We start from the raw sequence: 72,089 nt of genomic DNA, 5'->3' as shown, positions 1-72,089 counted from the left end.
AAACCCCAATATATCCAGCAGCCATTCCTGCCCTTCTACCAGTCAAGTCTCTGTAATGGTCAAACAAAGCTTCACAAAGGGTAATGAACCCAACGACCTTTGTGATTGGTTGCCATCAGAATGAGAATCTGGTTTAATATCACCAACATATGTTATGAAATTCATTTTTTGGTAGCAGCAATACATTGCAATGCATGATAGTAAAAATTAAGAATTACAATAGAAGTGTATGCCAAAGAATTAAATTAAATAAGTATGGCAAAAGGGAGGGGGAAAAAAAGAACAAAAATACCCAGGTAGTGTTCATTCAGAAATCTGATGGCAGAGGGAAAGAAGCTCTTCCTGAAACGTTGAGTTTATTTCTTATGTATCCGGGTGACCATTGGATCTTATTCAGTATCGTTAAAAGTGTACTTAGGCAGCCATCCGGGTAATGCTAGAATAGTTGTCTGTGCCTTTAAAGGAGACGGTGATGTCATTACACATGCGCGGGATAGTGAAACATTTTGTTTCTGCTGAAGACGCTGGTGGGGTGTTGGAATCTGGTCTCTCCCAGAGTGTGCTGGGCATGGTGAGGAAAGGTGAGCATTAATTGACGATATCCATGTGAATTCATTTATTCTTGCTGGTGGATCGAGAATATCGGTAATTTGACATGTTTTATATGTGGATGCTTTAGATTACCACGAGTGAAGGAATCAACGCTGGATCGTGTGGCTTATGCCAAGTTCCTCACCAGCCAAGAAGGTCAGTCTTCCTGTAATTTAACTACCAGACAATACCTTGTAAAAGTTGTGCCAAAGTGTACCCTTTGTCTAACTTTATTGCATCGGGATTGATTGCGCATGTAACTGCGTAATGTGAATATTTAGTCTCTGTTCGGAAGTTCAGCACGTGTGTACGTCTTAGATGAGATGTATTTGCTTACATTTTTCGCCGTTCTGTATAAGATGCAGGGTGGGTGGGATTCTAATGTTGTTTGTATTGTGTTCCTTCAGGATTGCCACTACAGTATTAGTTCTGGTATTTTTATACTGCAAACGCAATTCCATTCATACACAAAGGTGTGGATCGAAAGTTAAACTGAGATTTTAACGACAGGAACTGGTTGCAAATTCATTCGTTTTGTTTCGCGACCCTCTTCTGGCACTTAAACATCGAAAACCGATCAAGGAATTAAAACCCGAAAAAGTCTTTGTTGTCCTGAGCGTGTACTTTTCCCCAGGCTACACTTATAATTCCTTCTTGATGGTAGCTATGTGAAGAGGGCAAGTCCTGGGTGATGGGAGTCCTTAATGATGGATGCCGCCTTTTTGAGGCATTGCTTTTTGAAGGTGTCCTTGATGCTGGGGAGGAGAGTGCTCATGATGGAGCTGGCTGAATTCACAACTTTCTGCAGCTTTTCCCGAGCCTTTGTATGGCTCCTCTGTACCAGACAGTGATGCAACCAGTTAGCTCACCAGGGTACATCTATAAAAATTTGCAAGTGTCTTTGGTGACATACCAATTCTCCTCAAATTCCTAATGAAAGATGGCCACTGTCATGCCTTCTTTATAATTGCATCAATATGTTGGGGCCAGGATAGATCCTCAGAGATGTTAGGAACCCAGGAATGTCAAGCTGCTCAGCCTTGCCACTTCTGATCCTTTGATAAAGATTGCTTCCATTGACTTCCCCTTCCTGAAGTCCACAATCATTCCTTGGTCTTACTGACATTGATTGAAAGGTTATTGATGTCACACCATTCAACCAGCTGATCTATCATGCCTCCTTGTCATTATCTGAAATTCTTCCAACAATAGATGTGTTGACAGCAAACTTGCAGATCGCATTTGAGCTGTTATGTCCAATCCACACAGAGTGTGGTCTCCTGGTCGGGAAGTCAAGGATCCAATGCAGCGGGAGGAATAGAGGTCCAGGTTTGGAGCTTGTTGATTAGGACTGAGGGTATGATTTTGTTAAAGGCTGAGCTGTAATCAATAAACTGCAGCCTAATGTGCATAGGTATTAATATAGTCCAGGTGATTCAAGGCTGACTGAAGGGCCAGTGAGATTGTATCTGTTGTAGACCTATTGTGGTGAAAGGCATACCACAGTGGGTCCAGGTCCTTGCTTAGGCAGGAGTTGATGAATGGCTTGACCAACCTCTTAAAGCACTTCATCACAGTAGATGTCAATGCCACTGGCCATAGTTGTTAAGGCAGATCGCTCTGCTCTTCTTGGACACTGGGATGATTGTTGCCCTTTTGAAGCAGGTAGGAACCTTTGACTGCAGTAATGAGAGCTTGAAGATGTTCTTGAACAGTCCCGCCAGGTTTTCTGAGCCCTACTAGGTACACGATCAAGGCCCGATGCTTTGAGGATTTCACCCCCTTGAAAGATGTTCTGATACCGACCTGCAAGACAGAGATCACAGGGTCACAAAATGCTGCAGGGATTCGCACAGGTGTAGTTTTATTTTCCCTTTCAATGTGTGCATACAGGGTGTTAAACTCATCTGGGGTAAAGCTTCAAGCCATTCATGATGTTAGGTTTCACTTTGTACCTACCAAAGCTGACATGCATCTAATTCCATTTCTAACCTCAAACAGAATTGTTTTTTCACCCTTAAAATAGTCTTGCATAGGTTGCATCTGGACTTCTTGGATCATCAATCTTGAATGCCACAGATCTAGCACTCATTGGACTTTGAATCTCGTGGTTCATCCACGGCTTTTGATTTGTGTACTTCCGGTATGTTCTCGAAGGCACACACTCAGCCACACAGGTCCTGACGAAGTTAGTGACAACTGTGATATAATCATTCAGACTCAAAGATAAACCCCTGATTATTGTCCAGTCCACTGACTCAAAGCAGTCCTGTAAGCACTCTTCTGCCGCCTTTGACCACGCCTTCTTGTTCCTCACCACTGGTGCTGCAGTCTTCAGTCTCTGCCAACACGCTGGGCATAGGAGTACAGCCAGGTGATCGGATATTCCAGTGAGTGGGCTTAGGATTGTACAGTAAGTGTTCTTGATAGTGGTATAACAGTGGTTAAGTGCATTGAGTCCTCTGGTTCCATAGGTGATACGTTGGGGGTAGTTGTACAGACACTTCTTCAAGCTGGCCTGGTTTAAATCTCCCACAGTGATGGGGGGGGGGGGCATCAGAAAGCACAGTTTTGTGCCTGCTGATCAGTGCTCAGTGCCTCCAGTGCCTGCTGACCTTGGCCGGAGGGGTGGAATGTGCACTGCTGCTGGGATGATGGTGGAAAACTCCCTCGGTACATAAATTGGACACCATTTGACCACTAGGTGTTCCAGGTCGGGTGAGCAGGACTGATACAGAACCATCATGTCTGTGCATCACGATGAGTTAATTTATAAAGCATACTCCACTTTCTCTGCCTTTAACAGACTGACCTGATCTGACTTTGGGGAGAATGGTGAAGCTACTGGGCTGCAGTGCTGCATCCAAAATTGTGGGACTGAGCTATGTTTCCATAAAGTGAGTACACAGCAGTTCCTGATGTCCCCCTGGAACAGCAATTTTGTTCTGAGGTCTTCAGTTTTATTTTCCAGAGACTGTAAATTAACCAGCAGGATAATCAGGAGTGGAAGTCTCAGGCCTCTGCATTTCAATCTGGCGTTTCAATGTGGACTGGCGTGGCATTCCCACTTCCGTTTCCTTAAAGGGAACTGCACTCTGTGTCTGTGTCCGAGTATGCTGATTTTGAGTATCAATAGATATCTTAAATGTCTTAAAGCAGTGCTGCTTACTGAAGTACCCCTGGCTGTGACCATGGATTTCAGCTGTAGTAGTCCTAAACAGGAATATTTGATGATTCCCATTGAAGCTGCACATAACCAGTCCCAACTTAGTGGTGTCACCTTACCAACCTAAGTAGTCTACTTGTCCTTTTGGAAGTGAAATATATAAAGAGCCAGAGATCTTTATATTGTCCAAAGCAGACCTTCTGTGATTCACTGGATTGACATGATATTGCGTAGACACTCTTGTTGGTTAGTTTATGTGAGGATAATCAGATGATTTTAATGACATAATGTATGAAGTGCACCTATACGGACCATGGGCACACAAATGTGATGTAGTGCTGAGGTGCTGCACATGATTGCTTGGAGCCTATGTTCCAACTATGTCCCTGTTGTCCAGTGCCAAACATTTTATTCTTTTTGTATATAAACAGTAAGTGTATTATTAGATATGCTGGTATGGAGAAGTATGTGATAAAACCAAATTCACTGAACAAATTGCCAAGAACAGTTGACCTCACGAGTCTGCTGTCATCCATTTTATTTTTAAATTCATCAAGAGAAATATTTTCTGGACCAATTTATCATGTATCAGCATCGTAATCACTTGGTGAGCTTTGTTCGCTTAACAAAATGCTACAGTTGTAAATCGTTTTAAGAATGAAGAGAATGCAAAAATTTTAGCGAAGTCATTTTCAGTGATTTATAATGAAAAAACAATTGGAGATGCTTGAACAGATATGACTGGTAGAAAGATTAACATTTTTCAAAAGCATGTGAACCTAGCTTCATGTTGATAAATAGTTAGGTTTGGCTGGAACAAAATAAAAGTGGTTAAAAAGATCATATTATTTCCATAGATGTTTTTTATACTAATTACTGTGAATAGATATTGGAACACCATAGGACATTTTTGAAAGTTGCTAACTAGATTTATTATCCAGTTAGTTTTAGAAAATCACTGACACAATTCTAACTTGGACAATTGCCAGAGCAGAGTTTACTTTGGAAGCACACAGATAAAACAATACTGAGTAGCCATGGGAAGTCTGGCTGAATTAATGTGTTTTCCCAATTCTCCTCTTCCCATTAACTTAGTAATAAATTTTATTTACTGTCAATACCAAATATAACAGACAGTAGACTAAATATTTCATTAATATTAATTTGACTGTTTTGTTTTCAGGAGGCACTATCGTATTTACATTTTTGCTACGGGCAGTGGGAATGACAGTCTGTTTCCTTGGCATTTTCTAATTCCACCATGTGATTTTTTTGCACCTGGTAAAAGTACCAATTACATGACAGTGACAGTTTAATAGCCACAAGGAAAGGAAAGGATCAAATGTCGGGTGATTTGCAGTTGACCTCCTAATATCCAATTCCATTTGCAACTCCTTGGCAAGTAGACCAGTCCATGAGAGTATGCATCCAGTCTTCAGTAATATTCAGACATGAGCTAAGAAGTGGTAGGTTAGTGTGGCTGGCAACATCATCGATGAAGAGACAGCTTAATCACTTGCTGTTAAGTTTCTGGCTAGATGGTGGTGTAGTAGTCATCGATGACCAGATATTCAATTGGACCAGCCTTACAAATACTTCAACTCTAACAGCAGGTCAGAGGCTGGGAGATCCTTTCCCATGTGACTCGCATCCTTACATCCTGAAACCTTTCCATCATTCACAATGCACAAATCAAGAGTGTAATGGTATGCTTTTGATGTGCTTTGATCAGTGCAACTCCAACAACATTGAACAGCTCAACCCCATCAAAATAGGCTTGACAGGTGCCCTCTTACCACCCTAAACATTCACTCTGCCCTTCACTGCTGCTGCTTTATCATTTACAAAACATGCTGCAGTTACTTTTCTTGGCTTCTCTGTCAACATCTCTCAAATCCATAACATCTAAGACCAACGAGAGCAAAGGCAGTAGGCACTTGCATGTTCCCTCCTTGATCAGATTAGAAAATATACAATTTATCCTTTATTGTTACTGGTTCTAAACTTTGGAAATCTCTCCCCTTCAGCATTGTGAGTGTGCCTTCAGCAGAAAGAATATAGTTCTTTAAAAACAGTATCTCATCACCACCCTCTCAAAGGCAGTTAGGGATGGGCAATAAATGCTGGTCTTTTGCTCATTGAAAAAGTTGGACTTAGCGTAGAATGTTGCTGCTGCCTGCGACAGAGAGGAGTGTGTGCGAAGGTGATGTGCAGTCTAACAGGGAGGGATCGTCTTAGTCCCCTTTTTTGTGATCACGAGACTCTGTTGGACATTGGTAGTGTGGAGTGCTGTGAGTCCGATTCACTGTTTCATTGGTGAACGGTGGCTGCGGACGGTGCCTGGGGAGCTGCATGGCCTTGATCGTAGTGAGGACCAAGCCTCAAACCACGTTGTCGTTTGTTTGCAGTCCTGGATATAGAGCTGGTGTCTCACGGCTCCAGCAACCCAAGTTCAGCATTGAACTTGGGTTGTTGGTATTGAGTCCTGTCTGGGCGGAGTTTGCACACTTTCCCCATGACCATGTTCAGTTCCCCTGGGTCCTCTCACATCCCAAAAATGTGTGTTAGTAGGTTAGTTGCTCCTGGTATAAAGACACATGTTAGTATGTGGAGAGAATAAAATGGCTTATGTTGGGACTAGTAAAATGGGTAGTGTGATTAGTGTGGACTCAGAGGACCAAAAGATTCTATGACTCTATGATTGGTTGTTTGTAGATTTGTTCAAATATTTTTTTCTTTCTTTTTGTGCAGAATTATGCCGTTCAGCTCATCAAGCTACTCTGATTTAATCTGGGTCGATGGTCACTCTTTACAGAAGGACTGAATTTATGCGATTGCTCTCCTTGTATGCAGACGTAAAGACGCTTTTCATATTCTGATATTTATGTGATTATTGGTTTCCTTCAGTTTTTTGGTGTTTTCTTTCTTGTAGACGATTGGCGGGCGGGTGATCTGTTAGTTATTTTGTGTGTTGGGGCTGCGGTGTTACTGTTGCTGTTCTTTTCTGGGGGGGGGTCAGGGATTGTTTTGTGTTGGGGTTGGTGATTGTTATGTGGCTGCTTTTTTGCTGCGGGCTAGGGGGGATTTTGGGGTCTGCAAGTTTTGTTGCTTTTCTTTTTCATGCCGGGGCGTGGGGGGGGGGGGGTTGATGGAGAGTTGACGTCTTTTCTTTTATCAACACCTATGGTCTTTCTGTATTTAATGGCTATCTGGAGTAGAAAATATGAGTGGTATTGTACATGCATACTTCAACAATAAAATGAAACTTTGAAACTTTTGAACCTTTGATCATGGGTAATTTATTATCCCTCTCAACCCCATTCTCCTGCCTTCTCCCCGTAACAGCTGAGCCTCTTATGAATCAAGAACCTCCACTTTAAATATACTAAATGACTTGGTCAAACCTGAGACGGCTGTAAAGTTAATCAAAGAAAAGGAGTAATGATAGTTTCATAGAATTAAAATAAAAATTATTCTCTCATAGAATATTAAAGAACAGCAAAATGGTGAATGAAAATGGCAAAGTCAATAAGTATTTTGCATCAGTTTTCACTGCAGAAGACACCAGCAGCATGCCAGAAGTTCAAGAGTGTCAGGGGCCAGAAGTGAGTGTAGTTGCCATTACTAAGGAGACAGTACTTGGGAAGCTGAAAAGTCTGAAGTTGGATAAGTCACCAGGACCAGATGGACTACACCCCAGGGTTCTGAAAGAGATAGCTGATGAAATTGTGGAGACATTAGTAATGATCTTTCAAGAATCACTAGATTCAGGAAGAGTTTCAGAGGACTGCAAAACCCCACTTTTTAAGAAGGGAGGGAGGCATAAGGCAGGAAAATTACAGGCCAGTTAGCTAGACTTCAGTGGTTGGCAAGATGTTAGAATTCATTATTAAGGATGATGTTTCAGGGTACTTGGAGTCACCTGATGTAAAAGATTGAAGTTGGCATGGTGTCCTTAAGGGAAAATCTTGCCTGACAAACCTATTGGAACTCTTTGAGGAAATTATGAGCTGGATAGACAAGGGAGAGTCAGTGGATGTTGCATACTTGGATTTTCAGAAGGCCTTTGACAAGGTGCCACACTTGAGACTATTAAGCAAGTTAAGAGCCTATTGTATGTAGGATAGGTACTAGCATCGAGGGGGGATTGGCTGATTGGCAGGAGGCAAAAAGAAGGAAAAATGGTTGCCTTTCCTGCTTGGCTGCCAGTGACTAGTGGCTTTCCGCGGGGGTCAGTGTTGGTTCGCTAATTTTCATGTTATGTGTTAATGATCTGGATGATGGAGCTATTGAATTTGTGGCTATGTTTATGGATGATACAAAGATAGATGGAAGGGCAGGTTTTGTTGAGGAAGCAGGGAATTTGCAGAATAATTTGGACAGATTAGGAGAATGGACAAAGAAGTGGCAGATGGACTACACCATAGGGAAATGTATGGCTATGCACTTTGGTCAAAGGAATAAAGGTGTAGACTATTTTCTAAACAAAACAAAGTCAGTAATCAGGGATGCAAAGGGACTTGGGAGTCATTGTGCAGGATTCCCTAAAAGTTAACTTGCAGGTTGAGTTAGTAGTAAGGAAGGCAAATTCAATGTTAGCATTGATTTTGAGATGACTAGAATATAAAAGTAAGAAAGTAATGCTGAAACTTTGAAAACATTGGTCAGAACACATTTGAAGTATTGTGAGTAAATTTTGGGCCCCTTATCGAAGAAAAGATATGCTGACATTGGAGAAGGTCCAGAAGGTGTTGACAAGAATGATCCCAGAAATGAAATGTTTAATATATGAGGAGCATTTGATACCTTGGTGTCCGTACTCGCTGGAGTTCAGAAGAATGACAGGAGAATCTCCTTGAAATTTGCCTAGATAGAGTGGACATGCAGAGGATGCTTCCAACAGTGTGTAAGTCTTGGACTAAAGGCACAGTCTCAGAACAGAACAATGTCCTTTGAGAAGAGAGATGAGGAGGAAATTCTTTATGCAGAAGGTGATGAATCTGTCAAATTCATTGCCACAGATGACTGTGGAGACCAAGTCATTGGGTATATTTAAAGAAGAGATTGAAAGGTACTTAATTAGTGTTAAAGGTTATGGAGAGAAGGCAAGAGAATAGGGTTAAGAGGGAAAATTCATCAACCATGATCAAATAGTGGAACAGATCTGATGAGCCGAATGGCCTAATTCTGTTTCTGAGTCTTATTCACAAAGTGGTAAATACCTAGCTGACAGAAAAGTGGGGAGAGAAACATGAGGGGGAGGTATAAGAATTGTCTAATTGTTTTCTCAGTTCAGGAATGGTATAAAACCAGAAGACTCAAGTGGAGTAAATGATTTTTTTTAAAAAAAGCCAAAACTAATACAAAGTAACATCTTTAGATCCCTATACATAGAGGTAAATCTAAAAGTTGTTTTTGTTGAAATCAGCAGTGGTCAATTGAATTATCAATTCTTTTTAAGAATCACCAAGGGAGATTTGTGTTTTTTTAATATATATATTTGAGAGACAGGCTGAGAAAAGAGACAAGCATCTCATCTTGGACATACTGCTACAATCTAAAACGTTGTGTATGTTATCTGACAGAGATGGAGAGGTTTCTGGCCAAAATTGTATACAACTGTAATCAGTGGTTTATTCAATCACATTATTAAACTGTCATGTCTTCTGATCTTTGAAAACAAAACAGCCACTTAATCATGATATCATAGCAGTACAATGCAGGGGTCATGCTTTCTTCTGTGTGTTCTGAATTTCATGGTCTGGGTTGTGATCGTGGAGGATGGGTTGGTTTGGAGAGAACAAATGTAAGAGTGCTGCTCTCCTTCTGTGTGAAGTAGGATGTACACAGTTCAGCAGTAAACCAAACTCCACTCAACTGAACGCGAGAGTCAGGATATAGCATTCCAAGCTCCGGGTGCTTTATTCGGGCAGCACTGTTAGAGTGAGTTTTTTTTGGGTAGATGATTTGTTTACATTGAAATGATTTTGGCCACCAGACTTCTATTTTAACTGTTTGACAATGCGCTTCCTAAAAGGGTGTGAATACCAGATGCTTCTGGTGCCATAGTTTCACCTGATGCTGTAGTTTCGAAGACAGTATCATCTATACATTATAAATATTAATTGTCTTCTATGTTAGCACGGGAAATGCCAAATAAATGTATCGTAGACTTAACTTACATTCCTAAAGGCTGTGGATACCAACCCAGACATGTTGGTGTCAGAAGGAAAGGATGGTGTGATATTTTCTACGTAGCTTCAATAGGAAGCATTGTCTATGCATTGTCTATAACTTTTTAAGTAGCGATTGCCTTTGTGTTTAGCATATAAATATCGAGCCCACATTGTGCTAGCAGACCTTTCTGCAGAAAGCACCTCTGTCCGTAAGATGCCTGCTGTACCTTGTTGTGTCGAATAAAGAAGTTGCTTTGTATCTACCAGTGACTCTGTCTCTCCGGTAATTTCATCCACACAACGACAAGCACAAACACATACAATTGAGTAAGAATAAAAAGAAGATGATTTACCATGGCACAAACAAAAGAAAGACAACACACGATTGTGCAAATGTTACTCAGTCCAACTGAAAAATCTGGCTGATACAAAATGGCTGCCCTCCTCATGTGGTTCAACTGACTTTCAAATTTAAAATTGGCAGTGCAATCAGAATAAAAGTTGGCAGGGCTATACTTCAAAGTGAAAGCCCGAACACTCCCCACCTGGCAGCTATAAAGATGTTACAAACAGTTAATGATATATGTTACAAAGTTCAGTAGTACTTTTTCTGAAGGAGAACAATCTTAGACAAAAGCTTGAAGAACTTCTTGCCTGATCCTTGCTTTGTCACCTTGAGATTCACTATGCAAACTCTCTCATCTTTACTTGGAATGGTGTGTGCTACTGATGCCATGGCCCAGTCATTTTGGACTACTCTGCTATCCTTCAGAAACACAACATCATCATCAATGTTACAGCATGACTCTCGCCACTTGCGGCAAACTTGCAGTATCTGTAGATATTCATATTTCCATTGCCTCCAGAATTGATCTGCTAAATTGTGCACTTGACCATATTGCTGCTTATAGGGGTCCTTTTCTGTAAAGTTTCCAGTTGGGACCGGTGCACTGTGTTTCTGTGTGAGAAGCACAGCAGGAGTAAGAATCAATGGTGAGCCTGTATCTGCAAAGATTGGAACCAATGGCCTCAAGTTGATCATTGCCATTACTTCTGCCGTGAGAGTGCACAGAACCCCACGACTCAAGCTGGAAGCTCCCGTACAGATCGGCATACAGCCCAAAATTCTCCCATATGCTCCCATGTGTGAGGAGTTTGGTGGATAAAAGTGCCAAGTGCAGCCTTAGCTGTTGATATACCTCTGCACCTCAGAGCTCTCCACTGCATTTGCACAACTGCTGGGTCTTTGGGAACTACACGCTCTACACAAACACCGTGTTGATACTCCCTCCATTCATTGCTACCTGATCACACAGTTGTTCTTCGACTTGCCTTTGGCTTCTTGATGGCTGCCTAGATGTCTTTTCATTTCTGGGACCAGCTCCATTAGTCATAGCAGATTTTCCACCATAACCCGGATTTGCCCTGGGGCTTTACCTAGCATTTGGACGTTGGCTAGAGAAACTGTGTCTAGCTAATTCTTTCTCCACCCAAGTCCAATGTCTGCCACATCTATCTTAGGAGGTAGGTTGTTCTGGGACATACTGTTGATATTGGAGCTTTGCAAGATACCATGTTGAGACTGTGAATTGGCGTTTACCTTTTCTTTAAGATTATCTTGGTTTGTGCAAGGGCTGAACAGTGAAGGGCTCCCATTTTCCAGAATGTTTATCTTAAAGCAGTGAACAATAGGACAGTGAATGTTCCCTAAACACATACGTTTCATCAACAAGGACCCACCCTAGGTCCAGTTTCTGTGCAAAGGGTGTTTTGCCAGAGCCACTGATATACTTCGTGACCTTATGTGCTGTGACATTATCTCTCCCAAGCAGAAGAAGGATTTGGGCTTTATCATCTGGATGTGGGATCTGTTTGGCAAGAAACTTGAGGTGGGTGTGTGATAGGGAGTAGCTTCAGAAGTTGGAATTTCTACATGATTATCTGGAATGTCATTACACTCAATTAGTGTTGGAAGTGTAAGAGTAATGCCACCTTCCCATGCTTCAATCTGATAACCTGACATCTCCATTAGCTAGAACAGGTCATCAAGGTGCAGGAGGATGAATCGTAATGAATGCCAAACAGATCAATGAACTCTGACCAGGCTACGGATCTGTTGTTCCAGTCATTGAGCATAGCGTACTTCTTGAAAGCATTCTCTCATTGCCCTTCAGGATACGTTTTAACTAGGTATATCTTGAAACAGGATTTAGTGGCGTGACTGTTGTTACAAACCTCTGTGCATGGCGAGTTCACAGACAGCTAAGTTTCTTCTTCTTCCTCCCGTTTGTGCTCTGAAGTGATGCCCATGGAGGAGGACCAGAGTGTAGAGCTGCAGCATGACTGCCGTCGTTCCATTTATCACATGTTAGTATGCCAGGTGTGACGATGAAGAACAGAATCTGAAGCAAGACCCTTGCTTTTTAAGGTAGGCTTTTTATTTCTGAATGGTTCTTAGCCTAAAGCCATTGCACTTTGACAATGGGTGAGGTTTATTATGGATGGGGCAATGTTTTGCTGGTCATCTTTAAACATGGATTCATTCTGAACTCTAGGGTGGGAGGCAATGGCTTTATGTACTGACACTGGAATCCTAATGTTTCTGTGCTTCAGAGGAAGCTTCTTGCTCCAAGATGAGCTGTGGCTGGTTAGAGAGAAGTTGGGATCATTTCTTATTTTAGCTTGATGGCAGACAAAAAAAAAAGAAAAGGGGGGGTGGGATATGTGATTCCATTCTCTTCTTTATACGTTGAATCTTGAGAAATCCATTTCTCTTGCAGAGAATGTGGCTGCTTTTCAACAATGCGACTAATGCCGAGGGCAAAGTACAAATCAGCTAAGCCAGGCAGATAACCATCTTCCCTTGCTGAAAGCAGCTCGATTAACAGATCCCCAAGTTCTCTTAACTTTATCCTTATTTGAAATCTTTGGAAAGCTGTCCAGCTTCTTGAAAAGTGTGCTTTTTATTACCTCTGGCACACTGTAGCATTCGTCGAGCCTGTCCCAGGTCATTCTTAAAGTGGCAGCTGGGTCACTTAGTGGAACTGCTCTAAAGCACTGACCATAGTCTGAGTATTCCTTACTAAGCCATTTTGACAGCAAGTCCAATTCCTCACCAGCAGGAAGATCCAGGTCTTTGATTGTATTATGAAAAAATGACTTCCATGCTGTATAACTTTCTGGACGGTCATCAAAGTGTGATAGGCTGATGCTCACGACCTATTTGCGAGCCAGATATTTTGCCACATAGATCATGACTGAAGTCTGGACAACCTTCTGATAAACTACCTTTGTACTGAGGCGTTTTAAACCTTGACTGTTGATATGGATTATTACTGTCAAATCTTGGCATTGTCTTCTCTGTTGTAACCACAGGGAAATTCCTTGTTTGGAGCCCGGCAGGTAAGCAAGAGTTGCGTAACATATGTGAAGGATTAAGTATTTCTGAGCTTTGCTGTAAGCAACTTACTGGGGGGTGACCATTGGCTACAGTGTGCTGATTGTTGTCCTTTTCTGAAGTGTGAGAGATAAATTGAATGGAGTGTTGAGACCACTGATCCTGTGTGGTGTGCAGGCAGACTCAGACTCTGGCTAAGACATTTGGCTTGGTCCCTGGCATAATCGCTCACATGCTCATGTGTGCCTGTATTGTTACTGGGTGGCTCTTTCTTTTTTTTACCTCCTCACCCTCTTGCTCTGCTGCTGCCTTCAATATCTCTCCCTGGGTGATAGCAGCTGCAGCCTCTTTTTGAAAATGCAGTGCTTCCAAATTAGCCTCTAGCTGAGCTTTGTTTTAATGACTGTTTCCATTTCTGCAAAGGTAGCACATGGTGATGCAGCCTCTGCCTTCTCTCTGGCTTGTGCTGCTGCAGCACCAACTGATGACCTGCATGATTGCAATGAACTGCAATGAGAACTGTTGTCAGACACTCTGTCTCGTGAGCTCTGTCTTTCCTGTGGTGTTGTGTGTTTTGAGTACCCTGGCTTGTTATTCACTAGCATTGACTGCCCCTACGGTGTTTGGCCAGCTGCATTCTCGTCTTTTGACTGCACTGCTCTCCTTGTGTGTGAATTAGGAAGTACACAATTCAGCAGTAAGCCAAACTCCACTCAAGTGAACATGGGAGTCAAGATATGGTATCCAAGCTCCATGAGCTTTATTTGGGCAGCATGCACACGTACAATTGAGTAAGAATAAAGAAGACAATGAATTACAATGGCGCAAAGGAAAGTCGTCCCGGGATTGTGTAAGTGTGCTTCAGTATGACTGAGAAACCCTGCTGAAACAAAATGGCGACCCTCCTCACGTGGTTCAATTGACTGTCAAATTTAAAGGTGGCAGCATCATCAGAATTCAAGTCAGCAGCGCAATCATAATAAAAGTTGATAGGGCTATATTTCAAAGTAAAAGCCTGAACAATAAGCAGTTTAAACAAAAGTTGGATTGGCTACTAAGATGAAAGTCTATTGACAACTGAACTTTGAATTTTAATACTTTAAATACAAATGATATCAGGTAGTAACTATCTTAGGACGTAACAGTGGGACAGATGTGCTCCGAGCCATACTGCTAAACTTTTGTGCCCCAAGCCTTTAATAATCCAATAAGCAGAACATTGAAATTTGGGGAATGGTAAGGTCTACATCTGCCCCTAGTCTTTCTTTCTTAATGTTTTAGAACTGGAGTCTTTCCCTTTTCTAATGATGTGTCTCTATTCAGGCCCAAATTTAAAACTATATATAGCTACATTTCTGAAGCCAGGCAGGGACAGAACTCGTCAACAAAACTGAGAATCCTGAGAATAATGAATTGGAGAGAGATTGATTCCTATAGCTAACTAAATCTGTTTCCAAAGTTTGTAAGTTTTCTTCTATTACATACCTCTGTACAGTACTTCAGTGATATTTGGATCAATGTGATTGGAAAACTTAATTGAAGAGAAATGGTTTCCAGGAAAGCTTAATCTGGTATATACTGATCAATAATTACAAGGCCCATGAAAAGCCACCTGCTTCCAAGGAAGCAAAGCTGTTGTTCTATTAAGTAGATTGCAGAGGAAACTGTTTAATATCAACTGACCCTTGTGCAGTGCAGAACAATGCAGATGGTGGGACTGAATTGGAACAAGGTCCTTTATCCATCATCTACAACATGAAATGACCAGCTGTTACTCTCTAACAATCATGGTTAGATCCCCATTGTTGAGTTGATGATACTTAATTGTGTGTTTATTCAGGAGAAACAGCTAACCTTCTATCACTCTGAAAGTGTGCCTTCTCCCATCTGTGGAGCCACAACCTGTCATCATTTTGTACTGCAACTGGAAACACAGTACACATCTGCAATGTGGATTTGGCATTGGAATATTTTGAACTATCCTAATTATATTACTATAACACTGTCCTATTTTTTCTGCAATTTCCTTTGGTCATGATTACTTCTATTTCTCTGCCATTTCTACTCTGTAAATGACCAATTGAGAACTGGTAACTATCTCATTCATATCCTTCCATTTGAGAACCCTCTGAAAATCCTTCAAGAACAGCTAATTTCTAACTACAAAGTTCATTAGTATAACCACTATTTTCAAAACACTCTTGTGAAGTAAAATGAAGTAATTATTTTTGACAATAATATGTCCTGAATTTATCATATCGCGTCTTCTTGGGATACTGATTTACTGGTTTGGAGCATCCAGAACAATCCCTGGTTCCAGTTGAAATCCACTGAATAGTCACAGCATGTACAGTATTTTTAAAGGATTGTGATAAATGCTGTATGGTGATAGACTCACTGCATAAATGTGGAGAAGGTTGAGCACCATTTTGGCATTGCTATTGTTTTGAGTAGCAGGAGTTGTTGGGAATTATACAGGCACCTCATTGGGACATCTAATTAGAGTGCCTTTATTGGGGAGTAAAAAGTCCCAAAGTACTGAATTCATAGCTGTAAGGCACCATTTTAATTTCAAACCAATATCATATGTGGAGAATTTACAATGAATAGTAGATTTAATGTGGTATAAAGTCTCCAATGGCATTTTTATGCACTTTGTGTTTGATTGAAATTTGTTATATAATTTTGCTAAAATTATATGGCACTTACATACACTTCCTGCGTATAATGTCCTGCAGACGCAAAATGATTACACAAAGCTAAGAAGAAATGGTAGAAATCTATATTACAAGCATTTGTTTAAAACAAATGTGTAGTCGGTTCTCTTTTTTTCACAGCAAATTGCATTTTCCTGTTGAATTACAGAATGATGAATAAGGTGTTAAGAAAAAATGTCCCTAAGTTGAAGAACTTTATTTGTTTTTGTGGATGAAAAGTTGATAAAATTTTTTACAGTGCATGTTTAAAACTTATTGAACATGGCTTTACAGCAAACATTATTATAATGTGAAGGAAAATACACTCAGGTAAGTGCATTAATGCAGGTTTGTACACCTGTTGGCTAAAGTGGCTTGCATAAATATAGGAAGAGCCACTTCAGAAACAGTGGATGGGACTGTTTTTCGCATCTTCTATCTTGTAATTCTATATTTCAGATACATCACTTAGCAAGGTGTTTGCACTCAGCTTGATACAACTTTACTTTCCTCACTTGATTACAAACTAAGACTTCATGCAAAATTAAACTTCCTAAAAATCCAATTATTCGTAACTGAAGCTTCCTTGAGTTTCTTCTGAGTCCTTCAATTTGACTTCTTTTATCGCCCTCAGTATTTGTTCAGCATCAGCTCTGCATATCACTCCATTGCTGGAATAACCCATAAAGGCTATAGGATCATTTGAACATTCCAGTTATATAAATATACTGGTATCAAGGTTTCCTGTTGAATCAAATTCTACTTCAGGCGATGAATCTTTTGTTATTTTCCTATCTGCAATGCTTATCATTATAACTTCCCTATCACTCAAGTCAACACATGACGGTAGAAGTATGTGATTGCAAGTAATAAACCTAAAGAAACAGCGAGCACCAAAAATCAGTGTGTCGTTCCATAAAACTATATTATGGCTCCTGGAAAGAATTGTTTGAGCCTGACAGTGTAAAATTAAGCCAAAATAAATATTTTCTCTTTATTTTTTTGAAAAAAAATCCTTTAGGAGTAATTATAAAAATATTTTTTGTTTATCAACCATAAAGCCAGCAATTACAGGTGATGATTTAGAAACATTGCGCACTCATACAGTGGAATTGCTCTATTTTTTTTCCTCCAAATCAACATTTACATGATTTCCTCGGAAGGCCCTTAATTGTCTTCAGTATTTTCTTTCTGCATCTGATTCTATAGTATTAAAAATTACATTTCACTATGCAGACATTTACAAATATATTTTTCATTAACAATGAAAAGTACAGACTCCAATTCAAAAAAAAATGAAGCTGGTTTTGTAGTTGGATTGAAAGAGAGTCCAGTTAAATTTACAATTATTTCTAGTGTCATTATAAAAGAATAAATATGAAATAATGGATATTTGACTGTGACATATATGGTTGAATCCTAATTTATATAGATGACATCAGCTAGATAGTGAAAATTATGTTATTTGTATTTTTAGAACCTCTAAATTAGATTGCAGTTTTAACTTGTTTCCAAATAGATTAAGTTTTATCTTACATATACCATTATCATATGGAGTTTTCAATAACTTTTAACTAAGCTTTTTGAAAAGACTCAAATGTTCTTAATTCTTATTCTGGGCCATCTTTAATGTAAGTATGGTGTTTAATACCATGTGCAAATTATGGCTTAATTTTCCTTGATTTTTTAAAGTGAGCGATTTGAAAATTGGGGAAAAAACTACAAATGTAGAAGGATAATTCACAAGGTTCCACAGTTATTGTGGAAATGTAGAAGTGTATTCCCAGTAGCACATTTTACATGGCATCCTGTTGCGATAAGTAAACTAACCCTTTATATGGGACATATTAACTTACCTTTTGCTATTTCATTAAGAAACTAAAGAAACTAATTTGTAATTAGATTGGTTCAAGGGTATATAATGGTTCTGCATCCAAAGATAACTTGAAATTTCCCCTGCTTTAGTTCCATTACTTTCAGGGTCTTTATTTCCTTTGATTGCTGCTTTAGCATGACGGTTAATGTGCTCTGTAAAATTCCTCTCTGCGCATTTTAACATAACAGTGAATATAAATGAGTTAAAAGTTGTTTTACAATGCATTTTCAAACTGGAGTTACCAAGAAGTGATCAAGCTCACCAGCCTGAGCATATGGAGTTTCTTAAAGATTGATTACTTACACTTTGGAATGGCAGTGACACTCTGAAGAAATAGAGGGAAGAAGAAAGAACTGTAAGAAAGGGAACAATAAAAGGAGTGTGGGCGGAGAAACACACGTTACGGTAAATTATGGCTCGTTGGGAGACTCACTGTGGTTTATCAGAAGTGCTAGTACTAGAGTAACTATCTGCTATTAAGGGCAAAAGTTGTAACTTGGCTCCTGTCAGGTGTCAGAAGTTATTTTCAGAGCGCTGTTAATCAGCATAATTTATCTGAAACAAACTGAGGCTGCAGTCTGTCAATCTTCTGCATTAGGGCTACCTTTATTCATAATTTACAGTACCTCGGTTAGACCACATCTTGAGTTCGATATTCAATATTCAGTTTTGGTCACCTCAAAAAAGATATTTGGCTTTACAGTAACCACAAGATCAGAATATTAATAACGCTTCAAGGATTAAGTTCTGAAGACAATTGCGTAAACTTGGTTAGCATTCCTTAGATCTTAGAATGATTTCAGAGTCTCCCTCCTAATTGCAATGGGAGAGAATTTCTGTTAGTAAATAAAAAGTTGGCATGTGCCAACTGGCCTAAATATTTCTTTTGGATAAGCATTAAACAAAAACTTTATTATTCTCATATGTATTCAAGGGAGTACGAGGAAGAGCATGTAGTTCTTTCGGTTAAGAACAAAAATGACAAACTGCTGGAGGAAGTCAGGCAGAATCTGCACTTTGGGTTAACTATCCTCTTCTCTCCACAGATGCTGTCTAACACACTCCAGCATTTTGTTCTTTTGCTCCAGATTCCAGCATTTGTCTCTCCTCATTTATATTTTTTTCAACCAATATTATAAAACTGTTAATCTGATCACTATCAGATTGCTATTAGTGAGATCTTGTTGCATATTAATGGATTATTGCATTGTGCATATTACGGTAGTGACTTCACTTCCAAAGTATTTCACCAACTGATTTGCAAAGTCAACAAATTTCACTATGTACAGTATGCCGGTGATATTAAACCTGATTCTGATTCTGAAGGAGGCTTTAGGATATCCTGAGATCTTGAACGATGCAATGTAAATCCAAATACTTCTTCATACATTGGCTATTCTGGTTTGAGACTGAATTATAAAATGCATAGGAATGATTGAAATGTCAAAAATTAGATGTTAACATCTGTCAATGTAGTTCTCATAAATTGAAAAGAATAACTAAAAAGTAAAAAAAAATTATAATACTCATGACATTTATTTATTTTTATTCTGATAGTCATTCTTTTAAACTTGAACTTTGAACCCAGAGCTCAAACCTTTGGTATTAACAGGTTGCATATATTTATTTTTCTTCCAAACAATTAATCTTTATCTTATCTTGTATGCTCATGATGTTTCCTGACATGTGGAGACATCTACAATGAACTATTGTCTGGTTCTAGTGTTAGCAATTTGCAGCGAAGGATCTGCTGCAATGATTATATTTGAGGGCGTCCTTAGTTATTCAGAATGAATGATCAATGGATACAATATCCCAGCTGCCTATTAGAGCACAAATAATCAGTGTATAATGCCTGGATCTTTTAAAATTGGATACAGAATCAAACACACTAAAGAGATTATATTACAGATTATAATTAAAAACAAATCACACTTTTCACTGCAGATAATCTTTAATACTCTTGTCTTGGCAATGTTTGATAAAATCTATTCCAAAGTAAAGAAACTTTACAGCTTACAACTATTTTTCTCAGTCTTCCAGCCAGGTTCATTGAAAGTGTAATTTTTATGAGCAACATTGTTAGATTCCCAGCATGCATCTGCTGCAGGCAGATAAGTATGACCTGTTCTCTAATTTGACAACTATGTCAGTAGAAAGTAAGATTTTTTGTTTATAAAACACCTTTCACATCCAAGCCAATCCCTTTTGAAGTGAAGTCACTGTTCCCCTGTGGGAAAGTAACACAAGAACAAAATTTCAAGTTTTCACAAGATGAAAAGACCATATGACGTAGGAGCAGAATTAGGCCATTAACCCTTTCATACCCAGGTTCATTTTTGAAATCCTCCTCTGGATGCCAGTACATCCTTTCTTAAATATGGGGCCCCAAACTGCTCACAATATTCCAAATGCCCTCCCCAAAATTGAGCACATCGATGTGAAATATGAAACAGGGACACTTCTTTTCCCTTGTTCAGGAGAGACAGACTGTGGTATGTCGAATTACTGGGTGAACGAGTAGCCTTTGGGCTACTGCAAGTCTGTGTCTTTATTGATGCTTTGCTGCACGCCTGAGTGTTCGGTGGAGGGTGCAGATGCTTCTTTGCTGGTGGGGTAGTGGGCCATTGCTTTGCTGCTGCTTATGTGTGGAAGGGGGAGTTGGGGGGAGTCTTTGGGGTTCTAACATTTAACTGTTATTCATTCTTTGGGGCACCTCTCTGTTTTTGTGGATGTTTGTGAAGAAAAAGGATTTCGGGATGTATATTGTACACGTTTCTCTGACATTAAATTGAAAGTATTGAACCTACCTACCTGTTGAAATGTTGTTGCAGAAAAACAGCATCCATCATCAGGGACCCCCAACACCCAGGACATGCTCTCCTCTCACCGCTGCCATCAGGAAGAAGGTACAAGAGCCTTACAATTCACACTACGAGGTTCAGGAACAATTATTACCCCTCAACCATCAGGCTCCTGAACCATCAGGCATAACCACTCAACTTCACTTGCCCATGATTGAAATGTTCCGACAACCTGTGGACTCACTTCCAAGGACTCTTCATCTCAGGGTTTCGATATTTATTGCTTATTTATTTATTATTATTATTAGTTCTTTCTTTTTGTATTCGCACAGTCTGTTGTCTTTTGCACACTGGTTGAATGCTCAAGTCGGTGAAGACATTCATTGATTTCATTATGGTTTTATGGAGTATATATGATGGCATTTATGTACTTTGATAATAAATTTACTTTGGACTTTGAAATGTAGTCTAACCAATGGTTTATAAAGTCTCAGTATTACATTTTTGCTTATATGTTCTAGTCCTCTGGAAATGAATGCTAACGTTGCATTTGCTTTTCTTGCAACTGACTCAGCCTACAAGGCAACCAATTGGAACACCTCCCTCCTTGCCAAATACTGGTGCCAATGTCCCATGAATTCAAATCCACCTTTCTCAATCTGAGCCATGGAGTTTGCTCTGTGGTCTTATTTACCCAGGGCCAATTTTCACATGGCTCAGGTAACAATCCAGAGATTATTATCTTTTGGTTCTGTCTTTTAATTTAGTCCCTAGCTGCTTAAATTCCCTTGGCAAAACCTCTTTCTTTGTTTCTCTTGTTGTTGGTACCCAGATGGACCATGACAACTGGACTTTCCACGCCCACTTCAAATTTCTCTGCGGTCAGATGAGATATCCTAAATCTGGGGATCAGGCAGACAAAACAACTTCTGTTGATATTTGCGACAGAGAATTGTGTCTATTCCCCTGATAATATAAGGACTTAGACAGATTAGGAGAATGGGCAAAGAAATGGCAGATGGTATACAGAGTTGGGAAGTTTATGGTCATGCACCTTGGGTAGAAGAAATAAAAGTGTAGACTACTTTCTAAATGGAGCGAAAATTCAAAAATCAGAGGTGCAAAGGGACTTTGGAGTATCTATGCAGGATTCCCTCAAGGTTAATTTGCAGGTGAGTTGGTGGTGAGGAAGGGAAATGCAATGTTAATTTTCATTTGGAGAAGACCAGAATATAAAAGTAAGGATACAATGTTGAGGCTTCTTAAAGCACTGATGAGGCCTCAATTGGAGTATTATGAGCAGTTTTGGACCTCTTATCTAAGAAAGCATGTGCTGATATTGGAAAGGATTCAAAGGAACTTTATAAAAATGAAACTGGGATTGAAAAGCTTGACATATGCAGAATGCTTGACGGCTCTGGCCCTGTACTCACTAAAACTCAGGAGAATGAAGGATGACCTCATTGAAACCTATCAAACGTTGAAAGGCCTTGATAGAGTTGATGGTGGGGAGAGTCTAAGACCAGAGGATGCAACCTCAGAATAGAGGAGTGTCCTTTTAGAATGGAGATGAGGAGGCATTTCTTCAGCCAGAGAGTGGTGAACATGTGGAATTTATTGCCACAGGTGGCTGTGGAGGCCAAGTCGTTGGGTATATTTAAGGCAAAGGTTGATAGATTCTTGATTAGTCAGGACATGATGGAGAAGGCAGGAGATTGGAGCTATGAGAGAAAATGGATCAGCTATGGTGCCATGGTTCAGTTGCTAATCTTTCCCATCGCTCCCACTGTCATCCTCACAGGGAGAAACAAGCTCAGATTTGCTGGGAAAGCTCAAGACCTGAGGCTTCTCCAGCACTACTTCTTGAACTCCCTACCAGCCTCATTCGTAATCATGCCCTCTTGTGCCTGGCCACAAACCGAACTGAATTAGTTAATCTAATGGGTGTGATGGCCTCCTGAAACAGTTTCCTGTTAACTCTCCCCCTTCATGATGCACCGCAGTGTTTGAAGTTCAGCTTCCAGGTCATCAACTTTGTGGCAGAGTTCCTCATTCAACTGACAGCTGCTCCAGGTGTTGTCATTAGGAACCACAGTGGGGTCTCCCGTCTTCCACATCATCACAAAACATCACCTGATCCTGAATCCTTATTTTATTTAATTTGTTGTCATTTGGTATCTTTTTAGTTAACTACCATAAGATGAACTTGCCTGCTTCTCAACTGTGCCTTCTTGCTGAAGCCTCTTGAGCCAAAACCTCAGACCTTAGACTACTCCACTGACCCAATGCCGATCCAAAATAGCCTCTGGGTCCTTGGCCAATGCCCCTTCTCGGCCTCAGTTCCCCACTCTAATTTTGCCCACTCCATCAATGGCTACTCCCACAACGACCACTCTGTTTAAACTTCACTTCTTTTTACTGGCCCAAGTGAAATTCAAATCCTTGGTTAGTGTTTGTGAGATCTATAAATAGATGCTAATAGTGGGAAAGAAATAAGCTTCTGGTTCCTGTTCGAAGAAGAGGTTCTACTGACTTCATAACAATGAGAAAATGAAGTCTGAGTGGTTGCTAAGTTCAAAGTACATATATGTCACCATATACAACATTGAGCTTCACTTTCTTGTGGGTATACTCAGTAAATCCAAGAACCATCATAGAATCAAAAAAAGACTGCACCCAACAGGGCAGACAAACAACCAATGTACAAAAGCCAACTCACTGTGCAAATACAAAAGAAAAATAAGCAATATAAATGGAGAAAATGAGATGAAGAGTCCTTGAAATTGAGACTTTAGCTTGTGGGAAGAGTTCAGTGACGGGGCAAATGAAGTTGGCCCCACTTGCTCAAAAGCATGATGGTTAAATGCTCCTGCACCTGGTGGTGAGATTTATGAGACTCCTGCACCTTCTTCCTGATGGCAGCAGCAAAAAGAGAGCTTGGCTTGGGTGGTGGAGATCCCTATGATGGGTGGTGGAGATCCCTATGAAGCTTTCCTTCAGCAGCGCTCTGTGTATGTAAATGTGCTCAATGGTGGGGGGGAGGGGGCTTTACATGTGATAGTCTGGGCTATATTTACTACCTTTTGTACAATTTTCCATTCAAGGACATAGTGTTTCTATACCAGGCTGTGATGCAACCAGTCAGTATACTTTCCACCACACATCTATAGTCAAAGTTTTAGATGTCATCCCGAATCTTGCAGATGTCACCAGAGTTCCTAAGGATTAACTGTAGTCATGTAACTCGCTGCCAGCTGTGTATAGGATTGTAATATTTACTGACTAGTGAAGAGAGAGCTTCTTTTTTGCTTATTTCTTGTATAATAGTTATGGTAAATGACTAAATCCATGAATCATACCACAATATCTTCAAGAGAGGAGAGAAAGACAGACAATATCAGGAAACAAATAAAAGTGCTATTTTCTGTGTCATTTTATTTGCTTTTTTTGTCGTTTAAATGAAATCTACAGGATTCCTTCCATTTGTCAGTTTTGGTACACATGTCCCTGTTTCATATAATGTTGATTAAATAGAATTCCACTTATTGCATGTGACAGGACTGTACTGTACATCTAAATGTCAGGTCAGATTGCAGGTGGATATGTCTTTTAGTCTGGCTTTTATATTTCAGTTAAAATCAAAAACAGAAGATAACAGATCAGCTACAGCAATCTGTTAAGTCATCTTTGAGTTTCTAACATCCAACTTGATTCTTGTCAGGATAAAACTACATAAAGGAAAGATCTGGACATCCATGTCCAGCAAGAATCTGAATAAATAGCATTAAAAACATAGCAATTGCTCAGTAATACTGCATTATATATCACTGTTCTGATAAAGTAGATATTATCTATGGCTTCAATTCCTTATCTCACCAGTCTTTACTTCTTAAGGTTAGTTTCTGTTCTTAAAAACTACTAAAAGCCAGAACAAATAGACTGAGGAACAGCTTCTATCCCAGAGCTGTGGCCTCCATCACACCACTCCCACAGGACAATGCCTGAAACTGTGTGCACACACATGCACACACAAGGACTCAAATACTTGAACTAATGGCACTTTGTGCATTACTGTGATACTCTGGTGCTGCTGCAACTTATTTTCTGCTACTTATCTATTTAATACTGTTTTTCTATTACTGTCTTGTTTTTATCTACCGCTTTATTTAATTGCCTGAGAGAAGCCAAACAGAGTCTTATTGTACCTATGTATAATGACAATAAAGATCATTCCATTCCATTCCATTCAATTTCCTTCTCCTTCTTTCTCACTGTCTGCACAGTACCCAATTGAGCAGGCAGATGGGCACAGCATCCCCTTTGTTCAGCTGGCATGTGCACATGTATAGATTAGACCTGGAACTACCCTGCCTTTGTTGTCCATTCTTTGTGCCTGGGAAATGCTTTCCGTCCACCGGAGATTCATACTGAGTGTGGAACTGAACTTGGGAAAATGGTTGCATTCCACCTCCCTCTAATGCAGGAAACTGGGGCTTAGATCCATCTTATCAATGTGCTCCCCTAAAGTGCACTTGTCCGTTGATAAAATTTTCTCTTTTTCTGGAAATATCCAGAAGAGAATTGCTCTGGAGTCCATATGCCAAGCAACATCTTCTTTAGGAGTGTATGTATGGGTTGGTTTTATTACAGACGGTGGTCAGAACAATTTCTTTTGGAATAATGTTGAACAGTTACTGAAGAATGTACTTCATGCCACATCCCATATTTCTTCATGTATCTGAATCTACCTTTAAACTGGTATTCAATAGAGTAAATCGTTCTTAAAAAAACAAGCAGGTATAGAAAGCAAGAACACTGTTATTCATAGGGAACAAATATGTAATACTGCCAATGTTCACAAAATTGTCCCTGCTTATCAGTTTGTAAAACATTTCACCACTACCTCTTTAGTATGTGGTTTTCTATTTTGATGCTTATTCATGTCATACGTCTCCTAAGTCTAATACACTGTGAAGTACAAGAGATTTGAGGCATGTGGAGTGTTAAGGGCCTGTTTAGATCCTGGCAAACAAAGCAATTCTATGAAGCAGTCTGTAATTCAGGATTTAGATCAAGGTCACTCACTCTATAGATCTTATTTACTGCTGAAAGACCTGGAATTTTCTAGACTCAGAGTGCCAAGTGTAGTTGAGATATGTCTTCCTCGTTGGAAGAAAGCAGAGTTCTTGGAGGAAGTGAGTTAAAAGTCAGGGACCAGGGGTTGTTGGAGGGGAGGCTATTCTGTCAAATGCTGAAAAGTTTTGGTGAACTGTGGGACAGGTGAATTTAGGCAAGTGATGGTAAGGAACAGGGAGATGAAGGAAGGATGAAATAGGGCAGCAGTAAGGGTGGATCTCAATGAGATTGAAATCCCACATCCACAAAGGAGCGATCCTGGTCTGCATCTCAGCATGTGCATCTCAATCTAGACGAGCACAATGTCCCAAGTGAGGGATATCGTGCAGGCCTGCCCACTATTGTGTGGTATTGCCCCTGGCACTCGCATGGGTCCCAGCTCTGTCTGCCTCTTTGTTGGCTATGTAGAGCAGTCCATGTTTGAAGCCTTCCCCGATTACACTCCCCAGCTCTTCCTCCACTATATTGACAATTGCATTGATGCTGCTTCAGGCAACAATGCTGAGCTCATCAATTTCATCAACTTTGCCACTGACTTCCACCCTGCCCTTAAATTCTCTTGGTCCATTCCTGACACCTCCCTCCCATTTCTCAATCTTTCTGTCTCCATCTCTGAAGACAAACTGTCAACTGACATCTTTTATAAACCTACTGTTTCCCATTGTTATCTCAACTATAGCCCTTCCCACCCTAACTCCTGTAAAAATTGCTATTCCTTTTTCTCAGTGTCTACACTCCGCCGCATCTTTTCCAAGGACATGGCTTTCTATTCCAGGATGTTAGAGGTGTCTTCTTCCTTTAAAGAACGGGGTGTTACCTCCCTTCACTATTGATGCTGCCCTCACCCACATCTCCTCCATTTTCCATACAGCCACACTTACCCACCTTCCTGCCACCCTAATTGTGATAGAGATCCTCTTGCCCTTGCCTACCACCCCATCAGGCCCTGCAGCCAACACATTATCCTCCGCACACATCCCTGTCTCCAAAGAGATCTTACCACTAAAGATTACCTTTACCTTCCCACCCTGCTTTCTGCAGGGATCGTTTCCTTCTGGCACTTATCTGTGCAAGTAGCCTAAGTGCTACAACTGCCCATGCACCTCTTCCCTCACCTCCACTCAGAGCCCCAGGCTGTCCTCCCAGGTGAGGCAGCACTTCACCTGCAGATCTGCTGGGATCGTCTATTGTGTCTGATGCTTCCAATGCAGCCTCCTCTACGCCGGTGTGACCTGCTGTAATTTGGGGGACTGTTTCGTTGAGCACCATCCGCCACAAGCCGGACTTCCTGGTGGTCAGGTCAAACATTTTACTTCTGATTCCCATTCCTATTCTGTCATGTCAGTACACGCTTTCCTCTTGTGCCAAGCTGAAGCCACTCTCAGGAGGAGGAGCAGCATCTTACGTTCCACCTGGGTAGCCTCCAGTCTGATGGCCTGGATATCAACTTCTCTTTCCAGTAAACAAATTCTAACCCCCGTCTATTCCCCACTCTGACCTTTATCACTTCTCACCTGCCTATTACTTCCCCAAGGGTCCCCTTATCCTTCCCTATCTCCTCTGGTCCAATCTCCTCTCCCATCAGATTCCTTCTTTTCCAGCCCTTGACTTTTCCCACCCACCTGGCTCCCCCTATCACCTTCCAGCTAGCCTCCACCTCCCCACCCCCCCCACCACCATTTTACTCTGGCGTCTTACCTCTTCCTTTTCAGTCCTGAAGAAGGATCTTGGCCCAAAATGTCAGCTATCTATTCATTTTCAGAGATGCTGCCGGACCTGCTAAGTTCCTCCAGCATTTTGCATGTGTTGAAATGTATCAGTAGGTGTATTAGCATTAATCTCGCACAGGACTGAATAGTTGTAAAATGTATCCAAGGATCATGATGTGAACCTGCAGAGGTCACTGTCTGGAACCGTAAGTCAGTGTGAGTTGTGCCTGTCAAAAGGTATGAATATTCAGCTAAGGAATCTTAAGAAAGTCCGTGGGTGAAGAGTTGTGTGGATAGTGGCTGTGCAATTAACCGTATATACACTCACTGGCCACCTTATTAAGTACACCAACACTGCTGCTCTTTAATTAGATATCTAATCAGCCAATCACGCTGCAGCAACTCAATGCACAGAAGTATGCAGACATGTTCAAGAGGTTCATTTGTTGTTCACACCAAACATCAAAATGAAAAATAAATGTGATATAAGAGACTTTGACTGTGGAATGATTGTTGGCGCCAGACCGGGTGGTTTGAGTATCTCAGATAATGCTGATCTCCAGGGATTTTCATGCACAATAGTCTTTAGAGTTTGTAGAGAATGGTGCAAACAACATAAAACATCCAGTGTTGGTGAAAACACCTTCTTAATGAGAGAGGTCAGAGGAGAATGGCCTGAGGCTTGGCTGGAGCGGAGGCCTCCGCAACCGTGACTCGGTTTACAGATTTGTTTCAGCCAGGAGCCCGGCCATCCAGGATTAAGTGTCGGCTTCGAGGCCTGACCCAATTGACAGCACGAGCCCCTGGCAGCTGGAAGTGGCAGCGGAGCCTCCCCTGTTACTTGGCCCGACCCGGAGCGTCCGACGACGCGAACTGCTGATTGATCCCCACGGGTTGCCTCCATCAACCTCAAAGAGCTGACAAAAACACACTGCATCAATGGAAACCTGGAAAGATGCACTATTTACCGAGGAAGTGTGGGAAAAGAGCTGGGCTGCTGGACAGATTGAAGCTGAGGGGCTTTGGGGTCCCTATGCCTACCATCCTACTAGCTAATGTGCAAGCCATAGAGAACAAGGTGGATGATCTTAAAGAGAGACTCACCTACTGCAGGGAGATGCAGAACTGCTGTGTATACTGTTTCACTGATACCTGGCTCTCCCCTGCCACCCCCAATTGTGCCATCCGACCGGAGGGATTTTCGATCCGTCGGATGGACTGCACGGTGTCTTCGGGCAAGACATGGGGAGGTGGTGTCTGCCTACTGATCAACACTACGTGGTGCTCGGACACAGTGGCACTGACAAGCTCCTGCAGCCCGGACCTGGAACACCTGTCAGTGAAGTGTCGTCCCTACTATCTGCCATGGGAATTCACCTCGGTCGTACTAACAGTGGTCTACATTCCCCCCCAGGCGGACGTGGAGTGTGCTCTGAACATACTGTATGCCAACAGCAGTGAACTTGAGACCAGGTATCCGGAAGGCTTTGCTCATTACAGCCGGGGATTTTAACCAGGCCAACCTCAAAAAGGCGCTGCCAAAGTGATACCAACATGTCTCCTGCCCCACTAGAGGCCCGAATATACTTGACCACTGCTACACAGCAGTCAAGGATGCCTACCGTTCCGTTCCACGACCTCACTTCAGAAAATCGGACCATCAGGTCATACTCCTACTCCCGACTTACAAACAGAAACTGAAGCGGGAGGTCACGGTGTCAAAAGTAGTGTCGCGTTGGACGGAAGAAACGGATGAGATCCTCCATGACTGCTTTGAATCGGTGGACTGGTTAGTATTCAAGGACTCGGCAGCTAACCTCGATGAGTATGCCTCAGCTGTCATGGACTTTATTCGGAATGCACGGGGGACTGTGTGTCTCGCAAGACGATCCGGGTATTCCCTAACCGGAAACCTTGGATGAATTATGAGGTCAAGTCCCTTTTAAAGGCTAGAGCTGCGGCTTTTAGGTCCGGGGATACCAGTTGCTACATGGAATCCAGGCGTGAACTCTGGAAAACCATTAAGGGCGCCAAGAGGCAATATCGAGCCAAGTTGGAAGCCCAGGCTAACCAGAGGGATGCCAGTAGACTACGGCAGGGTCTAAGTGAGATCACTGGGTGCAAAGAAAAGGCTGGGAATATCAATAACTGTGGTGCTTCTCTTCCTGACCGACTTAACATATTCTAAGCAAGATTCGAATAGAAGAGGAGCGTCCCACTCCCTCCAGATGAACTGGACTTGGTGGCATCGAGATTCATCGCCACCGAGGAGGACGTTAGAAGGGCCTTCCTGAAGATAAATCCAAGGAAGGCAACGGGCCCAAATGGCGTCCCAGGACGGGTTCTCTGGGCCTGTGCAAGCCAGCTAGCTGGAGTGTTTGCTGACATCTTCAACTGCTCCTTGCTTCAGTCTAAGAGCCCCTTATGTTTTAAGAAGGTAACGATAATCCCAGTGCCGAAGAAGAGCAAGGTGGCATGCCTGAATGTCTCTCAACCTGTGGCTCTGACATCAATTGCTATGAAGTGCTTTGAGAGGTTGGTTATGGCACACATCAACCACAGCCTACCAGTCAACCTCTATGCTTTGCAATTCGCCTACCGGAGCAACAGGTCAACGGCAGATGCCATCTCTCTGGCCCTACATTCCTCCTTAGAACACCTGGAGAATAAAGACGCATACGTAAGGCTCCTTTTCATTGACTACAGCTCTGCCTTTAATACCATCATTCCAAATAAACTGATTCTTAAGCTCCGGAAGCTGGGCCTTAGCACTCAGATCTGCAACTGAATCTTCAACTTCCTCACAGACAGGACCCAGGCTGTAAAAATAGGGGACAAGCTTGCCTCTACAATCACTCTGAGCATCGGTGGACCACAAGGCTGTGTACTCAGCCCCCTGCTGTACTCACTGTACACCCATGATTGTGTAGCCAAGTTTCCATCAAACTCAATATATGAGTTTGCTGATGACACAACAATTGTAGGCCCTATCTCGGGTAATGATGAGTTTGAGTACAGAGAGGAAATTAAGAACCTGGTGGCATGGTGCGAAGACAATAACCTAACCCTCAACATCAGCAAAACAAAGGAATTAGTTGTTGACTTCAGAAGGAGTAGTAGACCGCATGACCCAATTTACATTGGTGGTGCGCAAGTGGAAGAGGTCAAAAGCTTTAAGTTCCCTGGGGTCAGTATCACAAATGACCTGACTTGGTCCAACCAAGCAGAGTCCACTGTCAAGAACGCCCACCGGTGCCTTTACTTCCTGAGAAAACTAAAGAAATTTGGCCTGTCCCCTAAAACCCTCACTAATTTTTATAGATGCACTGTAGAAAGCATTCTTCTAGGGTGCATCACAACCTGGTATTGAAGTTGTCCTGTCCAAGACCGAAAGAAGCTGCAGAAGATCGTGAACACGGCGCAGCACATCACACAAACCAATCTCCTGTCCTTGGACTCACTTTACACCGCACGCTGTCGGAGCAGTGCTGCCAGGATAATCAAGGACACGACCCACCCAGCCAATACACCTTTCGTCCCTCTTCCCTCTGGGAGAAGGCTCAGGAGCTTGAAGACTCATACGGCCAGATTTGGGAACAGCTTCTTTCCAACTGTGATAAGACTGCTGAACGGATCCTGACCCGGATCTGGGCTGTACCCTCCAAATATCCGGACCTGCCTCTCCGTTTTTTTGCACTACCTTACTTTCCATTTTTCTGTCTTCTATTTATGATTTATAATTTAAATTTTTATATTTTCTAATTTTTACTATTTTTAATATTTAATATTTGTAATCCAGGGAGCAGGAAATGCAGAATTAAATATTGCTGTGATGATTGTACGTTCTAGTATCAATTGTTTGGCGACAATAAAGTAAAGTAATAAAGTAATAAAGACTGGTTCAAGCTGACAGGAAGGCGACAGTAACTCAAATAGCCACAAGTAATGACAGAAAAGCAGAAGAGCATCTCTGAATGCACAGCACATCAAACCTTGAAGTGGATGGGCTACGGCAGCAGAAGACCACGAACACACTGTACACTCAGTGGCCACTTAGGTGAATGAGGTATCTAATAAGGTGGCTTCTGAGTGGACGTGAGATGAGATCCTTCTTGATTGCTTGGACTTAAGTCATGAAATTCACTGGACCTATGTTCTGGACCCAGGGATTCTCACTATCACATGCAGTGGAAGAGGGAGAGGTCTCTGTGGTCAGTGTAGCCTGGCTATCCATTGCTAACAGAGGAACATCCTGACTCCTGACTCTTCTCTCCCTCAACCTCTAGGTCCTTCAGAATAGCTGGATTGTTATTTAGCCGAGTAGCTGGTTAGTTTCCCTAACAGCTTGTCGAGAAAGATTCAAAATTCAAATCACCAGAGGTCTTTTTTTTTACTAGACTTGGAGAAACTTTGAAAAGTTTAAGCCGAGGTACAGCATTGCAAGGAAAAGCTGACACAGTGCTTGTCTGATTCATAGAAATTCTCTCACAATTTAGTTTAGCGGAGCTCCTCTGTGCCATCCACTGTTCTCTCCCTTGAGCTTCACAAACTGTTCAGCCCATGTAACTCCGCTGTGTAATATAATGCAAGATGCATTGTTAAGTCTATTAAATGTCCCTGTGATACATTGTATCAGTATCAGTATGCTCATTATCAGTCCATTGATTTACTTCAGGTAATAAATTGCTCAGTCCATGCTGCTCCCTAGTGTAATATAGTGTTTAGCACGTCAAATCCCCTGTGTAATGCTCTGCTTAGTCCATATTATAATCCGTAGCTTCTACATCTGCTTTTGTAGAGGAAAAGGAAAGTGATAATTCAAATGCACATCCTTAAAAATGAAAAGCACATGCGACTTTTCTGGAGTCTGTCTTTTATTGTTTCACTCAGACCTACAGTTTAAAGCAGATATTAAAAGGTGCCTTTAATTGCAAGTGCTCCTTAAGCAATCAGCATTTTGGGTTGAGACACTTTATCTGGACGGAATGATAGAGAGGAGATGGACAGTATAAAAGGGTGGAGGGGAGGGCTGGAGCAAGAACTGGCCAGTCTCAGTTATGCACAGCTGTCAACTGGGGTTAGAGGAATAACTTCTGCACCAGATTGAAGACGAGTAGTAATATTGAGCATGCAACAGAGTTCTAATAAATGCCCAACAGTTACAAAATTGCGAAGACTTCCCAAGATGATGTGCTAAACTGGCAAACAACTATCAAGACCCGCTGACAAGCAAGCTGCCACCGAACATCTAATTCAAGGTCTATGCTAACAACATCTCCTGTCCGGTTTCCCATAAACTATGGAGAACAAATTAATCATAGGATAAAATTTTGATAGGCAAGTAAGCATGTGCTAGCACCTTTGAACTGAAGGCCCATGATGAAATCCAAGATGGATTTTGTATGCTACAACTCTTCTGTGATTTTAATTTTTTTTTGTTAACTAAAACTAAAACCAAAGCTCAAAAGCTCCCAAACTTCCTGGGCCAGCTCTTACATAATCTTCAAGTTTTTTGATTTGCTACTGTGAAAATTATTCTCCACTTTATTCAAAATCCTAGTAAGCAAACTATATCTGCGCGTTTGTTTTGAATGACTTAGGAGGACTGACTCTCCACTCACCTTTTTCTTTTGGTCATAAGAAGCTTGCTGGGTATCATGGGTTGTCAAGTTCTCTGTGCTGACATGTACTCTTGGAAACATTAGGCTCTGCTTCCACATTCTCTGGTATTGAAAGAAGACAATAAAATCACCTGCTCTCGCTTATTGTTCAAATCTTGACATCCAGTTGATACGTGGGCCTATATTTCCTGTGATTTTATCTTTTCATCAGAAGCATAATTAGAGGTTATTTAAAAAGGAATGTAATGGTGGTGGAAATTATAACTCCATTGGTAATCAACATCATCATTTATTTATGCAGCAGAACTCCACAAGGCACTTCACAGGCGCAAAAGAAATTAAAACTTGACATGCCATTAAAATAGTATTTTAAGGCAGGTGACCAAAAGATTGGTTAATGAAATGGGTTTTGGCGAACAATGTTAACACCAAATCATTTAAGAACATAAATGATAAACGAGTGGGTAGAAGGTTAGTAAGGGAAATGGGAATGCAGAGTTGGTATTACAATCAGATCAGAAATTGTGCACATTGTCTTACTCCTGCTCCTAATTGACACATCTGCAGAGCTCCTTTTCTTCGTTCCTCTTCATGCCTCGTGGCGCATTGGGTGGCAATCTTGCCATTTCTTTAGCATTTGTCTGTTTTTTATGAGGCCGAGTTGCTAGCTGCACAGATAGGAAGCGTGTAAGGGGCCGGTCGGATTCGAACCCAGGATCACTTGCCTCGAGGTCCAGTGCAGATGCTACTACATCACCGGCCGGCCTTGCAGAACTCTAGAGATTAGGAAATTGAGAAAATTTCTCGGTTTACTGCATCTAGCACCAGCCTCTAGTACTGACATTCCTAAACTTCTCAGGGTTAGCTGGAGTGACTATGAATGCAGATCTTTAGAGGGCTTCTGTGCACCCAGTTCACCGTACTGAAGGAAGTTGAACATTTGGCAGAAATCGATTGGCCCAAGCTGAATGGGAAGTGGCAATGTTAGCCCAACCAGAGTAGCAAGCTTTGGCATTATTAGTTGCTTCTGTGTGGGGATAGATTGCAAAGCCAAAGGCTCATACATTTTCAACCCTTTACCTTTGGAGATTCGGATTTGGATCTCAGCCCATCTCCAGGGTAGATCAATCCCTGTCAATAAACTACTGATGTCTCGAATTAACACGTAGCTGTGGCCCAGAAACTTTTCACCATTACAGTAATCATCTCAGTGCTATAAACAGTGGTTAAAAGAATTGTGAAGCATTTGATAAACCTTATTTTTTTATTCTAATCAATTAATCATGAATCACTATTGTATTTTTATGCTGTTTGTTAAGAAAATGTTGACTGTCCCTCAGTTTCTTAACCTGCTCCCACTAAAACCAAAGCAGGCTGGGTTTGGGATGCATTGGATATGATTTTCAGGTTAGTTAAATTTTAACTTTCCACTTCACCCAAATTCACCTGTTCTGAGGTGGGGAATAGGTGGCATGTGTGTGGGGTTAGGAAAATGGAGCACAAAATGGTCCAAAGTTTGCAATTTGTCAGAATATGGATTGATAGCAATGTAATATACTACCCCTTTTTAGCTCATCCAGTCATTCAATACCATGGAGCATCACTTTGCCAATTTGAGAAGCTTAGTGAGAAGCTCAGAGAATCTCATTTCTGAATACTATTTGTATGTTCAGTAGAGCATCAGTATTCAACATATTTTGTAGTTTACATTTTTATTTCACTTTTTGAATGCTTTAGCAAATTTAGTTTAACAAAATTCCAGCAGGAGTGAGTGCATAATTTCCACAGCAGCATACATGCCACATATTAAGCAATGCAAAATAAGGGTTCTGAAAAGTGAGGGGAAATATTGTTGAGAATTCTCATTTAATGGATTTTCTAAGTGTTTGTGAGCAGTTGGCACAAGCAGGTAAATTCATATTTGGAGGATTCACCATAATTCTAAACATCTCTGTAAGTTTATTTTAGACATTTAGGAAGATTGGCCAAACCAGTTTCTGAAGCACCTGAGAACTTAATCTTCACCAAGTTCAAAACTTAACCTTTTTTAAAATGTTATTGTCCATGTAATGTGAGAACTTCAGGCAATATCAGTATATTTTTGTCCATCTCTATTTATAACTGAGTTGAAAGGAAGTTAAGAGGTGACCACATTGATTTAAGATGGTGCTGGTGACCAACAGCAATATTTTGCAGTCAGCTCACAAAACAACTAGATATTTTAGTAGATATTCTTCTTCTGAACTGTCATTGCTGCAGTCTGCAGCTTGTAATTTCCCTTTAAGGATGTATTTTTAAAATGACTAAATGTTTCGGCATTTATGTGATATCCTGAGTGATCCCTGAGAGTGCAAAAATGGCCAGGGCAGCCAACACTGGGGGTGGACGCTGCATCGAGGTTACATAGCAGAAGATGAAACTGTGGTGGGCTCCATTACTCTGAGCCAGTTGAAGTACTGAGCAAGATTAATATCATCGAGGATGAGAGTGGAAAATTAGCAGGTGTTTGGTGATGTCTTCCTGCATTTACATGGTTTCCCTCTCTTCTCCCTACTACCACCAGGCAGGAGGTGCAGGGGTCTTGGGTCCCACGCCACCAAGTTTAGGAAATGTTGCTGCCCTGCAGCCAGCAAGCTCCTGGACGGGCTTCACTTTCTTCAGTGCTGAACAGGCTCTGCAGCTGTGAACTCACTTCCCGGGAGTCTGCAATTCATGTTCCATGTGTTTCTATTTATTCCTTTTTAACTACTTGCGCGATTTGTCATCTTTTGCAAATTCTATACATGGTGGTCTTGTTTTATGCGCTTTTAGTGAATTCTATTGTATGTCTTTGTTTTGTGAGTGCCTGCAAGAAGATGAATCTCACGGTTGTTTATAATACATGTACTTTGATAATAAATTTGAACTTTGAACTTTGATGAGTGTTGAGTTACATTTGGGCTCTGTTATGTTTTGTAATTCCAAAACATAAAAACAAATTAAAGGGAAAACAAAGGAGTCATGAATACGAGTCCAAATTCATTTTTGAACTTTAAGCTGTGAAGGCTTTCTTACTCTTGTCAGTTAATGTTTTTCCTGACCAGGTGTTTCACTCTGCTTGACAGGTGAGACTTCTGGCTGTGAAATAAACTCAGGTTTTGGGGCTTTCTCTGTGGTTGTTGTAGGAGTTGACTCTCAGAATGCAGGAAGTGGTTCTGATAGCAGTAGTCAACTTTCTTCTCTAACAAGTGACTCTGCTGTCCTCAACTAATCAATGTGTCATCTCCAGATGGCATCAGACTCAATTTCCACTGTATAGGAGAGTGGTCCAGTTCTGTACTTAAGCTTTCCAAGTACCTACTTTTGATCACCTCAGTAATCCCTCACCAGGACTGCTTGTCAAGGAGTGAAACATGGAACCTCCTTGTTTGAGGAGCCCTCGATTTGTCTCAGCTGTTTATCCTGCTGAGATTGCTGAGTTTGTCCTCCAGAGGTTGGGTTTGAGGAGATCCAAGCGTGAAGGCATGGAATGCCCCAGGAAAAGTATGGCTGGTGAGTTGTCAGTCGTGGACTGTGCCGCATTGCGATATACAAGGAGGAAATTGGTGAGCTTCTGATTTAGCGTCAACGTAGTGTGTTCTGCTGACTTTGCTCACTGTTCTTTAGACTCTGGGTAAACCTTTCTGCCAAGCCATTTGTGGCTGGATGGTACAGTGCAAATATAATATGTCTTACTCCATTCATTTTCAGGAAGGACTGAAACTGTTCCACAACAAAGTGTGATCCATTGTCACTGTGTTCTGGAACACCAATCCTTGAGAAGAGGCTTCTCAACACATCAACAGTGTGTGAGGCTGTAGTGGGGATATTGGGAATACTTGGCCACTTTGTAGTTGCATCCACTACTACCAAAAAAATTGGGGAAATCCACATGAATCCTCTGCCAGGGCAATGCAGGCCACTCCCAGGGATGGAGAGGTGCTGCTATTGGCATCTTCTGGACACGTTGGCATCCGGAACAGTGCAAATCAAGCTGCTCAATTTGCTGATCTATCTCTGGCCACCAGACAAAGCTTCGAGCTGACGCTTTCATTTTAAGCATGCTTAGATAAGAATGTAGCCCCTCCAACTCCTTCGCTCTCAGCTTGGGTGGTAAAACAACTCCCAATCCCCACTAAGGCAAACCCAACTAGGGCAAGTTCATCCCAGTGCGGGGGGAACTGGAATTTCCACTGTACATTCCAGCCATTTTGGGTTGCCATGTAGACCTGAGACAGAGCTGGTGCCCAATTTGATTTTCATTAATTTGCCATTCACTTCGAGCGTAAGTTATATTGATTGTCTATAGTTAATCTTCACATTGTAAGTCTCAAGGCTATGCAGTCTTGTATTAACTCTCATCATTATCAGATTTTTCATCAAAAGCATGCAAATTAAAGCTCTTTTTGAAACTGCAACTTCACTTTTTAAAATCTTGTTCTCTTCCCTGAGCAGTCCATTTATTTTTGTCTGCCTGACATACTGTTGGTATGTGTCCTACTTGGTTACATTTTCTGCAAGTTCTGCCCTTAAATCTACATTGATTTGGTGTATATGAGTCCCTGCCACAATGGTAACACAATTTGTTTGGCCAGGCCGGTTTCTGTATGGAAGTTACAATTTTGTTCACGTTCACTTTCATTCCCGACTGCAACTCAATTGTGTCTCTGTCTTTTAAATGTCAGCTGTGCTTCAGTTAGGAGCTGTTTTTGAATGCTTTCTTGTAAGATTCCACAAACTATATGATCTCTCAGTGCATCATTAAGCCCATTACTGAACTGACAATGCTCAGACAGCTTCTTCAATTCAGCAACGTACATTGAAATGGACTCCCCTTCTTTTTGATTCCACTTATGAATTCTAAAGTGTTCTGCAATCAGGAATGGTTTTGGTTCCTGCAAAGATCATTTCATTTGGTTTGGTTGGAGCGGTTAAACTTCTAAGCAATCTGTATGCCTTTAATTCCAATGCACTCAGCTGAACTGGCACTTGTTTCTCACTGGCTATTCCATTTGTATTAAAATTCTGCTCAAAGCTTTCAATATACTGTACATATTCCAGTTATCTTTTGCGTAATCAAACACAGCAATCTTTCCAATGTATCTTGCCATTTCGCTCTTTTTAATGATTATTATCACCTGGTACTCACTATTTATGTCTGTTATGCTAAGTATGAACCCATGAATTCTTCCTATTTCTGCCTTTTGTTCGACTTGATCATCTTTCCTTCTGTCAAAAAAACATGCTACTCCAAAGAAAAAAATGTGCTGCACTGTTTTTTTAGCTCGACCATTTCTTCTAGTGCTTTTTTTCAAAGCTCGAACGTCTCGCTGCGCTTCAACAGGTAGGTAGTCATTGCAGATTCATTTAAAACTTCCTTGTCACTATGGTTATGTTTTGTAACTCCAAATAATAAAACCGAAGTGAAAGGAAAGCAAAGGAGTCAGGAATGTGCGTCCTTTGTTTTTGACTTTGAGAGGTGCACATATATCACAAGGCGGTGCAATAACGTATGCCATTTACATACTTTCACTTACAACCCACAATGCATTGTGTAAGCAACAAAGAATTTTTAATCAAACAATATATTTACAATATTACTCAAATATTACTGAAATATTAAATACACAACAGGCTCAAAATGGATAATGATGGGATTTCCAACTTACTCCCCTGAAGGATATAAATGAATCAGATGATGGTTTCATTACTGAGACCAGCTATTCATTCCAGATTTATATAATTAACTGAATTTAAACATCACGGTTGGATTCAGAGTCAGGCTTCAAATGAATGAGGTGGACCTCTAGTCGCCAGTCCATGTACTTAGAACATTGAACTGTGCAGTACAGGAACAGGCCCTTCATCCCATGATATCTGTGCCAACTATTTGCCAATCCAAATTAATCCCAGTTGCCAGCAAATTATCCATATCCCTCCATTTCCTGCCTGTTCATGAGCCTGTCTAAACTCCTCTTAAATGTTGTTATGATATTTGCTTCCACCAATTCCCCTGGTGACACATTCCAAGCACCTAACTCTCTTTCGGTTAAAAGAACTGCATTTTAAATCTCCTTTAATTCCCTACCCCCACCACAAATTTAACTCTAGGAAAAGACCCTACAGCCTCCTGAGCTCCAGAGAAGACAATCTAAAGTTGTCCAACCTCTCCTTATAGCTAATGCTCTCTAATTCAGGCAACATCCTAGTGAACCATTACTGTATATTCTCCAAAGCCATTCTTCCTGTAATGCGACAATTAGAACTGCCCATTATATTCCAACTGCCGCTTAATCGAGGTTTAATACACCTGATAAGTTACTTCCTGAATCCCAGACTCATACCTACTTGATGAAGGCAAGTATACCCTACATCTTCTTTACCAATCTATCTACTTTAGTAGCCACTTTCAGGGAGCAATGGACTTCCATACCAAGATCCCACTGTACGTCAATGCTCCAAAGGGTTCTGCCAATTACTGTAAACTTTCCGCTTACGTTTGACTTCCAAAAGTGCAACATCTCACATTTTTCAGGACTAAACTCCTGACAAATGCTGGAAATCCGAAGCAACACACACAAAATGTTGGAGGAACTCAGCAGGTTAGGCAGCATCTAAGGAAATTAATAAACAGTTGACATTTCAGGCCAAGACCTTTCTTCAGGACAGAGTTCCTCCAGCATGTATGTTGTTAAGCTCTATCTGCCATTTCTCCACCCACATTTCCAACTGGTCAATGTCCTGTTGAATCCTTTAACAACCGTCCTCACGATCCACAACTCTGCAATTTTTTTTTGTCTTCTGCAAGTGTACTAATGAGTCCTCCTACATTTTCATCCAAATCATTTATAAATGCCATAAACAACAAAGGTTCCAGCACTGATCGTTGTGGAACACCAATGGTCATAGACATTGAGAACCAAACCCCTCCACCATTACCCTCTTTCTTCTAAGGGCAAGCCAGTCTTGACTCCAAATTACTAGGGTTTCCATGAATCTCATGGTCTCTGGATCAGACAAACATGAGGAGCAATGTCAAAAGCTTTACAGAAGTCTATGTAGACATCCACTGCCTACCCTCATCAATCTCCTTCATCAGAATCAGAATCAGGTTTATTATCACCGGCATGTGTCATGAAATTTGTTAACTTAGCAGCAGCAGTTCAATGTGATACATAATCTAGAAGAAGGGGAAAAATAATAAATAGATCAATTAATTAATTACAGTATATGTATTTTGAATAGATTAAAAATCATGCAGAATCAGAAATAATACATGTTTTAAAAGTATTTAAAAATAATATATATTAATGCATTTAAAATATATAAAAAAATATGTTAAAAGCTTCCTTGAAAAACGAAATCAAGTTTATACAAGTTACTTGTAACCACGTGGGTTTTCTCTGGGTACTCTGGTTTCCTCCCACAGTCCAAAGAAGTACGGTTAGGGTCAGTGAGCTATGGGAATGCCATGTTCTGCCAGAAGTGTGGTGACACTTGTAGGCTGTTCAGCACAATCCACACTGATTTGATTTGATGTAAATTACACATTTCACGTTTTGTTTCAATGTACATATGACAAATAAAGCTAATCTATTTTTGAAATATAAGATGTGACTTCCCTGCACAAAGCCCTGTTCACTATTCCTTATGTCCATGCTTTTGTAGATGTGAGTAGACCCCATCTCTAAGAATCTTCTCTGATGATTACCCTGCTATTCTTTAATAATTTATCTGCTATTATGCCACTGTGTAACATAATGTAAAGCTTTCATTGTAATTTTCAATGGAAATGCTCTATAAATATACAATTCTTGTCAACTTACCACTATCATTTGTTTATAGTGAGGAAAAATGCAAAATGGCACAGGCTATGGAGTAGTGTTGAATCACTGTCTGTAACCATGGACTCTCATGTTGAGCACTCAATATTGTCATTTTCTTAGAATCAAAGTGAATGATGATGGTTTCGCTCTCACTGAAACTGCAAAGTATGAGCCATAATGGACATGATCCTTTGAAGTTCTTGTTTATTCAGTAGATAAGAGTTAACAAAAACATTCATATCTGATCTCTTCCCAGCCATTCCTCTCTGGGATATTGAGAAATGAGTAATATATTAAATTACATTAAGCCATGCTATACATAATTTAAGAAAGCTAGGGAATTTGAAAAAAGATTGTAATATCTTTAAGAATAAAATGGTTTTGACAAGTCAATAAAAATACTCAGCTTACTAAACACATGATAATCTGTTTTTAAATCATACTTATTCAGAAGAGCACGGTTTCAAAGAGCATTTAAGGAATGTGTATTACTTCCTTTTAAGACTTTTAGAGGGAATTAACTTGTATTTTATGGTCTACTAGGGATGAATTGGAATATAAAACTGAAATGCAAATGAGGTAAAATTTGACTGATACCAGAAATGAACTTTTGAGTATATTCACCTATTTAAAGTACTTTTGTTCATTATTGAAGAACCACATTGTGTTGCGGAATAAAACATAGCGGGTGAAGTATCACTTTGTTTGAAAGTATTGTATAATTTATTCAGTAAAAGAGGTTCTTGAATTAAAATAGACAGGGGTATCTACAAGCAAGTTAAAACACGAATTATCATGTTCCTTAAACTAAGCAAAGTTGTAATGGTAAGGATAAAGAAATACTTGACTGTTGAATAATGCAATATGTAGCTATAAATTACCAGAAGTCCAAACTGAGGCTGAGCCAGAAGCATATGGAATACTGATAAATTTTCTTGCACCATGCAAAGCAGAAGAGTTAATCACAGAGATAAGTAGAAAACAACGACATGCTCTATGAACCAATGAGTCCATGCTAATTACAGTGCCCACCTAGCTAATCCAAGTTTCTTGTGTTTGGCCCATATTCCTCTGACCCCCCCCCCCTCCCCCGCTTCATGTAGCTACTCAAATGCTTCTTAAATGATAGTTCTTCTGGCAGCTCATTCCATATATACTCACTACCTTCTGTGTGAAAGAGTGGTTGGTCAGGTCCCTTTTAAATCTTTCCCCTTCCAATCTAAAGCTATGGTTCCTAGTTTTGGACTACCCACTCCTAGGGAAAAATGTTACCATCTACCTTATCCATGCCTCTCTTCATTTTAAACATTTCTATAAGGTCACCCTTTATTCATAAATGTTTCAAGAAATGAAGACCTGGTCTGGCCAACCTCTTCCTATAAATCAGGCCCTCGAGTCCTGGCAACATCCTTGTAAATATTTCTTGCACACTTTCCAGTTTGACCACTCTTTCCTACAACATTTTTCAATATATATAGCAATTAGAAGATTACTTTAGTCTGAATGCTTTAGAAATAGGTGATTGTTAAAGGAATTTGGGGCAACTAGCCAGTGATAGTGATACATGTGACAATATTTTTTATTATTCCATGAATTGCAGTTTTAATACATTTTTACATAGTATCCCAAGTTTGTGTATGGACAGGCAGATTGAATAAATTCAATCAAAGCTTTTGAGCATTCAAAACATATCATTCAAACTGGTACATAAAGTTGCTATGTCAATAGAAGTGGGATCCAAGAATGCAAGAGAAATCCATCTCCAGGTCGGGCTGCAAGAGAGCTGTTACAAATTCCAAGGAGAACTCATAGATTGGGAGTTCATTCAAATAACATAAAGCCAGGATGGTACAGTGTCTACAACACAAGCAGAACAGCAGCAAACAGATGGACATTTGAGTGAGGGTGTTCATGGATTAGTGCCACAAGCAGAAGAACGTTGAGTGCTAGGAGCACAAATACGAAAAATCTGATTTTAGAAAAAAAATACTCAGAAACTGATCCACGCTTTTGCAAAAGGGAAGAATGTTTTTTGCTTCACACACAAAATGTACTTCACAAAGGGTCTCGGCCTGAAACGTGGACTGTACTTTTTTCCATAGATGCTGCCTGACCTGTTGAGTTCCTCCAGCATTTTGTGTGTGTTGCCTGGATTTCCAGCAACTGCAGATTTTCTCTTGTTTAATGTTTCTTGCTTTGAGTGTTTCTGTGCCCAAGCCTAAAAATATAGCAGGGCTAAGATTATACCAATATGATTTCATCCACACTTGCCATGGCGATGATAACATTGCGTCACTCATTGGAAAAATCTGAAGTGTGTGTGACATAAGGATTGACCGAGTGCATTTAATAAAGGTAATTAAAATAAACAAGTGAAGCTTAAGTGCCACGGAAGTGTACAGTTAGCATGATGCTATTACAGCTTGGGGTGTTCTGGAGCTGAGAGTTCCATTCCAGCGCTGTTCTATAGGGAGTCTCAGTATGTCTTCCCCACAGAATGCACAGGTTTTCCCTGGGTGTTCTAGTTTCCTCCCACAGTCCAAAGACGTACCAGGTAGGTTAATTAGTCATTGTAAATTGTCCCCTGATGTGGTTAAGGTTAATTGGAGATGTAGGGCTGATGGGGCAGTGTCCCTCAAAGGGCCAGAAAGGCCTACTCCAAGTTATACCACTAAATAAATAAGCTCCCCTTGTTCATTACAAATAGCATGCCGTTTGATGTTGGCATGGAAATAAGCCTCATATTGAACGACGGGCAGCAGAAACCCGTTGCTTTTGCATCTTACTCCCCTGAAAAAAATGATAGTAAACTTGTAAAGGAAGGTCTTAGAATGTCCTCTGTGCATAGGATTTGCTTAACCTACTGGCTATTTCCAGCACTCTTTACTGTATTTTATAATTTGGATAGTGTTTGGAGTCAAAATGTTTCATCTGTTTTTACTGGACATACTCCTTATTCTAGTAAGAGATTGTAAGCCACTTTTAGTAATGTTGGGCCCCAGATCGGTGAACTATACCATGGTGGCACCAAGGATGCAGAGATTGGAAATTCTTAATTGCAGTCCAGCAATACGATCGAGTACCAGAGTTCCCGATAGAGCAGCAGTGCAAACATTCTGTCTCAACTAGCATGTAAAAATTCTAACACTGGATGTGAAAATGTTAAATGCAGCCAATGAACATAAAAATGAAGAAGCGAAGTTGTCGTATTCGTCACAGTGAGTTGTCATTGTTTATTCCCTTTCAGTAAAACTCTGCTGTGTCAGACAGGAGCCTTAGGTACAGTCATGACCCTTCAAACATCAGGCTCCAGAAACAGCATGTATCACCTCAACTCTGAACTGTACTCAACCTATGGACTCACGTTCAAGGACTCAGCAACTCATTTTATTAGTATTTATGTATGTCTTTATTTATTACTTGTATTTGTATAGTTTGTGTTGGGCACGTGGCCAAATGGTTAAAGCGTTCGTCTAGTGATCTCAAGGTCAGTTTGAGCCTCAGCTGTGGCAGCGTGTTTGTGCCCTTGAGTAAGGCACTTAATCATACATTGCTCTAGTCTGTGCGAGGAGTGGCGTCCCACACAGACTTCTAATCTGTGCCTTGTAAGGCATGAAAATGCCCGATGCAGGCCTCTCATGGTCTGAGTCGACATTCCCCTGTATAGTTTGCCTTTGCACATCAGTTGTTTCTCAGTCAGTGTTTGTGTGTAGTTTTCATTGATTATGTTGTGTTTTCTTTGCCCTACTGTGAATGCCTCCAAGAAAATGAATCTCGTGCTCCTTTACATATTAAGAGCCAGCAGATCTGTTAGTTTTAAGATAGAGAATCCGAGCCAGTTTAGCTGAAGTTGGAGTTCTAACTGTAATGATGTTTGGAGAAATAAAGATGATAAGAAATGCAGTTATATTAGGTGTATGAGATCAAACAAATTTAGCAATCTGTCTTAACTTAGTCTAAGGAGAGAAAACAGGGCATCCTGATTAAAACATGGTCTTTGTACTTGTAATCTTTTGTGCGGTCATTTGTTGATGGTACTCACTGAGAACTGATGCATAATGATAACCATAATAATTATTGTTGGTTTCCATGCCATCGTTCACAAACGCCAGGTTCTATACAAAACTAAGTTTGTTGAAATAATTTGTATTTTTCACCTGACCAAGCCCAAGTTGCATGTAACCAGGACTGATTAAGTTCAGCCAGGCCTTCAGACGTACAGTAATAATAATTTAATGACAGCTGTTCATTCTCTTGTACCTTTGACAGCCTTTCTTAATAACTAGGGGCACATGGCAGGTATTTTAAGTGGCTGCTGTAATTGTAAACAGAACCTTGGCTCAATTCAGAGGTCACTTTTGTGAAGCCACTGTAGGCTCCAAACTTCAGGAGGTAACCTAATTGTTCATGAATTCACAGAGAAAGCTCTCATCAAGAACAGAGGTGTGTTTTTTATTAAATGTCGCTAAAGCCTTGTCTGCCTTGTACACTGCAGCGCAAACTACAGGGCTTTGATTCAGTGGCCAGAGTACCCAAGTGCCTTTGGAGAAATCTTACCAGAAATGCTGAACCTCCCAACTAAGTATTCTTTAAATGGAGTAATGCTCCAAAAATATCCCCTTGGCTTTAAAACTTAAACCAATAAAATTACATTGAAGATAGAGATCATACCAAACTTATTGCAAGATAAAAAGGCAGCATACTGAAATGTTAGGTTGTAAGTGGTAAATCAAAATATATTTTCAAATAGATATTAATTAAATGAATCTGACCACAAATCCACTGGTCTATGACCGAATGCAAAGGGAAAATTGGATTTAAAGAGAAACTCCTCAATAATCCTTCCAGCCTGGAAATCAGCAGAGACCTTGCATCTCAGTGACTAAAACAGATGAGATCATTAGTAAGAGACAGATTGAATGTCTTGATCTCTTTAACACAATGATGTCACTCAGGTCTGTGATTGCTCAGAGAAACTGAAGTGGTCCATGAAGGACTTGCCTGTAATAGGAGTCACTGCTCTTGGTAAGGTTTTCAGTGTGTGCAGTATTCTGAGGTCTTTAAGATAGACAGCATGATATAAATGGAATCCTTTTTTGTACAACCCTAATCACTTGATAGTTTGGGCTAAAATCTCAAACAGAATGAAAATGGTTTAGCTGTCGACATCATAGAATTTACAAAGCTGATATTTAGTGAAAGGGTATTTTTAAAACCTTAGTAATTGTATGAGTAAAATTATCACCATTGAAAATAATTGGGTTGTAAACTTCAAAGATCTCATCATCAGGGATATCTGCAGACATGAGAAAATCTGCAGATGCTGGAGATCCAAATCAACAGATAGAAAATGCTGGAGGAACCCAGAAGGCCAGGCAGCACCTGGAAAAAAGATTAAACAGTCAACACTTCAGTTGGAAGAAGCAAATTGGGCCAAAATATCAACTGTTTACTCTTTTCCATAGAAGCTGCCTGACCTGCTGAGTTCCTCCAGCATTTTATGTGTGTTGCATCAGAGGTATCTGAATGGGAAGAAAGGGGAACAAACTAGTGCTGAGAAGGCAGATAACTTGCTAAAGTTTTCTCTCTTCATTCCCTTTTTTAGAGATTACTCTGCCTGGCAGAAGTTTGATCAACTCTCAAAATTTAAAATAACACCTGCCTTTAAGAATTCTCCATGTTGTTCTCCAAGTTTTATGTTTTCCTGTCAAAGGAGGTGAACAGAAGGCAAAGCTACATGACTTATAAGATAGACTTTGATATTGATGCCTCAGAGTGAGTGATAATGTCATCCTAGGATGTGCCAGTTTATTTAACATCTCACACGTTGCTTTAAACCAATTCCACCATCTATAAAGAACGTTTCTCTCAAGAGTTTAATGAGGAAAGTATGGACAAGACGACACAATGCCCTTTTATTGTTAAATGCTTCCTTGAAAACTTAAGGAGACATAGCCAGCTGAACTTCTGAAGTGCAGTGAGCTGTTATTGCAAAAGGATATCAGTAACCATTTCAGCCTGGGTCTCTCTGTTGCATTGGAGACAATTGAATGGGTGACTGGGTGATAAATTGCACTGATGTGGTGGAGGAAACCAGGAATTTTCATTGATATTCTAAAGCAGATTGCAGAATAAAAGTAAAGAAAGAAATCATATTAGAAAAGACTTGCCTGTACACACATGTGAATTACTTTAATTTGCCCTAAGATGGAGGTGGTGAAAGAAGGTGTGTACAAGAAACTTAATCCCTTGCTTCACTTGCATGTTGTTCTTCAGCGACCTATGTACATTATTGGCAATTGCTGGATTGGTATCACCATCTACAACCTTTCACCCCTGAGACATATCCAGGATATGTAGTCTTCTCATTGCTACTTTCAAGGAGGAGGTACAGGAACCAGAAGACACACACTTATCATTCCAAGAACAGTTTCTTCCCCTCTGCCATCAGATTTGTGAACAGACAATGAACCCCTGAACACTTTCTCAGTATATTTTCGCCTCTCTTGTTGCACTATTTATTTACTTTATTTTTTTACAGTAATAATACACTTACTGTAATTTAAAGTTTTATTACTATGTATTGTAACATACTGCTGCCACAGAACAGCAAATTTCATGATATATGCCAGTAATACTAAATCTGATTCTGATTCTGATTCAGTTAGAATGATGAACTTCCCATACAATTACCTGCTCAATGCAATTATTTGTTTGAAACTCTGCAGGTGAAGCTTTCCTGATGTCTCCACTGAAAGGTGCACAGGCTCGTGCGGAACAAAAACAAATGGACAGCGCGGTGCTTTGGTTTTTAAAATTTGTTTCTCAAAATAAAGTCGAAAATTCCTTGGTAAGGACGGGGGCAACTGGGCCAGGTGTACTAGCCTGCAGTGTGCTGAAGTGGCAGGACAAAGTTCCGAATTAGAATGGTCTTGCTGCTGAAGCAAATTAACAAAAAAACATCGAAGTGGGGTAGCAGATATTGAAAGCTTATCTTCATAGGAAAGAGAAAAGAGACAGGTTAAGAAAACGTGTTGAACCAACATTCGTTACCACATTACTGACAAATAGTAAAGATTACAGGAAGATGATTTTCTCTCCAGTTAGCAGATTAATTATAATGACTGGACTTAAGTGAATTTTAATTTTCTACGTGATAAATTTTTAACTGTAAAAAAATTGATTGGATTGAATTACAGTATGATGCGTCTAATAGCTAATTAAAAATAAGATATATTTACTCCTTTCTCTACTTCATAGAGTCATAGAATCATAGAGTACCATAAAACAGAAACAGGCCTTATTGACAAAAATGTTTTTATTGACAAAAATATTATTCATGGTGTAATTATTTGCCATCAAAGTACATTCATATTATGGCGAAAAGGAAGGTGGATCTTACAAATAAACAGACAAAGGGGATTATTATGCATCTCCTTAAAGCAGGGATGGCCAACCTATGGCGCATGCACCAAAAGTGGCGCATTGGATGATTACAAGTGGCACATTGCACCCCAGTGATAATAATAAAAAAGTAAGCCTACTCATGCAAAAAGTATTAACCAAAAACCGATTTGTAGAAAAAAAGATCTATAATAGGAATTCAAGTAGCTTAGAGATAGAAATGGGTTTTACTGAGAATAAATCTAAAACTTAGCAATTATTTTTAGCAATTTTGTTATTACGTGCACATCTTTTGGCGAATGTTATCTTCTTTCACATTAATCTGTTTTCAATTAAGAAAAAATGTTCAATGAGTCAAACTAGGAAAGAAGGACTTTTGTTCTGCAATCCTTCCATAACTGTTCAATACACGTTTGATCCTGAGGTGCCAGGCGTCTGCACCAGCGGTGGGTCGCAGGTTTTTGCCAGTCAGTTTACAATTGACACTCGTGCGCTACGGAGTTGTACTTTGTTTGTCCTTTGTGAACATTTGCAGTTCTGTACTTTTTCGAAAATTAAGCCTTGTTTTCAGTTACCCATCACAGTGCAAAAGAAAATGAGCAGGAGAAAAGCAGAAAGTGATAGTAAGCGTGAATTCAATGAACAGTGGGAAAATGAGTTCTTATTTATAGCAGGTCCGTCAGGAAAACCGTTGTGCATTGTTTGTGAAAACACTTTCTCACATAATAGAAGACATGATCTTAATAGACATTACAAAGCACAACATCAGACTGAAATAGAAGGAAAACTGAAGCTAGTGTTTGGGTCTGAGTTACGGAAAGAATATGTGATTAAGAAAAAGGAAGAATTTAAAAGAAGATAAAATATATTTGTTAAATTAAGGTAAGTAATTTTTAATGTTTATCTTGTTTTTATGTTAAATTAATATATCATGTAAAAATGTTAAATATGTCTATATTAACATATTTTTACAAGAATTGAGTGGGGGTACAAGAGTTGTATGGTGCATCTGAACTCATGCATGAAAAAATTCACGCATGGAATGTAAAAGGTGGCCACCCCTGCTTTAACGCAAGCTGTTACTAAATCTTAAACACAAGATATTCTGGAGATGCTGGAAACCCAGAGCAACACGCAGAAAATTCTGGAGAAACTCAGCATGTCAGGCAGCAACTAAAGAAATGAATAAACAATGAACATTTCAAGCTGAGACCCTTCTTCAGGACCCAAGACCCTTCTTGAGTCCTGGAGAAGAGTATCGGCCCGAAATGTCAACTCTTTATTCATTTCTATAGAAGCTGCTTGACCTGCTGAGTTCCTCCAGGTTGCTTTTACATTTTTAGAAATTTAGAATATTTTAATGGCAAATTGAACGTTGCTGGCTTAATATTAACTAACCATTCTCCTAAAGCAGATGGAGAGTTATTGGAGTTGGGAGACCTTGAGGTGGGGAGTAGAAGAGTATATTTGTCCAAACTGGGGCATAAATATTTTCCACTTTTTTTTAAACAATGGCACCATGGAATGCTAGCACATTCCATTACTCTTTTTAAATCAAGCTCTTTCCAATTGAGAAAAAAAAAATTGTCAAAGGTGCAGCAAGATTGGTTCATGCCTCGACTTCGAATGCTTACAATTTTAATGTTACTGCATGCTTGGTGAAGACTGACGAGCAGTCATAGTTTATAGCTGAAATAATCTGTGCAAGTATTTCTTTTTGCAGTGTGTGGCACAAATACTCCAGACCAAGAGTGAGGAGCCTGCAATCCTTTGATCTTGTTGCATAATGTTAGTTCGGATATATTGGCCTATTTGTACAATCAATTAAAAGTATATATTGTTAATACTTTGAATAGCTCTGTGTGTAGCCCAGGAGTTGATGTGAGCTGAGAAAGACTTGTTCAATTCCTGCCAAAGAGCCTTTAAACAAATTACTGTCTTTCATCAGTTGGCTTTATAAACCAGTTAGATTCCTTATGTTTTATTTTGGATTTAAGTGAGTTTCTCCAACAGCGAATAGTTCATTAAAGGTTTTGTTGCAAAGTAACGTAGAGCTGATTTATTTAAGCAAATGTGAAAAAAAATAAAACTCAAAAGCAGTAAGGAATTAAAGCTGAGTGTCGGGGCTCATCTTTATAAACTTGCACTAATATATCAAGCAATATGAGCTTAGTTTAATTATTCCCTTTGTGCATTCAGGGAGAGCACAAAGAAATAGCACAACCTTCAATTTACAGCTGTTCAGTGCCCCGACCAGAATTAATAAAAAAAGTTTATTTATTGTGACCCTTAGTCAGCTTTATTCATCACAGGAAATCTGTATATTCACAAATGAGGGCTATTCATCTGCAGGTTGAGGCATTCTTCAGCTGTCCAGAGCAGCATCAGCCGCACTCCTTCAGCTTTTTGTTCATCATGAAGCTCTTCATCCAAATTGTTCATCATCTTGATGGTGGAGCTTTATCTTCCCCTTGTGCAGCTGCATTTAGCAAAGGCCCATGCTATTGAGTCTACCGAGCTATCCAGATACTAGAGGGAGCGGGTGGACAGTACCCATATGAGGATAATTTGTACTCTCATACAATAAAAAGGACAGGCTAATTACTGGCTTAACTAGGGCAGCCTGTGGATCTTTATGTCATAGGATTGGCGTAATTATTTACCATCAAAGTGCATTCATATTATGGCACAAAAGAAGGTCCCAAATGCATCTTACTAATAAACAGACGGAGAGGAACATTATGTGTCTCCTTGGATGCAAGCACATTAACACCATGACATGGAATATAACTCTGGACTGTGAAAAGAAAAGGTTAATAATTAAAGGCTCTACTTCTTTTGTACAGAAGTACAAGTCTGATTATGACCGCTAGGAAAGCAGAAGTGAGCTATTAGTGACACTGGGCATTGAAGGAGGTACTTTCTCCAAAGCACATCTCCAAATGTAATGACAGTGAAGGTGGGGACTGTGGGACAATGGTGGGGGTGGGGTGGCTATTTATGAGGGGAGATGAGGAAAAAATGCCCTCAAAATGACCAATGTCACTGCAACAGGAGCTGGCAAAAAAAAACGTGCATACAGATGCTAAAATTGGACAGCTAGAGTTCGTGAAAACAACAAAAAAGCATAAAGAGTGATCTTCAATAAAGAAGACTTTTTGAGATTAATTTGATTTATAGACGGTATTTTTTTCTCGACAGTAGCACTGATGGACCTAGTCTGGAAAGAATAATGGCAGAGCTTTTGGTGGGGCAGTGGTTGAGGTGGTGGGGCAGTGGTCGAGATGGTGGGGCAGTGGTCGAGATGGTGGGGCAGTTGTTGAGATGGTGGGGCAGTGGTTGAGATGTTGGGGCAGTGGTTGAGATGGTGGGGCAGTGGTTGAGATGTTGGGGCAGTGGTTGAGATGGTGGGGCAGTGGTCCAGATGGTGGGGCAGAGGGTGTTGGTGTTGGTTCCTGGACGAGAGTGAGGAGCTGCAATTATTAACTGCTCCAGGACAAATGCAAATAGCTCCTTTAGGAAGGTGACAGAGAACATTCAAAAAAAGTCAACGAGGTGAAAGTCCAGAGTGGCGGCAAATTTCAAAAGCACTGAGTGCAGACACGTTACCTCCATTCAATCCAGCTCTGGGCCCAGTGCCATGATCTTTTAAAGGCTAGTGGTGGGAAACAAGCTAGCTGCATGTTTGTAGAGGTCTATTAACATCCTGTATAAGGAACCTTAAACCCCAGGTAGTATTTCAGAGGAAATGGGCAACACAAAACAGACTGAAAATTAACCACAGCAGACCTTGGGCACCAATGGTTTCCATTGGTCTTTTTTAAAAAATCACTTAAAGGCTTTTATTCCAGTTGGACAATTGCCTAAACACTTTAATAAAGCAGACAAAAATTGTATGTTGAAGCATTTTTCAAATTCTTCCAGATTATCAAAGAGTAGTTTTAAAAATCTGCAGCTGCAACATTTTTCCCTCTGAAATGCCTGTTAGACGTTGTTGAAAAACTTTGAAGTTGATTAAAAAATGTGGTTATATGGACCGGCTGTCTAATTTACCTGAGGAACTGTGTTAAAAAATCAGAATACTTTTGCCCACAGCTAATGCTGAGCCTTTATTGTTCTAACAGGTGATGGAAGCCAAGGAAACAGTCACTGGGTGTAGGATTACATTGCTCTTGCCTCCTGTGTGCCATCGTTTTAAATAGAAACCTCTGCATCCTATTTACACGTCTACATTATACCAGCTAAAATCAAAGGTGTTTGAGCTCTCTTAATGTTTCAGGGCCAACTAACTGTTTTTCAAGGAAAAATTATAAATTCAGCTTTTTTACAATCTCACAAAATCAATAGATCTTTGTATTATGTTCTTTCTGAAGCCCCTAACCTAATTTTCCAATATTTTATATCATGTTTTACATGTGTACACAATATTTAGAGTCCTCATTTATTCATATAGACTAAAAAAAATCTAATCTGTTTTGATACAGGCTCATTAAAAGCCCAAGAGATGGTACAGCCGCTGTTTAATCCCAGTGATGGATCACTGAAAGTGTAACAGTTCCAAACAGTTGACTCTAATCTTGGCTTTGCTGCCTTATGTACAAAAAGACCAAATGGTTTATTGCAGCAGCACATAGTGTGGAATGTGGCATTGTGTAACTTAACCTGTAAATGTAGAGAGAGGAATGTGATGGGCAGAATTTGCAGCTGAAAATAAGTTGTTGGATCTTAAAGTAAAATCATCCGATTTACAAATCTCAGTGAAAACCCTTCATATTTTTGCATAATTTATGTATAGATGACACACTAAAATAATACGGTGACTTACATCACAGTGCCTTGGCCAAACCCTTATTATATATCATAAATAAAAAAAAAGAATCATATGGTGTCATTATTTTGCAAGAAGTTGAAAACTTCATACTTTTTTTTACGAATTCTGGAAGTATCTAATTTCTTGTTCAGTTTTTATAAATGCTGTTTATTCAAAGGCCACTAACAATCAACTTGGAATTAAATGCAAACCCTCCCGTAGTTTCTAAACTTTCAGGGTTTTGGTAAAGTCTAAACCATACAATATAAATTAACTTCCTAATTCTCATTTTCAGTCTCTAGCACACTCACTTTGTGCCGCCCTGATGGCAGAAAACATCAGTAATTGTTACTAAAATTAATTTCTTTTCACAGGTTTCAGCCCCACCCGGATTGTATTTTAATGGATGTTGTGGCAACATTGCTATGATGTAAAATGGCTGCAGATCATAGACAGACTATCTGAGACACCCTTAGACTGGGGAAACACACTGAGGTGACTTTGTGCACCTTGGGAGATGCCACTTAGCTCAGGGAACTGTTTGGATCAAATGGCCATTTGGGAATGGCAAGCCATAGCTCACAGGGAAACAACGACTGGCAATTTCTCCATCTTTTCTAATTTAGTTGAACCTCGTGGAGGAATAATCTGTACTTCTGAGGCATTTGTATAAGCAGAATTACGAAATGCTAATAGAAGGATTCCAATGTATTGGTTACCGATATATCAGTCGACACTGTATCACAGTTGCTTGAAAATATCATCCATCTTCACAAATGCATTAAAAGCCACTGAAATGACAGTTAAGTGTCTGGTGTCAGTGAGCTGCATGTGGTGCATTCAACAAAAATGCCTTAAATACATGAAAGGTACCTCTCACGTGGGCGCATTAATAAGCATTCCTCTATCCTTCATTTACATGAGCTGCCATGCACCTCCACATTAAATGTCAGCCATGTAGAAGACAGCAGTCTTCCATTTACTACATATATTTTTATTGCCTATATTGATGTGGGAAGCATAAACCTTTGATGTTATCATGTCCTATTTATGAATCTTCCTCAATTAAATTATAAAATCTATCATGGGTTGCACTATGGTAAGGTGAAGAGATTCAGCTTCAATGATAGATTTCACTTGGCATCCTATGCACAGAGGGGTCCAGCCTATATTGTGAGTGCCATCAATGTCATTTCACGAAGCCATTTTTCTCCCCTATTATTCTGCTATCAAATACCTGCAGACAACTTGAGTGCTGTGTAGAAATAATCCAGCTTGGATGTTTCAAAGCTCCTGGTATGTAAAGTGAGGCACAGAAAGCAAGGCTTCAATTCATTTAGAGCAGCAAAAGAAGAGCAGATTTCTTTTACTAGGATCATTAATGATATAAAATAGGGTAGAATGGTCATTGTTTGGTGTGCTGGCAATTGAGTAGTCCAAGGGGATTATATACCTGGTTGGCAAATAGTTGAAAGTGTAGGAGACTTTAATTGATATGCACATATTATAATTGGTTTCCAGTATTTGCATACTTTATTTTTCCCTATACCGCATATACACAATTATATTTTTAAGTAAAATTCATATTGCTATTAAATGCAATAAGAATTGATCAATGTCCCAAAAAACATCTTTCCAAGGACATGTCAAAATGAGGGATACTCCATTGATACTTGGCTCTGCAATATTTGTTTACACGTCTAGAGTATACAGATCTCTGAGCTATTTAGAGCAAGCATATATACACTCATTCTTACACCCCACCATACCAATCACCATCACCACACTATACTCCACAATTATGAGTGACTGAGCAGCTAAGGCAGGAGCATCATTTATGATAAAACATTCCTTTAGTCTGATTCTATTTCAGAATCCCCCAGAATGCTTAAGCTTTAACATATAGTTGCACTACGAATTTTGTGGATGGTGATTACTAGTACATAATTTAACAATATTAAATATATTAAGCGGAACTAATATAGTCCTAAAAGCAAGTTGACAGATCATGACATTGGATGATCATTAGAACGAGAATCAGATTTAATATCACTGGCATATGTCGTGAAATTCATTAACTTTACGGCAGCAGAGCAATGAAAAACATGATAAATAAATATAGAGAAAATGACCTGAATTACATTAAGTATATATATGTCTATTAAATAGTTGTTAAAATAAATAATGCAACAAAAAACAAATTATGAAGTTAGTGAGGCAGTGTTCGTGGGTTCAATGTTCATTTAGGAATCGGATAGCAGAAGGGAAGAAGCTGTTCCTGGATCACTGAGTATGTGCCTTCAGGCTTCTGTACCTCCTTCCTGATGCTAACAATGAGAAGAGAGCATGTCCTAGCTGGTGGGGGTCCTTAATGATCATAGTGGTTAAACTAACCAAAGCATGGTTAAGAAAAATAGAATGAAGATACTATTCATCGCATTAAATTTAATGAGCATTCCTTTGGTACGAATAATGTAATAAAAACAGTAACTTGATTAAAAACCCATGGCTTACATATATTTTGTACATAGAAGAAACATTATTGTATCTGCAGTCAGATAAGAGATATTTTAAAAATGTTTTTGAATGGTGGCAGAGTATAGTAATATGGCTGATCAGTTATTATGTTAATACATGAATTATTTCTTGGTGATTGAGCTGTAAGCAGGACTTCGTGTTTAAATATTTCTGTTCTGTTGCTCCCTATTTCTTAATTACTAAATCCTATTTATTCACTATAATCTAACAGAAGATATATTTTGTGAAAGTATAAGCCCATCTATCCTTTCCTGAATATCTTTGGGCTGTAAACCACAGAGGCCATGGGAAGGATCTGGCTTCAGACATCACCTATTGGACCAACCCATTAAGAGGACCACAGAAGAAGCCTAAGAGCAATTCTTATTCCTGAGTTTCCATGTCGCACAGCCTGACTAAAACGAATTGCCCTGTAAAGTGGATGCCTAACCTTTGTCTCTTTCTGTCAAGGTACAGTTTGTTTGGGAGGTAATTCTGAGGGGAGGACTCTCTTATAAATGGGCTTGGGAAATGTTGTTCCGAACATTAACTGCAAAGATGTCCTGACACATTTTTTGCACATTGAATTACATTCTTAATGGTAACAATTTGAGAGAAGGAATATTTTCACGTAACCCCTGCTCACAGAAAAATCAAATCTGGAACCCAAACAGAAGATAGTACAGACAAGTGCATACTGTGATACCTGATTGTGGGGTTTTCAGGAATGTGTGTATCCACCCCAAGACAGGGAATCCCCATCCCCCTCCTGTCCATTCACATGCTCCTCACTACAGCAAATCTGAAATACTTTCATTTGTTAATATACACTATTTCCTGACCAATGCATAATTAGTTATTCATCAGAGAATATTTTTAAATCCTTAGTTAAGAAAGCTTTGATTTTGTTTTGATATGTTTCAATATTTTGATGATGTTCATCTCCATTAATATTCCAATGTTTATTAATTAAGTAAATCAATTTCAAACAGTATTCTTGCATATATTCAAATATAATTCTAATGTTCACTGATTTGACGGTGCTCAGGAATATATCTGTAAAAAAACAAAATTGACTTCAGTGTTGATGTGTTTTTCAGTTGTAGTCTAAATGTACAAGATGAATGAATTTACTATTGTAGCTAAAATTTGTTACTGTAACTTTTTTCTCTTTGCCACCAAATCTGCATCATTCCATGGAAAGGCATATTTGCTCCAAGTTCTGCATTTAAACCCAGTGAAATATACCACATTTTATGTTCAATCATAAGACAAATGGTGATCCAGAGGAGAAATTCTGGGAGGATAAAGGGTAGATATAACTGTATACTTAGGTCATAGCCCACTCTTAGCCAGAAGGATTAATATATCCACACCAAGCATAATTTTTACAGCTCATGCATAGCATATCTCAAACACATTTTAATCTGTATTAAGAAATTGTATTCAGAAATTTGTAATTTGTATATTTATAGGCATCACAAAAAGGATGAGCTTCTAGTTTTCTGGGATAGGATCCAGGGGTTGTCCAATTACAGTTGATTATGAAATTATTAGGAATACTTCAAGTGACTGCACCCTTGTCTAGAATGCTTCATTTCAGTGTATTCCCAATTCACAATGGATTCTACCAGCAGGGAGCATGAATGCATAAGGCTTTGTATTCACTGCAAAACACCATTTCATTCTTAAGTTAGAACAATATTTTCTGTTGTGTGTGGGAGAGTAAAAATAGCAGAAGGATTAAAAATGCTCAAGGCTTAATATTGCTTGGAAGTTTTAGATTTACCTCAGATATTCTTCCTTCATTACAAAACTACTGGTCAGCCCTGTATGCATTCCAGGAATCAAGAATTCAGTACTGCACTCAAACTGCCAATATTTTATTATATTATTTAACCTAAATTTTTGCTATTGACACCATCTGAACGTGAAATTGCCATCACAGTTGATTCTGGACACACCTCCCATCGGGTCTCTCCTTCATTCAACTAACCACATACAGTAAATCTGCTCAAGAACAAGAAAAGTGATTGCTACATGAATCCTACTTCTATGCGCACTTCAATACACACAAATGCTGGAGGAACCCTTTGGCAGTACTTTTTTTCCATAGATGATGCCTGGCCTTCTGAGTTCCTAAAGCATTTTGTGTGTGTTGCTTGGATTTCCAGCATCTGCAGATTTTCTTTTGTCTATGCTCACTTCCATTTTTCTGGTTGGATTTTTGATGTTGACTGACCCTGGGTTTTGGTTAGTGGATCTCCCTTCCTACGTGCCTTTCCCAGAAAGAACATCCAAGAATATTTCTGTCCCTTTCACCTTCTATTCCCACCAATGCTCCTTCAGAAATCTTCTGTGCTGTTACTCTCTGATAAGCATGAGAGTAAAAGCAATATGTCTAATAGTCCATTGTGAAAAGTTCTGTTTCAATTTACTGTTATAGAAAGCTAAGGACATCAAGCACTTTTGGGGCTGTTAGATATGGGGTTACCAGCAATACGCAAGTCCCCTATGCAACAAAACACAATAATAACCTGAAGAAAGAGGCTATACCTGTGAGCCTATGCACTTAGCCATAATGCAAAGGAAATCCATGTGTAAAAATGGACAGACTTAAATTCAGTACAGATTCCTAGGTGGAGATAGAGAATGATTTAAGTAGATGCTATAGACTTGCCTGTGATTACAATGTGGGATTATTAGATGCAGCAAGGCCTGTAGTTCTGAAGTCTTCCCCTTGACAACCCTGTGTTTACCAAAGGCCAGGTTTTAATCACTGCTGGTTGTGTAAGAGTCTAATTCAGGAATTTAACAAACGACTTTGGACTGGAGTTAGTATAATGATGTAACTTTACTTGAAGCTGACTGGTTATAATAACCTTAATGTTGCAGATCGTACTACCACACCCATCCCTTCCCTTTCTATACCTCTCTGATACAAGCGGAGCCCTGACTACATGGAAGTGTAGCAGCTATTTTATTTTACTGAGATACAGTGCACAGTAGGCTCTTCCAACTCTTTGAGTGGTGCAGCCCGGTAACCCCCGTTTTAACTCCAGCCTAATCATGGGACAATTTACAATGACCAATTAACTTACCAACCGGTTCGTCTTTGGACTGTGGGAGGAAACGGAGGAAACCCACGCGGTCACGGGCAAAACGTGCAAACTCCATACAGGCAACAGTAGTGTAGCACTATTACAAGCATCCCAAGTCCTATTCCGCCACTGCCTGTAAGCAGTTTGTTTGCTCTTCTTATGACTGTGTGGGTTTCCTCCCACGTTTCAATGACGTACAGGGTAGTAGGTTACTTGGTCACGAGTGTAATTTGGTGGCATGGACTCACTGGGCCTGAAAGGCTTTTCTACTGTGCTGTACCTGTAGATAATTAGTACGTAGTTATGCCTCTCCTGGGGTTAGTTCACTGTTGAGAAGCTGAAGTATGACTTCTGATGTATGACCAATTTGCCCTAACTCAGTGATGCTCCTGCTGACATCTGACTCCATTACCTTTGCCTACCTGCAGAGCATTTATTGTCACCAGGTCTTTTGATTAAAGCTCTCCACTATCGATTGGAAGTAGTCTCTAATCTTAAACAAATCTGCACCCATCACACTCTGCCTCAGATTGAATAATCTGCACCCCCATCTCCTTTGCCTATCTGGTTTCTGTATTTGCTCTTTGATATCAAATTAATATTTTGCAACATACAATCTGAATTACTTTCCAGGAGGTTGAACACAATTTCAGTAGTCACAATACAGTTACTTTTACAAGTGGGAAAACAGCTACAATGGGTCAATCAAGTTGAAAATAAAACTCCCCCCATCACTTGTTCCCTTTCTTTAATTGCACTGCTTTTATATTGATCATCCACTTTTATATTGATCATTTGTTGGTATTGTCTGAGTTAACTGCTTTCGAAATAAATCTATTGTTGAGAAAAGTTGAGAATTCAATTGGAGCACACTCTCTGGGAAATTGAAGTGTTCTGCTGATGCTTTTAAAGTCCAGCCTTTGACTATTTAGCTTTCCCAAAAGATTTTCTATCTGAAACCAGACATGTTGGGGACCAGTAGTGAATTTCACTGCCTTTTGGATAGTCATAAACCACAGAGAGTCAGAGAAAATAAATGGTTAATCTTTTATTGCACATTTATAGAACACTGGCATCTCTTGTATCGGAGAGTAAATTTTGTCTTAGCTTCTGGGCCACAGATTGCATTTATCTGTGTCACGCGCCCCCATTAATGTAGGTAAAAGTAGCCATGCGGTTCTGACAAAGGTGGCAATAGGCCTGAGCTCATTAGCCTGGTAAACCAGTCACATTTTTCTAGTATCTCCTATGCTTACTGAGCAACCTTGTCTACTCAACTTTCTACCCCATGGCAAAACAGGGTCTTCTTGATTAACATTCCTTGATCTTCAGTTGTCATTTTGGCCTACTTTGTTATCTAGCCTATTCTTTGTTTCTAACACTTCAGGCATGCAACCACAGTCAATCTCATATGACACGGATGAATTTCATTATTTCTGTCATTATCCCACAGCGTTGAGTGAACCCCACCTGAGAGATCTCCTTAATTATTGGGGTGTAATATTGCTTTTGTTGCTAGTTTAACTCATTTCCTCAACTCTAGCTGGTGTGCTGGTAAGGGGTGAGAGGGATGAATAAACCAGGCCACCCTACTTGGTGATCTACCGTTCTTTTAACCCTTTAATTCAGTTACATTTACTTTTCAGAAAAAATATGTTTAGCAAAATCTGCACCAAGGTTCAGTTGAGTACAGCAAAAGATTTCCCACACAACTGGCCTGGTTATGCAGATCACACTGAAGGTATTAGATAGAGGATGGAAATGGAAGATATCTCATCACCTGTTGTTGTTCTGATATTTCTGTTGCAAGGAGGTGACACAATACTCCCCCTTCACTCTGCGGGCTAACCAGAGAGGGACATACTACCTTACAGCTACTATCATTGTGTATTTCCAGCGAACCTAGTCCCAGTCTAAACACCTTATAGGTACGTACTTCATAATTACCCCTCCCCTCCCCCGCCTTCCTGAAAACATCGTCTGCGCATTATTGCATACCAACGAAGTTGACGCATTTTTCCTGGGAAAGTAAAAGAAGAAATCAGGATGTGCAATAAACGTACATACAGTGGTATGCAAAAGTTTGGACACCCCTGGTTAAAATTTCTGTTACTGTGAATAGCTAAGCAAGTAAAATATGAACTGATTTTCAAAAGGCATAAAGTTAAAGGTGACACATTTCTTTAATATTTTAATCAAGAAAACTTTTTTATTTCCATCTTTTACAGTTTCAAAATAACAAAAAAAGGAAAAGGGCCCGAAGCAAAAGTTTGGGCACCCTGCATGGTCAGTACTTAGTAACACCCCCTTTGGCAAGTATCACAGCTTGTAAACACTTTTTGTAGCCAGCTAAGAGTCTTGCAATTCTTGTCTGGGGGAGTTTCACCCATTCTTCTTTGCAAAAGGCTTCTAGTTCTGTGAGATTCTTGGGCCGTCTTGCATGCACTGCTCTTTTGAGATCTATCTACAGATTCTCGATGATGTTTAGGTTAGGGGACTGAGGGGGCCATGGCAAAACCTTCAGCTTGTGCCTCTTGAGGTAGTCCATTGTGGATTTTGAGGTGTGTTTAGGTTCATTATCCTGTTGTAGAAGCCATCCTCTTTTCATCTTCGGCTTTTTGCAGACGGTGTGATGTTTGCTTCCAGTATTTGCTGGTATTTAATTGAATTCATTCTTCCCTCTGCAAGTAAATGTTCCCTGTGCCACTGGCTGCAACACAAGCCCAAAACATGATCAATCCACCCCCGTGTTTAACAGTTGGAGAGGGGTTCTTTTCATGAAATTCTGCACCCTTTTTTCTCCAAACATACCCTTGCTTATTGCGGCCAAAAAGTTCTATTTTAACTTCATTAGTCCACAGGACTTGTTTCCAAAATGCATCAGGCTTGTTTAGATGTTCCTTTGAACCTTTTGAACAGAACTTTTTGGTCGCAATGAGCAAAGGCTATTACAAATAGGATAATGAACCTAAACACACCTCAAAATCCACAATAGACTACCTCAAGAGGTGCAAGCTGAAGGTTTTGCTGTGGCCCTCACAGTCCCCCGACCTAAACATCATTGAGAATCTGTGGATAAACTTCAAAAGAGCAGTGCATGCAAGACAGCCCAAGAATCTTACAGAACTAGAAGCTTTTTGCAAGGAAGAATGAGCGAAAATCCCCCAAATAAGAACTGAAAGACTCTTAGCTGGCTACAAAAAGTGTTTACAAGCTGTGATTCTTGCCAAGGGGGGTGTTACTAAGTACTGCCATGCAGGGTGCCCAGACTTTTGCTTCGGACCCTTTTCCTTTTTTGTTATTTTGAAACTGTAAAAGATGGAAATAAAAAGTTTTCTTCCTTAAATATTAAAGAAATGTGTCATCATTAACTTCATGTCTTTTAGAAATCAGTTCACTTTTTACTCGCTTAGCTATTCACAGTAACAGAAATTTTAACCGGGGTGCCCAAACTTTTGCATGCCACTGTATATCTGTTCCTCCTGGGTTATTTATCTGTTTCAGAAGTGTGGTACAACTTTTGGTAGTTGTTCCAGGCAATTGCATCTGTTTACCTTTGGATGGTGTTTAATGTTTGGATTTGACTTTGTTCTGTGTTCAGCCTTTAGAAGCAAAGGTTTGGATCTCCCTCTGTTTCCCACACAATGTGACCAGTCAGAATCATAAGAAGTACCTGCTGTCTTTTTACTTTCCCTTTGACTTTCATCAATTTAATTTGGCTTACATGGAACATTCAACTCACTTTGGCAGCTGGACTGCAAAAGCCAGTGAGCTTGTCTTGCCTACTACATAGGGTTTGAAATATTCCCACAGCTGTGTAATTCCACATCGGTTCCCACATTTCCACTTCTGGAGATTCCTGGAGCCATCTACAGAGACTCCCATGATGAAATTTCCCTGTACTTCCAGGGCTTACTGCAGTGAAGCATCCCCACAACACAATGCAACCACCACCAAGCTTCATGGTAGGGATGGTGTGTTTTTGATGATGTGTGGTGTTTGGCTTATGCCAAACATAGCATTTTGTCTGATGGCCAAAAAGCTCAATTTTGGTTTCATCAGACCAAAGAACCTTCTTCCAGCTGACTTCAGAGTCTCCTGGATAAGCTTTCTGGCAAACTCTAGCTGAGATTTCATTTGAGTTTTTTTTCAACAGTGGCTTTCTCTTTGCCACTCTCTCATAAAGCTGCAACTGGTGAAGCACCTGGACAACAGTTGTGTGCACACTCCCCTGTCTGAGCCACTGAAGCTTGTAACTCCTCCAGAGTTGTCATAGGTCTCTTGGTGGTCTTCCTCACTAGTCCTCTTCTTGCACGGTTAGTCAGATTTTGTGGATGACCTGCTCTAGGCAGATTTACAACTGTGCCATATTCTTTCCATTTCTTGATGATTGACTTAACCATACTCAGTGACTTGGAAATTTTCTTGTATCCATCTCCTGACTTGTGCTTTTCAATAACCTTTTTGCACAGTTGCTTGGTGAGTTATTTTGTAGTTTTTGCCAGGATATTAACTCACTAACTATGTGACTTCTAAAACCAATTGGCTGCACCAGTGATGATTTAGTGTGTCATATCATTTTGTAGCTGGACTTGAAAAGGACTGTTCAGTCACGATGCCCACACAATCTGACAGAGCTTGAGCAGTTTTGTACAGAAGAATGGGGAAAAATAGCAGTGTCCAGATGTACGAAGCTGATAGAGACCTATCCACACAGATTCAAGGCTGTAATTGCTGCCTAAGGTGCACCTACTAAATACCAACTTGAAGGAGGCGAATAATTATGCAATCAATTATTTTGTCTTTTATATTTGTAATTAATTTAGATCACTTTGTAGAGATCTGTTTTCACTTTGACACGGAAGAGTCTTTTTCTGTTTATCAGTGTCAAAAAACACCAAATTAAATCCACTGTGATTCAGTGTTGTAAGACAATAAAACACGAAAACTTCCAAGGAGGGTGAATACTTTCTATAGGCACTCTATTTCCCAGAATGTGCATTGAAATAAAGGATGGTTATTCCTAACTACCTTTTTATACATCCCTTTATGAAATGATGTTCTCAGGAAGTATATCTTGAAATTCTGAAATATGAACATGTACTATAATATGCATATTTCTGTTCACTCAGCACAGCTTGGCTCTGCACATTTCTTTTACCTGGAGAGACCAAAGGCGAGGTTGTTCCTTTCAGTTCAGTAATAACGAGGAGAAAGAAACAGCTTACGGGTTATATTTCTATTTTTTTTTAAAATAGAAGAAAATATGGCCCTTAATTCTCTTTATAAAAATTCAGCCAGCAATCTGTGCCATTTGACTGGAATACCTGAAAAGCAATATATTTCCTTCCATTGTAGTTATGATTACATTTCTATTGATATGGTACAATCAGATCAATGCATTTAAAATAAATTTTAAAGAGAATGGAGGTGAGTCACTGTCAGTGATTCCCAGTAATACAGCAGTAGTGCCTCCACAATGAATTATTGTAACCAAAATGAGATATTGCTGATGGTGAGGAAAGTGTTTTGTTCACCTCCCAGAGAAACAACCACACAGAAAGAGAAGGGAATGTGGTGACAGGTTTCTGCAAGGCTGGGAAACAATCAGAAAATGATGAAAGGTTAAATAAGAATGAAACGATTAAAACATCTGGACAAAGGTTACTTTGAAATAGACCAGTAGAGTGACTCTGATGTTTGCCCAAAGATATTACAACAAATGCTAAGGAGGACATCTCAGATATATCTGCGTCAATCAAGTGAACTTATCTACAAATAAAGTTAAGTTAATGATCTGATTCAATGTGCTAGAGTTATTAGTGCACCTTGGTCAGAGAGGACAGCACCTGAAATGAGCAATGGTATACAATGATTCAAGAGTAAACTGTGTTTGTTCCTTTATCTGGAATGTGAGGGTGTGTATGTGTGGGTAGACATTATTGCAAAGTACTGTATGTTACTAGAAATGAGCTGTGTGTATGTGCATAGAAGTAGATTATGGAGGTATCTCCTTGCACTGGGTCTCATTGACAGCTGTTGCAGCACAAAAGTAGGCTCTTTCGCCCCTTAGGTCTTTGATATCTCCTTGAGTCACAGGTCATTAAAATCCTCTCCTTTGAACAGCACAATTCTTCAACGTCTTTTGGGTCAGACTGAGTTCTAAAATTAGATCTAGTCTCCTGCCCTTTTTCACATACTCCTTTAAATGTTATCCTTGAAAAAATTATTAATTTACTTTTGAAAATCACCACTTCAGGGAGATTGTTATTAGATTATAAAACTACCAACATATATTTAAATAATGGATATTGCAGTAACTATTGGTTCCTATTATACTACATTTCCATTATTCATTTATTTCCACTCTGGAATTCTGTTGCCAGATTAAAAAAAAACAAAATTGACTTTACTGAACTCATATCAACATTCCTTTTCATTTTTTCAGCTACTGTTTTCAAGGAATTTGCATCATTTGCATGATCTGAATAAGTTATACTGCTCGAATAAATATGTAAATTTGTGAAGCATTGATGACACCACATGACTGAAAAATTATGGTGTTTCTGCCAATGATGTCCAAAGGGGTAGGAGCTGGAGTGGGTCTACTCTGTCAGCTAATATAATTGTGGCTGGCTTTTGGCTTCAACACAGTTCTTTCATCTTATCCCCATGGCGAATTAGATAGTCACTGGCTCAGGGTTAATGCAGTAAAGTTAAAACCACAGTAGACTATTAGTCTTTAATTGAAAATCAAAAGACCGCAGATGCTGGAAATCTGAAATAAACAGAGAAACTGCTGGAAGTACTCAGTTAGTCAGGCAGCATCTGTCAAGAAACAGAGTTTTAGGCCATTGACCCTTCATCTGTCATTGTCCTGAAATTCAACGTGAAATTCTGACGATTCCTTTCCCTCCACAGATTCTGCTCGACCTGTTGAGTTTCTCCAACAGATTGTTTGTTACTCCAAATTCTAGCACTTTCAGTCTCTCGTGCTTCCAACCCTTAATCTGTTGGAATTTAACCTGTTGAATATTTCTAGCTTTTTCTACTTTTATCTTTGTGTCTTTTGTACTGCTTAGATGAGAGGAGATCAACTAATTCTGATTTTGTCTGCCAGTGTGAAATTGCTGTTAGTGAATTCGTATTTTTTTGATATATCTTGTGACTCAAGCTTGTACTTAAGCCAATAGGAGCTGGGTTCAGTGCTTCCTAAAACAGGCATGGGTTGTCATGCGTAATTAACCCAAGCCTGTTTCTTCCAAAGCAAGCAATAACTTTCCACTTCAGGTTGAGTCCCCTCATCAAGAGTCAAAAAATATGGGGAGAGAACCAGTATAAAAGGTTGGGGGGAAGAGATGGAGCAATAGACAGCAGGCAGTAGGTGCATCCAGGTGAAAGGGTGTGAGAAGTAGATGGGGAGGAGAGAGGGGAATAGTGCCAGAAGCTGGAAAGTGACAGGTGGAAGTGACAAAGGGCTGATGATGATGATGGAATCTGGTAGGAGAGGAAGGTGGATCATGGAATAAAGATGGAGAAGGCAGGATGGGGGATAGTAGAAGAGGGGAACCAGTGGGAAGAGTTTGTGGATGATAGGTAGAGCGAGCAGGAGAAGAGACAGGATGATGGGGGCTGGAGGAGAGGGAAAAGGGACAAAGGGGGAGCAGTTCACGGAATTTCAATTTTCACGTCACTGACTCAGAATATAAGATTCCCAGTTTTGTGAGTGGTGGCACCATTTATAGCTAATCTGCTGGCAAGCACTTTGGAACCTACTCTGACCTGGGAGATACTGAAGAATAAGTACACACAGGAGATGGATGACTTCTGAGTTCTGAAGGTGCTACACTAGTTTTGAAGGGGGAAATGAGAGGGAGAGGCCTATATCTGTAAGGTCCAGAGATTGTTCAGACATCTGACAGTCAGCAGGAGAACAGGGCAAAGGTGTTCAACATTCTTGTCAATCATGGAGGGGTGCCAAAAATTCAATGACTTTATACGTATTGTCAAGGCCAGTGAATGCATCAGACATCATTTCTCACCTACTGCACCTCTAACACCACTTGATGGTTCATACCTCCAGCAATGACTTACCAACAACCCCTATAGGTAGGGACTTACCTGTGGATTAATCATGTGTATCTTCTATCACTTTCTTACTCTTCTCACACTGCTGAACATCTCAGTCTCATAACTCTGGAAGACTGGAACACAAGCCAGGTCAGTGAGCCTCAAGTTACTGTTCGGGATTCTGAGAGACAGGATCTATCCACAGTTTGGAAGGCAGGGACTAATTAGAAATAGTGTGTGGAAAAATCATGTCTCATAAACTTGTTAGAGTAATTCTTTGAAGAGAATTGAGATGAAAGGTATTATCTACATGGACTTTCCCAGGAGGCCAAAAACTGGAGGTCAGGAAGTTAGGGTGAGGGGAGAGGATTTAAAAGGGATCTGATGGCCCTTTCATTAGAGTAAAATTACAGCTTTTAAAAGACATGTGGACAAGTGCAGGGATAGGAAGGGCTTGGAAAGATATGGGCTAAATACAGGAAGACATTTGGTTTGGCATTGGTGGTTTGCGTTGAAGGTCCTCTTTCTGTAATTCTATAACTTCATGGCTCCATTTCAATCCCCATCTAAAAGATGAAGTGGCAACAATTAATTGAAGGTTTCATAATAACCTATATGATGTTTAATACAACAAAGAAAATTAAGATAAGAGTTATGAATTGTTTTATCTGATCAAATAATCTTCATAGTGGAAGCTTGGTGGAAGGTGTTCAATGCAAATTTGTGGTTTCAGACCTCATTAATCATTTATGCTCCCTGAATCTTTTAAACAGATGTAAATCTACAATTAGTCACTAATTATGTAAGATAAATCACTGTGACATCAGCATGCACCACTGGGCCAACTGTTCTTTGTTGCAAAGAGCAATGGGCAATTGCTCACAAGGAGAATGGGGAAAAAAGTGGTGTTTTACAAAATTGGCAGCAAGATCTCCCCAAATGAACAATATCCAACCCTGTCAGCATCAGAATCAATGATTGAGAAAATGGGTGACATTATACCTATTATTTGTATGGTTTAGAAATCCATCCCAAACCCTTTCTAGTTTCCTACCTCACTTCGAAAACATACCTCTTTGGCTGTTGTTCTTACTAAATCTGCCTGGGTTACATCTTCTTCTTCGTCTCGTGACCCTCCTGCAAGATGCTTCTGATTTTTGATATATTACAGGGGCTACATAAATGGGAAAAAAAATAAACAGAAAATGCAGGACACATTAGATAGGTCAAGCAGTATCTATGGAAAGCGAAGCAGATTTACAGGTTCAGGTCAAAGAACTTTCATCAGAACCCACATTCATTCATCCCTGCATCTGCAGTTTTATCTTTATGACTTCTTTAACTACAGAGATAGAAATTATCGTTGTGAGAGCAGCTATTGGTCAAAGATTGCAACTCCCTAAGTCTGACATAGGGCCCAGACATCTGACAAGTTGCTTTCGGAGGAGTGACAAGTGTTCCCTAGAAGCTGCTGGTAGGCACTAAATGCCTCAGTTTCAAAAATGAATTTATAAGCAAGTGTTTTTTAAAATTCTTCACCTTTCACTTTGTAAACATAATTCGACCTCATTCTGAAATAATGCCAATATTTCTGAGAGAGAAATGGAAAGCTGGTTGCATTTTCACAAAGCTTAATGTTTTAATTCAAAACTAAACTGTTTGAATACATGGCATGGGCTTTTGAATTTATTTGGGTTAAAATTCATCAGTCCTAAAGTAAATTAGAGGTAACAATAGAGATTGTTTGCCCCCTGTATGTTCTTTGAGATTGATTACTGAGATAAGATATTCAAGTTCAGTAATTGACTTTATGTTGAAGATCGCTGACCGAAAACAGGTGATTTGTACTAGGTCAGATTACTAGTATAATTCTGCACAGAGTATTCTGTGAGCTGGGTTCAACATTGCAATTGGCTATTCAATAACAATTTCACTTCTGAATCACAGTACTGCACTACACAAACTTAACTCCAGTGGAAAGTAAGAACTGTGTAGCACATAAACACTTTCCCACCAAGAATGACACTCTCAAAATTTCATGTGATCTAATATGTTAAAAAAATGGAGATGTCTTTAATAACTTTATTAATTAAAGGAATAATGGCATCTGGTGGGCTGCTGGAATCACCTGGAAGGCTTGGCTTCAACACTTGACTCACTCCAGGTAGGTTACAATACGCTTACTTAGACTGGGAGGAAGAAACAGACAAGGACCTCATATGTGAAGATCAGATCATCAACTGACACTGAATTATTAACTTAATCAGTCGCCTAAGTAAGGAAGCTTTCATTGCATGTTCTCCACTCAAAGACAGAAGAAGAAGTTAGGCAGAGGAGCAGAGGAAATTTGGAGGAACTTCTTTCGTTTCAATTGAATAAGCACCTGTTGATTGAAATTCAACAGCCAGCCATCCTAATGGCTTCATGTAGGCAACTGAGGGGTTTAAGCATGAAGAAGGACATTCAGTTTATTGAGTTTGCATGGGCTCTATGTCTTCCAACTTGTCCCAACCTCTCCCCACAGCTTTGTATTTTATTCTCTTTGAAGTCCATTTTGAATGGCAAGGTTGAATGTACACCACCAACACTTTTTGGTGCATTTCAGATTACTCACTGCGTAAGAGAATTTTCTCTCACATTTTAGTTCCTTTCCCAGTCACCTTCAATCCATATCACCCCTATTAACCCATCTCCATAGCAACCCTGGCCATACCTTAACTGATCTACTCCTACCTTCTCTGCAACATAAAGCTATTTTTTAAAAATCTCTCATTCCCACTTCTGACAAGGTAACTTTGATTTGATACTTGTCTTTTTGCACAGATCCTGCCTGAGCTGCTGAGTGTTTCCATATTTTTCTGTTTTTATTCCAGTCTTTTAGCATCTGCACGATTAACGGATATTGGGAGAAAGCACGAATTTGGGTGATCAGCCATAATCGTGTTAATCATGGTTTAGCAGGCTGCTATTACTTTCTATGCTTCTCTATGATAAAATAACAGCATAGGTGATGATCCAAGAAGAAATATAGTTGTAAAAGGATTAGTGCATAACAAATAATCCATTTGAAGAGCTTCAGAATTATCTGAAATTTCCGGAAGAAAAAAATGCAAATGCTGAAAATATGATATACAAAAGATGGGTTATTTGACAATGTTAAACTCAGTCTGAAAGGCCATAACGTTCCCAGCAAGAAGGTCAACTTTGTCCTGACATTATTTTGATGTTTACTACACTTGGAGGTTACTGGATAAAATTCAGATACAGGTATTCTGACAGAATTTCCTTTACTTAACCAAATGCATTATGTCTGCTGCCTGACAGTAACCAATCACTGAAGCACAAAACAGAAATCATATTGTTTTAAGAATGAACATTCGCGTTAGCTTGCACCAGTTCTTTCTGAAATTCTACCAGATGGTGGGTAAGTTTGACAGAGAGAACTACGTGGACAATGATTGGACCGCAGAGGTTGTGAAATAAACCTCTAATGATGCCAACACAGTAACTGAAGAAGATGCAGCTTTACAGCTGCAGTCTGTGAACTGGTCTGTTTTAACTTCAGTGTGATTAGTTGATGTTTATAATAAGCTTGGTAAAAATGAAATGTGATAGCACATGGCTTGTGTCATGAGAAAAAAAGGGGTAAAAATGGTGTGTACCAGAGCGTAACCATTTGCTGTGCAAGTTTGAAGTCTGGTTTTAACTCACAATTTTGAACTTAATTGATAACAAGCCTAATGGGGGAGGAACTGCAGGTGGGGAGTTGTGAACCGTAGAAGATAAGTATTGCACTTACCTTAGTGGAGGTCTCGGTCAGCACTGTTAGTGTGGATTAATTTTCCTGGTATTATTTCAAATAGGTGGATCCAAAAGGAGCATTGCTTGGAGAGTCTGAGACTGAAATTGCGTATGGTGCACCAGCTTAACTCCAAGAAATATCCGGTCACGTTTCCAGATTGATGCAAAATGACATGGAAATTTTGTTATCACATTTCACTCTATTGGTTCTACAATAACACTCTTAACACAATTTATTTTCTAGGATTCTTGCCCTGTATTCATAGGGGGGAGGAGCTACTTTTCCAATTTTCCTCCCACTCTTCTGTGCTCTCAGATAAGCTTTAATTCATAAATTAGTGCTGGAATAGCAATTTTATGTGGTGGGCAATTTTGTTTCAGTTACAGGCCTAATGTGTTTCTAATGCCATTGTGTAATACAATCCTGTATTGGAATTGCCAATCCAATGTCTTGATTATTAGTTAAGTCTGTACATTAAAAACAAGTTTTGCATATTTCAATTGTAGTAAATACAAAATTATAATAGGAGTATCAAGAAGCAGGCAGCCTCCTCATGTTGTTGGTTCTAAAGAAATCTGACTGTCCTGAATGCGGGACTCTATGTTTGTCTCCTCAGATACTGCCTGGATGTACTGGGTTTTATTTTCGGTGTTGTCTGTGCCTTGTATTGTGGATTGTTGACTGATGATTTGAGAAAACGAACTGAACTTTAGCTGAAGAACTGAACTTGGAATTGCTACTGCTTGTGACAAAGCCTGTTCTGCAGAAGAATCATTCAGAGAATTTGCTGCTTTTGCTCATTTTGAATTGTTTCTCCTGCCTGAAACCAAATACCCTGGAAAAGGATGCCGGTCTGAGACAGACTGTTTCCTGCAGCTCAACGCAATGAATGCTTTTAGAAGTTGTAATTAAGAGAAACAGTCACTGAACAGGCAAAGGTTAAGTGTCTTATGTCTGGAGACACAAGCTTCTATTGATCTGTGAGGTGAGCTGTATTTTACTGCTCCTTATGGAATAAACAGGAAGGATAAGCTATTAGATTGGCATCATAAGAAAGTTCCTGTCTGCCCATTGTTACTAATAATTGGCTTTGCTTAACCCTCTCTGTTCCGAATTTTCTTCCACAATTTCCATGTGTGAAAGGCATCCAAAATAAGTCACACTGGCAGTAAATCATCACAGATTACTGGGGAAAGGTCAGGTAGAGATCAAAAGGATGTCTTTGGCCTGTCCAGCACATTTATTAGCAGATGTAGGCTCAGCCACAGCACTCTGACAGAAATGGTTAAAGTTCAAGGTTCAAAGTTCAAAGTAAATTTATTATCAAAGTACATATATGTCACCATATACAACCCTGAGATTCATTTTC

The sequence above is a fragment of the Mobula birostris genome, chromosome 8 (genome assembly GCF_030028105.1).
Source record: "Mobula birostris isolate sMobBir1 chromosome 8, sMobBir1.hap1, whole genome shotgun sequence".
Taxonomy (NCBI): Eukaryota; Metazoa; Chordata; class Chondrichthyes; order Myliobatiformes; family Myliobatidae; genus Mobula; species Mobula birostris.
The sequence above is the reverse complement of the archived record's forward strand: the minus strand, read 5'-3'. Positions refer to the sequence as shown.